This window comes from Mercurialis annua, linkage group LG1-X (assembly GCF_937616625.2).
Source record: "Mercurialis annua linkage group LG1-X, ddMerAnnu1.2, whole genome shotgun sequence".
In the NCBI taxonomy this organism is placed as follows: Eukaryota; Viridiplantae; Streptophyta; class Magnoliopsida; order Malpighiales; family Euphorbiaceae; genus Mercurialis; species Mercurialis annua.
The window spans coordinates 64,513,893-64,585,457 of record NC_065570.1 but is presented as its reverse complement, the minus strand read 5'-3'; the positions used below and the strand labels follow the sequence as shown (position 1 = coordinate 64,585,457).

Below are 71,565 nucleotides of genomic sequence, written 5' to 3'. Positions count from 1 at the left end.
CAATTACTACTATAATCTAACAGCAAAACTAATCAAATTTAATAAATATACTCAAGTGCAATCAAACACTCTATCAAATCTATTGATTTTGTGTCCAGTTTAGATAGGTTGGCAACTATCCAATAAAGACATGATAGAAGTGAAAGGGCTAAAAGCCATGGGAAAACATTAATTTTTATTGTTTCTATTAAGAAAAACATTTTCTAACATATGGGTAGCAACATTAAATGGTACTTGCAGCAGTGGGTCATACCCCTTCCCCAATAAATGATAACCTATGTGGAGTATAATAAATATTAAAATTTCTTATTTTAACATAATACTTATTATTTTATTTCATAAAAAATTTATTAAATTTAGTGCTTATAAAAATTTATCTGCTTTATTATAAATTTATTTTGTATATAATTAATAGAATGATTCTATTTGTAAAAACTGATTATCTAGATAGATATTTATTATAATTTCAATTAAATCAGTTCAATTGATGAAAGTAATAACTAGGTTATGTGTTTTAGTGGTGAGACTCTTTCCTATAGGATGGAAGTCTTAGACATCCATAACTCTTTTTTGACAGATAGACATCCATATCTTAAGAAATTACTCCCTCCGGTTCATAATATTTGTCGCATTTGCGCCATTTCACATAGATTAAGAAAATAATAAATATGTCTTGTTTTATATATAGTTTTACTAAATTGTTCATATTAATTACCACTTGTTTTATGTTTGACTAATTCTTTTAACCTTACAAAGTATTTATTGCGAGGGATAATTTTGGAAAAATAGTAATTAATGCTTTCTTGAAACTCTAATGTGATAAATATTATGAACCAAAAGAAATCCCCAAATGCGATAAATATTATGGACCGGAGAGAGTAATCTCTTAAGAAACACATTTACCGTCCCACTAATATTATAATAACATTAAACATCTAATAATTAACACGTGAAACTCTAACCATCGATTTTTACATTTAATGAAAAAAGTTAATAACGACTTTATAATAATAATAATCAATAATTTTTTTAATTTTAAAATTTAAAATAAAATATTAATTTTATAGGTCATTTTGAATTACCATATATATATATATATATATATATATTATTTAATAAAAACATAAATAATTAGTATAATTTCAACTAAAAATTACAAACCGCTCCATTTAAAAAGTCTAGCTATTATTTTGCACACATATTAAAAAGACATAAAATATATGTTTCTTTACTTTGTCCTTAGTAATTGTGCTTGCAATTATATATATATATATATATATATATATATATATATATATATATTATTAATTTTATAAATGTGTTTAATAATTAAATTAAAATTAAACAAAGGGTAAACAAGAAAATTTATGCTAAAAAACTACAAAATGTTTTAAACTAGACATTAAAAGATGGTAAATGGCCTTCTTAAATTGAACATGGAAAGAGTATAAACTTTTTAATAATTAATTAAATAATTTTTGTTTTCAGTTTTTCGGTTAAAAAAATCGAACATTATTTATAATTTTCACAAAAAAAATTGAATCATGCCAGTCTTTGATTATCAATCAAACCAGTTAAATAGATTGATCCGATTGATATTTTTACTTTTGACATGAACAAATTTAATAAATCACATATTTGATTAGGAAGATTTTTAGTTCAGCCGAACCCGCAAGCCAAGAAAATAGGAACCAAGACTACGACCTCCAGATATATAGTACATCACGGCTAGGCCTTACTTGCATCTTAAAATACCGTAAATTTGATCTACAATCTCGTAATAAAAATATAAATACCTTACAATGAAATAAAAAAAGCAGTAATTATAGAATATGATCATAATAACTGCAAAAGGAACAATTGCAGAATGACATGAGAGCTTACAAATGATGTCACTAATCTAAAGTGTCACTACAGAAACCCTAACCCTAACCCTAACCCTAGGCTCTTTCTTTCTGATCTACTGTCTCCCTAATTTTCATTTATTTCTTTTATGTCCACTATTTTCTTACAGTTTCTTGATAGATGTCTTTTCTTCATTTTTGTCTACTTTTGCTCATTATTTTTCTTTAATTTACGTTTCTGCCATTACCCTCTTCTTTTTAGGGCACGAATTTATATATATATGGTGTATTCACTAAACTATTGCCCTCTACGTGAAGAAAGAGAAGAGCAGAGTTTTCATGGAAGTTTTGTTACTGTTTGCAGTTTGAGTTATCTGTAACTTTTACTCAGTTTATCTCTTCTTTTTTCTGACTTGCAAGGAAAAGATTTGATTTTAGCAAAATTGTTGAACTCTTCTGCCACTTGTAATGATGTTTTTAGCTCAATTAATATTCTGTGATTTATTCTTGATAAAATAAAAATCAAATTGGAGAATTTAAGACTTTGATATACTCCCTATTTAAAAAAATAGTTTAAGAAACTTTTATGATTTTTAAGTATTTAACTTTGTCAATCAATTTATATATTTCAAGTTTCATGACAACAATAAATATTCAATAAGAGGGGTTGATTTTTGTGTGGACTTAAGTTGCAATTTGCCCCTTCAACTTGTAAATAACAGACAATTAACACATAAATTAATTTTATGGACAAATTAGTCATGAATTTGTTGATTATGGGCATTCAATCTTATTTTGACAATTTTGCCCCCTCAACTTGTAAGCTAATTATTCCCTAAATTGGCAATTTGCCCCCTCAACTTGTAAGCTAATTATTCCCTAAATTGGCAATTTGCCCCCTCAATTTATAAGCTAATTTGCCCAAATGAGGTTAATTGCCCGAAACTATCAAGTTCGTGATTAATTTGCCCACAAAATTAATTTATATATTAATGGCCTATTGCTTATAAGTTAAGGGGACAAATTGCCATTTAAATCTTTTTGTGTGTAACTATAAAAAGTTTATACTAAAGATAGTGGAATTAAAAAAAAATAGCCCAGCTAAATTCTAATTGATAATTTAGTTCATTTTTATTTTTCCGATAGTTGTTAAATGTTCTTTTAATTTTAACTTCACCATAAATTCTATCTTCTTTTCTTAAATAATTTTTTTAAATTTAAAAAGATTTAAAAATTTCTGAAGAAAATTCGGGCTAAAACTTATTCCAAATTTAAGATGGCAAATATGTAATAAATATATTTAAATTTTGATAATGATATTACATATTTGCCATCATTTTAATGGAATGTTATAACGTGATTGACTTAGTATACGTATGACCTGATAGACTTGGTCTACCTAAGAATTTTTCGTACTTGCAAGAGAAGTGTTACTTTTTATAAGGATAAGAATGACTCATTATTGTGTTTATTTTAAGGCTTAAATGCACCAAAATCTTTTAATTTTGCATATTTAACATGAACTTTCCAATTTTTGGTATTTAACATGAACTTTCTAATTTTTTGCAATTAAGACCAAGTGTTTTTTTTTTGAAAAATAGTGTCATTTTACTTCCAAAACGGCGCCGTTTTAATTTAAAACGGTGTCGTTTTACATCCAAAATAGTGCATGTGTCTTTAATTGCAAAATTTTGAAAGTTTATGTACTTTTTTGCCAAAATTAAACGATTATGTTAAATACTAAAAACACGCAGAAGTTGGTGATTTTTGTTGCATTTAAGCTTTATTTTAATTGCAGTGACACATCATATAACCTTCCGTCTCAAATTGATAAACATTTTAGGATAAATACGGGTATTACTTGAACTTTAAATGGGACTGAGTTAAATTACACCCCAATTGAGAAGATGTGTTTGACATTGATGTTTGCAGTTAAGAAACTCAGACACTATCTACAAGCTCATCAAATTCAACTAATCTCTAAGGCTGGTCTAATCAAGTACGTCATGTCAAAACCAGTCCTTTCGGGTAGATTGGCGAAATGGGCTCTTTTACTGCAAAAATTTGATATAAGCTACGTTTCTCAAAAGGCAGTCAAGGGTCAAGCGCTTGCAGACTTTCTAGCTGATCCTCCTATTCCAGATAATTGGGAGTTCTCCAATGACTTTCCGGATGAGGATGTATTTCTCATTCAAAGCTCGCCTTGGAAGATGTACTTTGATGGAGCTGCTTGTCAAAATGGTGCAGGGGCCGGTGTTTCATCTCTCCTGAAGGGGAAGTTCTTCCATATGCTTTCAACTTCGCGCAGAATTGCTCAAATAATGTAGCTGAATATCAAGCATTGATACTAGATCTTGATGTGGCGATTGTGATGAACATCGATCATATCAATGTGTTTGGATATTCAAAATTGGTGGTCAACCAACTTCTTTCAATTTATGAGGTAAAGAAACCTGAGTTGATACCATACTTTCAACATGCTAATAGACAAATCGAGAGGTTTGATATCATCAACATTGAACATGTACCTAGAAAAGAAAATAAGCAAGCAGATGCATTGGCTAATCTTGCAGCAACTTTAACTCTTTCAAACACAGAAGTTCAAGTAATTGTTTGTAAGCGGTGGGTTATTTTAGAGTTCGTACTTGATAATTGGGGGGGCAGAAGTAAAACGAAGATCATCTCGCTTTGTTTACTTTAAAAATACTCGTTATCGTCGCTCTTTTAATGATGTTTGGTTACGGTGTCTAGATGATGAAGAAGCCATAAAGGCGTTGGAAGAAGCGCACTCAGAGGTGTGTGGAGCCCATCAATCAGGTCCTAAACTTCATTTCCATATCAAAAGAATGGGCTATTATTGGCCTATAATGGTAAAAGACTATATGGAGTATGCTAAGAAGTGCCAAGGATGTCAATTCTATGAAAATATCATTCGTCAACCTCATGAGCCGCTTCATCCAACTGTTGCTTTTTGGTCTTTTGATGCTTGGGGATTAGATGTTGTTAGTCCTCTGCCAAAAATTTATGGAGGGCATCTCTAGATACTATCTGCAACTGACTACTTCTTCAAATGGGCTGAAGCCATACTGCTCAAGGAAGTCAAGAAAGAAGTGGTAGTGAGCTTCATAAAGAACCACATCATTTTTTGTCATAGAACTCCGCGTTACATCATCACGGATAATGGAAAAGAATTCTCCAATAAGGCTATGGACACGTTATGTGTGGAATTCAAATTCGAACAATACAACTCATTCGTGTATAATGCACCAGCCAATGGTCTCGCGAAAGCTTTCAACAAAACCTTATGCAGTTTGCTTAAGAAGAATGTGAGCCGCACTAAGAGAGATTGGCATGAAAGGCCAGGAGAAGCTTTATGTGCTTATCGTATTACACATAGAACAGCAACCGGGGCAACTCCATATTCACTTGTGTATGGTACAAAAGCTGTAGTACCGTTAGAATGTCAAGTTCCATCTCTAAGGATCGCCATCCAAGAAGGCCTTTCTAGTGATGAAAATGCACGCTTGCGCCTGAAAGAATTGGAAGCTCTAGATGAGAAGGGGTTGGAAGCACAACAAAGATTGGAGTGTTATCAAGCCAGAATGTCAAAAGCCTTCAACAAGAAGGTGTGTCCACGTTCATTTCAACTGCTACTGTTCCGAATAGAGTGCGTGTTGTGGACCAAATCCGTTCAAGACCTGCTGCTGCCAATAAGAGAGAACAACCTGTTGTTCGTTTACTTCTTCACAATTTGGAAGATGTTGCTGGGCGGGAACCAGCTGCTGATCTAGGTGCTTTTTATTTTAACGATAAGAAGTTTTTATTCTCTTCGGTTTGGATATCATATGCGCCACCGAAAGTCAATTTTTTTATTTCGCTAGTTTTGCATTTCTGGATTTTTTTGGCTGTTTATTCTATTGTCTCGGTTGATAACTCCTTATGCTTACTTTGTGGTGTGGTGGAAACTCAATCTCATATTCTCATTTATTGTAATTTCGTTAAAGGCATTTGGTGCAGTGTTCTACAAAAATTTAATGTGGTTTGGTCCTTTACTAGATCTTTTGGAGAGTTTATGTCTCAATGGGTGGATATCGTTCCTAAAGGGCCGTATTGGAAACTTTGGCAAGTCTTCTCTTTTTTGATTTTTGTGATATGAAAATACAGAAATATCAGAGTCTTTCAGCATAAAGATTATAGTAAGGGGATAATGATTTTAAACTGTTTTACTAATGCAACTTTTATTACAAGTGTTACAATAGGGAGTTTTGTTATTCCGGTCTAGATTTCTTTAGAAATCCTTTTTGTATTCTCTTTTCAGACCCTTGACTTTGTGTTCTTTTAGGCCTTTTTCTGAATCGTATCCTCTATTGTGCCACCCTGTGTGTGCCACTTCTTGTGCGAAAGCTTAGAGTTAAGGTCTTTTGCCACTTCTCGTGGCCTTTTATATACATATTATTCATAAAAAAAGTTAACATGTATGAATTTTTGAATTAATGAATTATGAGATAGATAATTGAATTAAATAAATTTCAAATTTAAACGTTTAATAATTCATTTCTTCTTATAATAACATATAATCAAGTGCGAAAAAGAAAAATTCAGAAATAAAGAGACATGTTTGATCATTTGAACTATAAATTTATATTCTTCCTTCTATCAACTAAACTATTTGAAGCAAAACTTACTATTCATATATATGGTAAAAATCAGCGACTTTGCAATTTCAAAATTGTTCATTTTGGTAGGGTTAGGGTTAGTATTGTACTCGGAAGAGTGATGAAAATTGACAGGGTGATTTAGGGTCACATTGACCATTCATGTGCTATATGAAAAGAAAAGAAAGCATATTTGAATGAGAAAAGAAAAAAAGAGAAAAAAAAAGGAAGCTTTTGAAGAAACAAGAATATAAAAATCTATTCATCTTCTCACGTGTATATATTCTCATGTCTCCTATTGCTAATGGACAACCACACCCACAACGTCAAGAATTCAAGGTAGAAAATGGACATGTCATTACTCTTATCACATCAAATTTAAAAGTAAAGAAAAAATATTGTTGTATAAATAAATTACACAAAATTTATAAATGTGTATATATATATATATGTTTATTATAATGATTTTGATTGGTGTATACATTTTTAATTTATAATATTATTGTTGAATTATTGAATATTTGGATGTATCTTTAAGGATATGATTAGATCTTGTAGTGAAAAACAAACGTTAACGAGACATGAAAAAAACGTTTTGTATGTTTACTACGACGATTAAATTAGTTCGAATAGGAAAAGGCAAGAGAATAGAAAACTAAAAGTTAATAGGATGAAAGAGTAAATATGGTTTGTCTATAAAAAATATATAAATAATTTGATTTTTCTCATTAACGTATAGTTTAATTTAGAGGTGTACTTTTTTTTATTATATCTATGAGAATGTGTTCGTCCGCATGTGTGTACAAATACATATTTTTAAAATATATTCATAGATTAATTTAATTAGATTTGTATTTTTTTTAATCTAAATCGTTCATTTTACAATGAACGGTGTAAATCATGAATATAATCCTCTCAAGTTCAAAATAAAATTAAGAGATTCCAATACTTTTTTATTAGATAAAATAGAGAGAGAGATCGAGGCCTATATGATTAAAAACATACAAATTATATATTATTTCCCTCGAAAATTACAACTCCTGTTACTAAAGTGTTCAATTAATTTTTAAATACAAAACTACAACACCTATCACTAAAAATACCAATATATATAAAATATGAGGCCTTAATCATAGGTTTTAGTGAAGCCGGATATTAAACTCTGTTAGTTACTGAACTTGCATTTCGTTAGAAAATGATACAATATTTGTTTTTTCTTTGATTATCAAAGTTATCAATTTGCTTTACCAGGAAGTCAATTGCAGGAAAGGATGCCAATCTGGTGACTTATTGAACGATGTATGCCACATTATTTAAAAGTTAGCATCCTTTTTAAAATAAAATTCATTATTTAGTATTTTTTTTGAAATAAAATTTATAGTTTGATAACTTTTTAAAAAAAAAATACTTAAATTAATATAGTGATTTTCCGACAGGTAACCTTCTGATGAAAAAAAATGATAATTTTGTTAACAAAAAAGAAATAAAAAATAAAATATAGCACTCTTTTTATAACTAAATAAAAATTCAATGACCTAAAGAGTTTGATATACGTCTAAACCCGGACTTGAACAAATCTTAAGATTTTTACGTTATGATCACATCTAACTTGTTAAATCTAGTGAATTTTAATAGATTTTATTAGTTTTTCCCAAAATGTATCTCAATAACAGTTTTATTAATTATAATACAATTATTATTTTAAAAATTTTGTAATAATAGAAAAAATTAATTTTTTTCAAGTCTTTTAAATACTATAATAGTAAATTTTAAATGGGATCGTCCTATTGGGACATATTTTACGTAGTGGTGAAAAGAAATAAAGTTTAGTTGCAAAAGATTTAAGAAAGAAAATCAAAATCCATCGTGTCGTTGCAAGTGAATGTGGAAACATGCCCACCTTTGGAAATTGTCTTGGCATGGTTTAGTTTGGAAATTGACTGTTCAAAGAAAAAGAAAAAATAGACAATATATATCTATAAATTGTACTGAAAAAATAGACAATATATATATATATATATATCTGTTTGATTTTTAAATTTTTATTTCATTATGGTAAGGGCAAGATGAGGGGCAATAATTATTTAGGCTTTCTTGGCCCTCTATTGATATTGCAATTTTGGGATATTAAAAATTTAGCTAGGAGTTCATATTTTAATTGCATGAGTATTTATGGATAATGTATAATATTTGGTTGTAAATGAAATAAGAAATCCTAAATTGGGTTTTGATAAATGTTTAACTTTTCAAAATAAGAGTCCTAAAATTGGCATGAAGTATTAGAAACGCCCATGTTAAAATAATTGGACAAAAACCTCTTATTAATTGTTAGACAAACCATTTCAAATTTTGACAAAAGAGAGACTAGGTTACCTATTAAAAAATTGACCCTAATTAATTTTAATTAAACCCTAACTAAACCAAAACTCATAATTAACCCTAACTAGTCTAACTAACCATCGACAACCACATCCACCGCCACCATTGACAACAATCTCCTTTACCATCTTCTGACGAGCTTCAACGAACCAAAGAGCATAAGCAACGAACGTAGCAGTAGTAGGAGCAGACCAAAGAGCATGGTCTGGCTGCTGGTCTCGATGGCGGCTATTGGTCTTGTTGGTCTCGACGGTTCTTCGTTCTTTGATCTTTTTGTGTCGTATGTCGCTCTCGTCTCATCTTTGTCGGCCATGTTGTTTGTCATACCGTCTTTGTTTGATGGTAGTGGATTATTAGCAAAAATGGTACCCAACCTTTGTACCTTGTATCAAAATGGTATCCAAATTTTAATTTGTATCCTTTTTGGTACTATAACTTCTACTATTTGTTTCAGATCAGTTTTTTTTTTATAAAATCCGGTAACTTTTAATGGCATAGCAGTCGGAAAAGATATTTATTTTTTATTTTTTTCACATCAGATTGACACATTTGGTTGACCATAACTTCTACTATTAGATTTGTACTTGTTCGTTATTTGATTTGTCATTTGATGTGAAAACGAATAAGTCAAAAAAATTATTTCGGGTGCCACGTCATTATAAATGGCTGAATTTTGTAAAAAAACTGACCTGAAATAAATAATAGAAGTTATTATACCAAAACGATATAAATTAAAGTTTGGCTACCATTTTAATACACAGTATAAAAAGTTGGGTACCATTTTGGCTAATAACCCGTTGTTAGTCGTCTCGTCTTTTCTATCATGCTGTTCGTATTTATCTACCGTTCTAGTCTTGTCTCGTCTCTGTCCGCCATGCCTTTCGTCGCAGCAGCATCCGTTCACACCAGCATCCATTAGTTGCAGCAACCGCATCATCCAGTTCGTCGTAGCAGTAGTGGTCCAAGTGGGTTCAAAAATACAAAAAATGATGGTGGTCGTTCGTCCTCGTCGCAACAGCAGCAACCGGTGGTGAACCTCGAAGATTTGGCCGTTCATCCTCATCGCAGCAGCAACAACTGGTGGCGAAGCACAGCGGTTCCATGAAGAATTGATTAAAATGAAAAAAAGGGTAGAATAGGTCCCTATTTTTTATTTAAAATTAAAATGATATTTAGCCTTTAAAAATTATAAATAAATAATTGATATTTAAAAATTATTAAATACCAATTTGAAGAATGAAATAAATATTAAATATCATTTTAATTTTCTTATTATTTTTCAATAAAGAGTGTGTTTCACTCTTAGAGAAACACTGTGGAGGGTGTTTTTGAAATAAAAATACCAACTTTAGAGGGTTGTTTGTTCGATTTTTCTAGAACTGACTTTTTTATTATTTCGTGTCAACTTCAGAGATTGAATTGATTCTTTATTCTAAACTTCTTATTTGTAGAGAAAATTACTACAAGGCCCTTTATATTTGATATAAATATCTTAGTCCCTCCTGTTTAAAAATTAAACTATATGGCCCCTCACTTTTGTTTTCGTCAACAGTTTAGGCCCTCCGTGCATTTTTGGTGTTAGTTAACAAAGTCAAAGAACTTAGAAGTAAATTAATTTTCAAATATGAGGGATGAAATTGTTGACAAAAACAAAAATAAGGTACTAAATCGTTGACAAAAATAAAAATGGGAGACCATATAGTTTTGTTGACTTTATTGACTAACACCAAAAATGGATGAAAGGACTAAATCGTTGACAGAAACAAAAATGAGGGTTCATAGCGTTTGATTTTCAAATAAGAGGGATTAATGTATAAATTATGTCAAATATAAGGGGTGTTATAGTAATTTGCTCTTATTTATATCAAATTTCAGGAATCATATTTTAAGATTGAATAAATATGTATTACTTCAGTTTTGCATGTACAAGAAAAAAAAATTATTTGATTATGTTTTAATTGATTATGCCCGTCTCTTTTTTTTTTAACCAATGCCCATCTCTTTTAAATCAATCAATTTTCATTCCTTATCTACTAATCAATACAACATTACTGGCCAATTAACTATTATTATTATTATTATTATTATTATTATTAAATTCAATAATAAAACCTATATAAATAATAAATATATATTCATCCATACTACTCATAATATTTTAAATTAAAACATTTAGCTAGACATTATAAAATAAAATAAAATAATAATAATAATAATAATAAATTGTATTATCAAAGAGAATGGAAAAAATCAAATTAATTTGTCTTAAAAATAACTCGCTTCAATAAAAAAATTATAAAAACTAAACTAAACGAAATTTAATAAAAAATATCAAATTTTATTTACAGAGGTTTTGAAAAGTTTAATTTTACCTTATTAGAATTCTATTTGGATTAAAATTGATATTTATAGAATCTTGTAAAAGATTTGTTCTAAAAACTAAAACGTTCTGGCTTGAACTTCATTTGGTATTATAAACTATAGATTTATTTGAAAATAATATTATCTCTGTTCTAGTTGTCCACTTTTACTATTTTTTTATTTAAAAATTCTTTTTCATTTCTAGTAAATAACAAATGTTAGTTTCTTTTATATTACCCCTAGTTAACGCACTATTGAGCTAGTATTATTGACACCTATAAACAAAAAGGAATAGGTGACTATATTAAAAAAATATAATAAAAAAATAAAAAAAAGTTATAAAAATTAATAACATTAATTGTGTGTTCTTACTCCAGCGGGTTAATTGTGTCTTTTTTACTAATTATTTCTCAAATTACTCCTTAAGATAAAAAAATTACCATTTAGTGTCTTACAGACCGCGGAACTGTTCAGCGGTTTGTATAAACCGCGGAACAGTTCCGCGGTCTAGCTTACGTGGCTCCTCGCTGGCCAGTCAGGGAGGAGCCACATGGGCAAAGCAAACCGCGGAACATTTCCGCGGTTTGCTTTGTCCAACGTGGCAACCCGCAGAATTGTTCCGCGGGTTGTTTTATGTCTGCATTGATTGGGAGAAAATTCTCCCAATCATTTGATTTATTTTTAATGGTTGGGAGAAAAACCTCCCAATCATTTAAAAAAAATTAAATTAATATTTTTATTTATTTAAAAATAAAAAAAAATTCATAGGTTGAAAATTTTTACGTTTTAATTGTTGAACTTTTTAAATTTAAAACGTTTGAATTAGTTAATTTTTTTAACATTTTATAAAAATAAATTTATAAAATATTACAAGATAATTATATTAACAAGTATTCAAATATAATTTATACTTCATAACAATAACATAATTAATAAACAAAAAATTACAAATTAAAAAAATATTATTACATCAGATAATAATGTTCAAAGTACCTCCCGGTCACTAGCAGATATGACGATAGGACTCCTCGATGATTTTTTTTTTGTACTTTGAACATTATTATCGGAAGTGTTCCGCGGTTTGTTTTGCCCATGTGGCTCCTCCCTGACTGGCCAGCGAGGAGCCACGTAAGCTAGACCGCGGAACTGTTCCGCGGTTTATACAAACCGCTGAACAGTTCCGTGGTCTGGAAGACGCTAAATGGTAATTTTTTTATTTTAATGGATAATTTGAGAAATAATTAGTAAAAGAGACACACAATTGTCATTAACCCAAATAAAGCGTCAATATCTTAAAAAACATTAGTACCACAATAACATAATATATTAGACACAATAGATGAACCCGTCGAATTTTAAATTACAAATTACAAAAAAATAAGAAGATAGAAAAAAAGAAGAAAAGATGCAAAAAAGGCGAAGATTTTGAAGACTAAAGAAGATTTGAAAAAAAGAAAAAAAAACGATTAACAACTAGAAAAAGAAGAAAAAAAGGAAGAATAAAGCAAATAACATATGTGCAAGAAAATAAAAATAAGAATTTTTTTTAACAGAAATATAGTTAGCGGGGTTAATTTTTTGGAAACAACAAAACGAGGGGTCGAACCTTGCCCTCCTAGGAATGTATTTATGAGAGTAGCCAAGAGGACTACATCTCACATGCAAAAAGAGTAAATAAATTAGACTTAAATAAGAGTACAATTAAAAATAATAGAAAAAAATAAAAAAAATTATATATTTACAAAATAAATTAAAAAGAGAATATTTCTAATAAATTTTCAAAATAACTTGAAAGGAAAAAGCGTATAAAGGTCAATTTTTTCTTAGCAAAACAGATTGGGGGCTTAAAGTTGGATATAGGCCTTTCAATTATCCATTCCCTTTGATCAGCCATCTTTACTCGAAGACCCGGCCCATATTGTCATGAGAGGAAAGGGTAACAACCCGAAAGTCAGGCGGGAATCTCAAAATTACCAACTTGAATTCAAAAATTAAAGTAAATTACAATTTTACTCTTTTCTTCTTCGCTACTCTCTCTGTGTTATATAAACAGCCAAACAGAAGCTCAATTAAAAAATCGGAAACAACAAGATGCCCAAACTCAAATCCCTAAGCGGCGCCATTTCACCGATCAACACACAGTTTAACAACAACGAAAACTCCGCTCTCATCAAATACTTCTGCTCCGGCGGATCTCCGATCACCTCGATCAACAATGACGTCGCGTTTTCATCTCCGGAGATCACCACCAAATCCTCTTCCGGAAGTAACAGCGTCGGAAGACGATCGTCATTCTCGTCGCTGTCTTCCATACAAAATGTGATGATGATGTCGCCGTCGCCGTCGCATAAGGTTGTGTATCGGACGCCGACGATGAAAGTAGTGGATGATGATGTGCTTGTGATGGACGGAGTGTTGGTTGAGAATTCGTCGGCGTCTTCTAAAGGCAGTAATAAGTTCTCTTCCAGGTATAAACTAATGACGTCGGATCATTCGTCGTTTCATTCTTGTGGCTCGTCGTTTAACTCTGGCAATGCTGATCCTACGTCGTTTAAGAGTGAGCTGTGTCGTTCTTGGGAGAATTTTGGACATTGCCGTTACGGTTCCAAATGTCAGGTTACTTTCTAGCCCTCTCTTTCATGATTGTTTTTGTACGATCAAACTACGTCGTTTAACAGTGTGAATTCTATGATTCTTTTGAAATAAGATTTTATGATCGATTATTAAGCACAAAAAATCAGAAATCATGCCTCTCTGCGTGTTCATTTCTATGATTAATTTAGAACCGTCAGATTAAATTGTTGCCGCATAGTAACGAATTTAGGACTATATATTTTGTGATCAGAAGCTGAAAATAAATTATAGTTGAAATTTGAACTCAATCTGTAGATGTTTTGAATCAAGCAAGTCTCTCTTATTAATTTACAGCCATTAGATTTTGTGGATGTTTATCATCAAAATTGGAAGTTAGATTTTCAAATTTGATTAATCTCTAGTTTAATTTCTGTTATAATTTTTGTTAGTACATTGGTTTTTGAATTTGTGATAGCTTTTAATCGATTTTTTACTGTTGAATTTGATGATTTGTGAAAGCCTTAAAATAATGTTTGGCGGCAAATTAAGAGTAGATAATTACATTTCTTATTAGAATTATGCAATTAAGCAAAGAAATATTAGGAATCAGACGCAGATTAGCTAACAAGAATTGAAGTTTAAAGAAAAAATATTCATCTCTGTTACATTAACTGAAAAAATAAATTTTAAGTTTAATGATTTTTTTATAACCTATTTAGGCTTTAAAAAAAATCTAAGTCGGCGAGACATTTAATTAAACTATATAAATTTGCAAGACGCATTGTTTTTTTTACTGCGTGTTTGGCATAAGCGGAGGAAGGGAAAAAAATGAAAATTATTGGATCCAAAGGCAATAATACTATTCGCCTCTGCTTACCAGTAGTGAAAAGAAATGTATGTTCATTGCTTTCTTGTTGTAATGTTATTTTCCGGCCACCGGAATTTCAAGAAACGGAGTCGGATGGCTTAATTTACGAATCTTGATATGGAATAATTGAAATTGGGGTTATCTTTTTGCAGTTTGCACATGGACAAGAAGAAGTACGACCCGCTTGTTTCAACTATTCTGAAGTAAATTCCTGTATTTTCTTGATTCTTTTAAAACAAGAAAATCTTGATATTAATTAATGCTTGAAACTTAAAGATTTGAAATGAATGTTACAGATTGTGCTTATAATTATCTGTTTTTAACTGTTTCTTTATGCTTCTTTCAAGTCATCTTCGTCAAGATCATATGCGCAAGCAGTCGCACCGGAGTCTTCTACATCTCCATTGGCTCCGAGAGATGAAGGAATCCATATGAGCAGCACCGTCAATGTATCTGAATACCCTGGTTTGGACATTATCAGCCCAGATGTTAAAACTGGCCATTACAGGAAACAAAGAATGCACACCAACTCAGAATCGTCCAAGAAAAGCTTAAACTCTACTCTCAATGATCAAACCGCAACGGACAATCTCTCCACCCAAACAGAACTCCCCGAGAAAATCTCCACAGTTGATACAATTTATAAACCCTGGTTTCCCTCTGACGATGGCATTGAGTGTGCTTTACCGGGAGATGAATCGGAATTATCGAAGGAAGAATTTGATGCTCATGTTCAGAAAGTTCTTTATGATCCAAGTACAAGGAAGAGGCTGTCTGTGTTTGCTGAATTTTGTCAAAACCAGGAGGAGTAACCAAATGTTCAACTCTGGTTAGTAAAAACTATACTACTCTCTATTAGGTATATTTGCTCTAGTCATTTTTTTTTCCTCTTCTGTTAATCAGATTGAGTGATGGTTACTAGGTTGGGCATATAGAATTATAGAAAATGTTCTGAAATTACAATTGCATAGTGCTGTATAGAACATGAGAAAGATATATAGATTGCCTAGATAAAGTAGTATGGGAAAAAGCCAATAAATAATTCTTTGCCTATTCTGTTGTGTTTGTCTCTGTATTTATGCTTAATTTTGCTAGATGACTTTACATTTATATTAGTAGTTGGAAGAAGTAAACTTATAAATTAGAATGTGAGGTAGAGACTAGAAATTAGAATAATAGTTTTTTTGAAAGAATGGACAGAGTGCTAGGTGTGTAACACTAAACCGAATAACCAAACCGACAAATTTGGTTCGGTGTGGTTTGATATTATGAACAAGAAATTGGGTTTTTGACTTGGTTTGGTTTTAAATATAAAAAAAGTTTAGTTAACTTTTTAGCGCAAATCATACTAAAATTAACGAACCAAGCTAATAAATAGAATGAATCCACTATTTCGGTTCGGTTTGAAATTTCAGTTTGATTTTAAAATAAAATAAAAATTTTGTTTCAGTGATTTGGACCGGGTACATACCCCCTACAGAGTTCAGTTTCAGCATAAATCTGCCCCCATTCTTTTGACAGAATTTGACTTATCAAAAATATTCCAAAACAAATTTTGACTACTGAAAAAGTCTAGTTAATGACGGGGAGGATCATGTTTAAAAACTTTATGAGAGAGTTTTGTAACATGTTTGTGCATTCGAGTGATAGAATACATGTCATTAGTATTCTTCTCTTTGTATGCATATGAACTGCATATTTTATAATTTTCACTCAAGAAATGTTAGGCTGAGTTTGAATGTGGTGTCCCACCACTAGTTTCCAAACAAGTGCTTGGCATTTGGCATCAAATCTAGAAATGTTTATAATTCTTTGAAATTATTTTATTACTCCAAAGATGAATTGCACGTATGCTTGGAAAAAACTATATAATGATTTTGTAGTAAATTTAATGTATTTGGTTTAACCATTTGCTTTTTTGTATCCTTACCGAACGGAGTGTGTAATACATTCAGATTTATGTTTTTTTTCTTTTTTATTTATGGCCAGACTTTTGAAAAATATCAATTTTAATTAGTATATTTTAATTATTGTTAGTAATTTAATTTTTTTAAAAATAATTCTTTAGGATTTTTTCAGATATATCAAATTGCAATATTTCACTATTTTAGCGATTCAGTACCATTTTTTAAGTGTGCATTGCACATTCCAACCTTTCAATTTTTTGACATTATGTAGCCTATAATAGTTTTCACAAAATTTAAAGATATAAATGAGTATCAAACAGCGGTGTTTTGTATGGAACGATAACCAAATTAGTTATAGGATGTGTGATGTAAATTTCAAAACTCGAGATTAAATCGCTAAAAAGATGAAACATTGAAATTTAATATGCAAATAATCCGCTTTTTTATTTATATTTAATTTTTATAATTTTGTCAGTTGTAATATAATGATTTTGATAAAAATGTTTCAATTGGAAAAAAAAGACTTGGCTAGAAATAAAAAAAAATCGAACTTTCCTTTAATAAATCTGTTTAATTGAAATGTATTTATACAAATTAAGTCAAAATATTTTTCAAAGGTTGTGCTTCAAATAAATAAAAGTCTAATACGTGTGACATTTTTAAAATTAAGTTACTCCCATATGTTCCCCATATATGTCATGAGTTACACATTCATTCCTTTATTTGAAAATGAAAAACATGATTCTCAATTTTTATTTCCGTTGATGTTTTATTTTTTTCCATTAGTTTTGATATTACTCAACTAAGTCAAAATACTCAAAATTAAAATTCAATTTAGTTCTTAAACTTATTTTTTTAATTGGTATAAATAAAAATTATATTAATATGAAGTTTAATGACTTTATAACTTTAATTTAAGTTTAGGGACTAAATTGAAAATTTATTTTTTATAGTTAAGTCTTTTAATTTAATTGATTAACACTAAAAATTAAAATAAAAGTGCTAAAATATTAACATAAATAAAAATCAAAGACAATATCATTTTATATTTAAAGAAAAGGAACGAAAATGTAAATTATAGTATACGGAGGTAAAATCACTCAGCTGAACAAGGAGATACATGAGAGGGAGTTTTAACGAGATTCTACGGCAAAATGAACGTATGGATTGAAAGCTGAGGGAGAATAAAATGATGTAAAAATTTCAGGGATGTATTCCAAAGCTGCAATTTGTTCGATATGGGTTCGAAGTGGAGCAAGTTTACTCGGTGATGTGGAAACAGAAACAAAGATCTTCTTAAAAAAATTAATTATTTTGGACTTTATAATTTTTTTACTACATTTCTCATCATATACCCTTATTTAATATAGGGTCCAATTTCTTATTTTTTTTAAGAGGGTGTAGACTCCAATTTTAATTTACTTCATTAATGGATTTTAAATGGGAGTAGTGTAAAAAAATTGAGATTAAAAATTGTTGCTTTTTATAAGTGGACAAGCGTTTGGAACAAAGGAATTTCTCAAAGTGAACAATCTTATTTGGATGAATAGAGTACATGTTAAGCTATACACAGTATTAAATTGGTTAAAATTATTGTCAATTTTTAAAACTGAAACAAACTTATTAAGATTAAATTTGTAAAAAAATATAAATGTTGTGGATTTTTTTAGGTAAGTAGGTCTAACTATATGAGAAATTCAAAACTAATGCTACATTGTTTAAAATAATATAATAATCTATCACAGTAAAGAAAATATAGAAAAAATATCTCACATTTTTTGCATTTTTATTTTTGAAAAAATTTCCTATAATACGCTATTTTGTATTTTATTTTCAACTTTAAATTGTTTTTAAACATATTTACAAGTTGTATTTTTTTTTACAAAAATTACTTTTTTTATTTCAAAAGATATCTTGATTTATGCCCTTTCTTACAAATTTTTTCTAGTGTTTTTTTATTCTTTTTAGGGTTCATCCAATAAAATACTGAACGTTTGCGGTTTTTATCATTAATAACCAAGCCTTTCGAAATCGGCTAGTTTAACCTATTTTTGGATATTTGAAACATTTTCTAACCATTTATGAATTAAACCGGAAAATTTATCATTCGCGAATGGGCTAAACTAGCCAATTTTGATTGATTTTCCTAAAAAAAGTTTCAAATATCCTATATCATTCCAAATCGGTTAGTTTAGCCAATTCACAAATGACAAATTTTTTGGTTTGCTTCATGAATGACTATAAAAAAATTCAAATATTCCAAAATGGGCTAAAGTAGCCGATTTTGAGAGGTTTGATTATGACTGATAAAACTCATAAACATTTGGTACTTTAGTGAAATTGACCCTTTTTATCGTATTTTTAGTGTAACTATGTTATTTTTAAAGCGTATTATGGTGATTTTAAGTGTAACTATGATGTTTTTATAGTGTATCTATAGTATTTTTAAAAACTATAAATACATTAGAAAAACACCAGAAATACACTACAAATACACCAGAAATACACTATAACGTAAATACACTATAAATACACCATAAATCAATTCAACGTTTAAAAAATCAGTAGCATCAAAATAAAAAAACAAATCTATAAGAAAAAGATAAAATAATTATATGAACAATAGAAGAATTTTATAAATAAAAAAAACTAGATCTACAATAATCTATTTACAAAACATCCAAAAACGATATCGAGAAATCCATTAGAAGAAACGTGATGACGAGAAAATCAATGGAAGAATTGTGGTGATGAGAAATCCACCGAAAAAACGTGACAACGATAAAACCACGATGAGAAATCCATTTGAAGACGCACGATTGCGAGATGGAAGAAAACGATGTGCAGCGAAAGTAGACGGACGAAAGAGAAAGTTAAGAGATGTAGACGAACAGAAGAGAAAAAGAAACTCAAAGAAAATTTTAAAAGGAAAAGAGTAGAAAAAGATTGTGGCTGTGTGTGTACAAAATGACCTAAAATGAGTTTAAACTTTTTATATATAGTAAAGTATTTTTGCAATATGTTTGTGAAAAGGTTATCGACGGAAAGTATGGATTAATGGGTGAAAAAGATGTACATAAATTTGAAAATCAGGTATTTTAAAACGCTTATCCTCTGAAAACCCCTCACGTTTTAGCCCCAATTCGTTTGCACACTCACTTTGTAAAATCTTCAATTTCCACCTTTCGTCTTTCAATTGCACTCTCGAAGTATTAACCTCTTTTCACTTGAAAAAAATTCAAATCAATACTTTATATCTTAACGTATATTTTAAATATTCCTCAATGTTAGAATTTCAATAATTTAGCCATCTTCCCTAAAAACTATTTCAAAAATTAATAAATTTCAAATCAAACTACATAACCGAAAACCGCCACCCACCCCATCACCTTTTTCCTGTCACCGACACCCATCCATCACCGAAGCTTAATCCGTCCAAAAATTAAATAAATATAAAAAATAATTTTCTTTACATATTAAATAATTATTTATTTTTAAGAAATAATTTCTTTAACCGAAAAAGATGACCGTATTTTCGTCCTCTCCGGCGGACAGACCAACCACGGTGGGTCTGACCATCTGAGAACGACCCACCGTAGTGGGTGTGTCCGTCAGAGAAGACGTTGTCTTCTCCAGTTAAAAAAATTTTAATTTTTCTAAAAAAAACATAATTATTTTATATGTAAAAAATTACTTTAAATATTTATTTAATTTTTGAACGGATTATTTTCCGGTAATAGATGGGTGGCTGTGACTGGAGTGGGTTTGTTCAATTCTTGAACAGACCCACCACAGTGGGTCTATCCGTAGGAGAAGACGAACGATCGTCTTCTCCAGTTAAAAAAAAATTAAAAATATTATTTCATGAAAAATAAGTATTTAATTATTTAATATTTAAAAAATTATTTTAAATATTTCTTAAATTTTTGAAACGGATTATTTTCTGGTAATGGATGGGTGGCGGTGATCAGAAAAAATGGGTGACGGTTTTCGCTTGAATAATTATTTAATGATATTTTTAATTGATCTATATTTAATGTATAAAAATTTAATTTTTGAAATTTTAGGGAAGATGATTTTTCTTAAAATTTTAATATTGGGTACTATTTAAAATATTTTTTGAAATATAAAGTATTAATTTGAACTTTTTTCAGTAAAAAGATGTCAATTTAATACTTCGAGGGTGTAATTGAAAGACGAAAGGTGAAAATTTGGAAAAAATTGGCAATTTTCCAAGGTGAGAGTGCAAACTAATTGGTGCTAAAAGATGAGGTGTTTTTCAGATGATAAGGTTGTTAAAAATAATCTATTTATTTATTTATTACAAGACGTGTTATTATTATTATTATTTTTACCTTAAACACTTTTATTTTTACTCTTATACTTGTTTTTATTTTTTTACTCTCTCTCGCATGTTTTTTTCTTCTCATTCTTCCCATTTTTTTTGGATATTAAATTATGTAGATCACTAGATTTTTCTCAAATTACAGAAATGTCACCAAACAAATATTTTTTTACAAAATAGTTAGTGAACTGTACATTTTGTTATAAAAATGGTTCTGTTGTTACAAAAAAAAACACTAAACTTTCGTGAATTACAAAGAATTCATTGGATTATACCTTTTACTATTAAAAGATCACTGAACTATATCCCTTTTTATAATTTCGGTTTGTCACGTAAGCAAAAGTGTTGCGTTTTAGCGTGAAAATGGTACATTTTATTTGGGTGAACCCTTTTATAACAAATGATATGGTTTAATAACCATTTTATAAGAAAAGTTTGTTTAGTGACTTTTCTATAATTTATGAAAAATCTGATGACCTACAGAATTTAATATCCCCATTTCTTCTCAATTTCTTCTCTTCTTCTTCGTCATTCTCCGTCGTCGCTCCATTTTTAATTTTATTGATTTTTTCCCTCAGTTTGTGGTGATTTTTACAATTTATTTTAATTTTCGGACCTAAAAAATTGATCTTGATTTTTTTCATTTTTTATATTTAAACATAATGTTTGAGTTGGTTGGTTGGATGGATGGATTATGTTTGATTTGGTTGGATATGGGATTTTGATTTGGTTAGGTTAGGCTGGTTTGGTTTTTTTATTGACTTTAGGGATATTTTGGTCATTTTTAAAAAAAGGGCTAGGGACGGTTTTTTGGGCGGTTTTTTGGAGCGGTTTTTGGGCAAAAAAGGCTTAGTTGATCATTAAGTAAAGTTTAAGGGGCTTAGCGGACCAGAATTTAGTTCAGGGGGTTTTGTGATAGGGGAAACTAAGTTGGAGTGTCATTGGTGATTATTAGACGGTGGTGCTATTTGATCCTTTAACTTTACATTTTTTGTTTATCAGGTTTCTGAACTTCCATTTATTCTTTTATGTCCCTGAACTTTGATTTTTTGTTTTTTCAGGTCCTCAAAAATGTAAAATTACAGGACCAAGTAAAATAAAAAGAACACAAAGTTGAGAGACCAAATAAGCCCAAATGAAAGTTTAGGGATCAAATAAATAAAAAACATAAAGTTAAAGGATCAGATAAGTCTAAATGAAAGTTTTGGGATCAGATAAAAATCCGTAAAGTTGAGGGACCTTAAAATGAATTAATCCTATAATAACAATAATATAGTAAGGTTATGATAAAGTACATCATGATAATAATATAATAACACTTTTTATGATAAAATATATTATGACAATGTCATGTCAATTTTTATAAAAATAATGATAATGGTATGATAAAATATGTAAAATAGTTTCACAAAAAGATTATGGCCAAATATACGGATTGAACCCTCTCGTTTGGTTCGGTTTTGAATTTGGACTTTAATGAATTTTTTTTTCGATAATAGTACCTAACGTTATAAAATAATTTCACATCGGACCCTCCGAACCTAAAATGTCACGTGTCTGTTAGTGACTGGCCAACTTAGCGATAATATATTAGGTTCGATGGTTCATATTTGCCAATTATTAATGGACATACGACATTTTAGGTTCAGAGGGTCCGATATGAATTTTTTTTATAACGTTAAGCACCTCCATCAAAAAAAAAGTTCATTAGCAAAATCTAACCAAACGTGAAGGTTCAATATGTACATTTAGTCAAAGATTATGATACCTCTATGATAACAGAATAAAATCAAAATAATTTTATTCAAAAATTATGATACTCATATGATAATGATAGTCATATGATGACGGAGTAAAATTATTATTATTTTAAATACCAAGAGTAAAAATATAAATATGTAAAAAATGTGAGGTATTTTCTACAATTTTTCAAAAAATGCAATTTTTTTTATTTTTTTTTAGATAAATACATAAATTTCCCTAATTATATTTACAAAAAAGTTTGAAAATCATTTTTAAAATCCACAAGATTTCATAAGAAAAATATCGTTTTGAATAATTTATTTAACAAAAAAATAATTTAAAACGTAATTGTGCCCATCTATATTACTAATCCCACAAGATTTGTTCTTTTCGTAAATCTCTAATACTAAACTGGTGAACAAAATCGAAAATCATAAGTAACACAAAACCCTAAAACCTTCTTTTCACACAGTACCTATCAGCAGTCTTTCCATGGACGAAAATGTGTGTGGAACGCCGGCGACGGCGGTGAGTGGAGATATGATGACGACGACGGTGGTGCTATATGATTGTTTTGGAGCCCATGGAGCTTTCTACGCAAAATATGTACCGCTCATTAGGTACTATTCATTCATCACTTTTATTATTTAAACTTCATTTGATGTACTAATATGATATCTGATTTTTGATTTTATTGTTTTGGTTTAATTGTGAATTTTGTTTATCTAAATTGGGGTTTTACTCACTCCTTTCACACAAAAAAAAACTTTATTTGATTGTAGAGTTCATTATTGAAAAAGTGGTCCGTTATCAATCACTTTAGAAAAATTAAAGTTCTTAATTATACTTTTATTTAGTAATTTAGTTATCCTTGCTGGAATTTTTGTAGTGTTTTCGGCAATTCTAGCATCGTAACGAGCCACTTAAGTCTTATATAGGCCAAAAAATATGAATAAAAATATTTTCACGGTTTCATTAAAAAAAAAATATTTTCACGGTTTTATAAGAGAGACAATAGTTTAGGGATAGTTGTGTAAATTATCTCAGATTTTAGATTTAGTTCTCATGAGATCACTTTAAAAAAATGTATAAAATTTTAAGTTTATAATAAAAAATGTGGATGTTTTACTTTTTTTTCTATTTCAATATTTTTAATTTCAATTTTCTATCTTCGTGTAATATAGTATAATTGATATGAAATCTGATTTGGGAAATCCAAATGCTAGGACAGCATGATATAATTGGAGTTTACAAAAAGAATGTTAAATTTAAAATCTAAATATCAATTTGATATATAAAATAAAGTTTAGGTAGCAATTGTAGAATTAATCCAAGTGATTCTATTAACTTTGATCGTTTAGGAAAATATCACTTTTCATATAATTCCTAATTTGGCTTAATTTAGCTAGCTTCTATTCGCCGCTTCGAAAATTTTATCTTAACAAAACTTCTTATTTTATTAAAAAAATTAGTATATTTATTTATATTATAAGAAATACGTTAAAACAGCTCATTTTGATTTAAGAATCCTTTTTGTGTTGGGACTGAGTTCAGAGTTATATATAGATTTGTAAAATCTAATACATCAAATAATATTTTCTTTGCAGTTAAAAGAAAAAGAAAAGAAAAATTACCGAGTTCTTCTTCGTTCAAACCCTAATGGCAGACATTAATGGAATTAAGGTTAGTAATCTGGTTTAATTTCAATTTCTTCCCAAGTTCCTTCAAATTTCCTGAGTAATAAGAAAATAGTAAAAAGATTAATTCTTTCTTTAAATTTCTTGATTAATTAGATAAAAGAACTAGGCTTTCTTTAAATTTTTTGATTAATTAGATTAAAGAACTCGTCTTTCTTTAAATTTCTTGATTAATTAAGATAAAACAGAAAAGATTAAGCTTTCTTTAATTTTCTTGAATTAGATCAAAGAAAAAAGATTGAATCTTTGAGTATATTTAAATTTATAATGGAGTGAAGAACATTATTCAAACAAGTGCATGTAACATGATAATGTGGGTCGTACGTAAAATTGAATAGAGTTGATTTAATTTCTACAAATTCTACTGTTTTAGAATCAAGTAATTGTTCTAAATTTCGTAAATAATTATTTCTCTAACTTTGATTACTTTTTTATCATTGAAGGTTATGGGCAGCTTCACAAATTGCAAATCAAAACAGAAAAATTCAAGTCCGGTGAGAAAAAGAAAGCTCGAATTCGACAGGATGCCTCCGATTATAGATTATAATCGAACTCTAAACCCTAAAAATGGCGAGCGGGCGATTAAATCCCAAGAAATCGTGCTTGCACTCGAAGTAATTCCGAGACGATCCACAAAAAAATGTCAGCGAGAAGACGGATACTGTAATAACGATTGGGTGAAAGATTTTGCAAATGAGTTATTAGAAGATCAACCAGAAGAATTGATAAAAGAGAAAGACATAGAATTATTGTCCAATAATCATTATTCAGGTCAATGGTTCGAGTGGAATTTACTGTCTAATTAGTAATTAATTTTTACTAGAACTTTAATTTTGTATATGTACGATCTATATTGTGTAACAGACAGTTAGAATATTTGTTATTATAATTAAATTCAGTTTGATATTCTTTGATTTTTAAATCTTTTATTCTTGTAAATTGTCAAAGTTTTATGTAGGGTTATGCTTTTAATATTATAATTTTAAATATTTGACTGTAAATTCAGTAAACAAGGAAAAATGTTAGGATGTATAGCAGCAAATCTTAAACTAGTGGAACACCTCAAGTAAGAGTCTGAATTTAGAGCATTTGCCTCCAAATATATATTCAAAAAAACTATACTTAAAAGTAAGGGATGACCACGGTTCACAAACCGGTGGTTCCTAATTCACGGGTTAATAAACACTTGAACTGTCCCTGCACCATCTCTTGGACGGTTTCTTGCTGATTTCGGTTTACAGTTTCAGTTTTGACTGATTCGAAAGATATACAAAAATTATTTTACAAGAAATAAAATTCAAATAGTAATAATTAAATTAAAATTAAACTTAATATAAGTGATTAGTTATACTTTAATTTTAAAAAAACTCATTTAATTTACCATAAATATTAATAATTAATTATTGGCCTAATTACTTAAAAACCACTTATCTTGTAACTTTTTTTCATTTATACCACGACCTAGGAAAATTTTCAATTGTACCCTATTTTCGATTTTTATGTTTCGTTTGTACCCCAAGAGTAATTTTTTTTGATAATTTAATTAATTTAAAGATGAAAATATTAAAAACAAGATACATAAATGATTAACATTAACGTTTTATTAAAATATAGGTTAAAAATGAAGGATTAATTTAAACTTTTTTTCAAAAGAAAATAGGTCAATTCAACTCATTAGGGTAGAGATGAAACATAAAAATCAAAAATAGGGTACAATTGAAAATTTTCCTAGGTCATGGTATAAATGAAAAAAAGTTATAAGGTGGGTGGTTTTTAAGTAATTAAGCCTTAATTATTTATATATGTAGATATAGTCATATATTATTATAAAAAGGCTTAATGGTGAAAAAAGCCACACCTGTATGATTTTTTGCAATTTAAACCAAAACTTTTAATTTTTGTAACAATAGCCAAATTGTATTTTATTGTTGCAATAATAACCAAATTGCATTTTTTACATGAATTTTTTTTGAGTTTTTTGCCACTTCTTTTGACAATTAATATATTATTATTCATTAAAAAATAACAATAGCCTAATATTTTAATTAAAAACAACAAATTTAGCCACCAATTTAGCTATTATTAAAAAAAAATGCAATTCGGCTATTACTGCAAAAAATAAAAAGTTGGTTTAAATTATAACAAATCGTAAAGGTTTGACTTTTTTCACCATTAGACCTTATAAAAATTAATGGATAGTGTGAGCAAACCGGGCTTCGGCGGCCGCTCCCCCAGACTTATGGCACACCTCTATTCTGAAAAGTTTGAAAAATATGGAGTCGCCACCTAACTCAGCTAGGAAATATTTTTGCTATCGTCTGGATAACCTCACTCGCTTATGGGTGAAATTATGTACGACGGACCGAAAGACTGGGTTCGTGGACATTCTACTAAAACTCGTGTACTTAGATTATTAGTTATGTTTATCTATTGCATATATTCGATTATATCTCATCTTGGCATTCATGTAGTTCCCGGTATAATTTGCTGGAAATTAAAAACGTATGAAAGCAGTAAAGAGGCCCGTATAAGACGCACATATGACTCGATCTGGCATGTGAGGTAGGTAGCAAATACTCCTAGGCATGCATCTAATCATGGTGGTGCCTTTCAAATAATAGATAATGGCTGGTCTAGATCATTTTACATGCACAAAACCTATAAACCCGATGTCTAGGCGTGGTTGATTTTATTATTAGTCATCTTAAATATCTTATACAACTTCAATTTATATATTCATGGAAGCCCTAAGATTTTTATGTGATTTGCTAGATTTGATTTACTAAATTAATGTGATTAGTCCATTAGCCAGTTAATGATTGGATTTGGCATGCTTTTGGAAGATTTTAAATATTATCAGCATACACATAGTGCAGGTGATAAACATACAAGGTTAGAAATACTTTTAAACCTTGTATACCGAAATGTACACTCGATGTGTTTTGACTGTCGGTGCAGTCTGAATCAGAACTTGGCCAAAACATGGAAGTTTTTTATATCGTCGATACGTATCTACTGGTTTAAACCGCGTTCGATTCCAAGTTCGGACGAACCCGAAATTGCTACTAGAGACGGATGGTTTTATTGGTTATGGGCTTCGAGGCCCGATTGTCTTGGCAGATTGCAAGGTTGGACTGCGAGACCCGAATTAAATTTGTCCACCCATGACAAGTTACAAACAGATTCTACAACTAAATATGTATACGTTGACTCAAACGGGGCCCAATTTCGAGTTCAAACGAACCCGGAAACATAAAATTAAGGTCAAACTAGACTCTAGAGGATCTGGGAATCGTTCTGGGTCAGGGGGATGATGATCACGGTGCCACTCCATAATGTCGGCGGCGACAGGGACGTCAGTTCATCGTTTGACTCGGGATTTCAAGCAAAACAGCTCAAAAAACTCACATAAACATACAAAAAAGCACATTGGTATGAACTATAATCAATATACAGCTAATAAAACATAATAAATCAATTAAAGGAAATAATTTTGATGTGAAATCATGGAGATCTAAGCTAGAACACATTCATAGCAAAAAAAAAACATAAAATATCCTAACATGCATTCTAGGCATTTATATCAAACAAAGACTGGAATTGACTTACAAAACATATCAATACAGCCAAATCTAATCAATTTTGCATGGCATCATGGCAAAAATATTGAATTTGACAGACATGGCAGTTTTGGCAGTTTATGGCAAAAATAGATAAAATTACCTAAAGATGCATCCTAAACACACCAAATCAGTTCTAATTAAAACAAGTAAAGTGATAAGAGATAGTTATGGGTTCTCAGAAGTACCGTTATGAGTCCTTGTCTGTTTTATTGCGATTCAGATGTGGAATCCAGCTTCGAACCGATGTGTAGCATTGTGTTCTTGAGTGATTAAAGTGTTTTAGCTTAGATTGATCGACTGGTGTGTGTGTGTGTGGTGGGAGGGGGGATTCGGCTACCATTAGGTTCCTAGGGATTGGTATTGCATTTTTGTGTTTCCGGTCCGACCAACCCCCCCTCCCCCTAGACTGTCCTAGAAGTCTATTTATAGTTGTTAAGGTGACCTAGGGTTTATTAAGTGTTTCAATTATCTCAAGTCTCTGCAAATGAGTAAAGTGATGGGATTAGGAGTGTGAAGTGATAAGATAGGTAAGCTTAGAACTCTTGAATTGATAATTACCATATTAAATTCGTATTAAATTATTAATTAGGTGATAACTATGGCTGAATAGCCTATTTGGTGCTTAAGAGTGTTTAAAATGGCTTCTAGGACCTTATGAATTTAGGTATGGTCAATTTTAGTCCTCCAAACTTGCAAATTGACCCATAAACCTCTAAGAATTGCAATTAATCCAATTTCTTAGACTTAAACTACAATTTCTTTGGATTTTTATAGGCTATTTAAGGATAATTACGTTTTGACCTTCAAGTTTGCAGCTGTGCACTAATCACGCCTGCTTGAATTTAAACAAACGAATTGATAGCTCGCCACGCTGACGAATTTCCCTGAAAATCATCAATGGACACTTCAGTCCCTTATCACTTTTTATTTGTCCGTAAAATAGGTGTCTACGGTTAGTATTTAAAAGAAGGCATAATCACTCAAAAACCCTTCACCTTTAAATATTTTTTCAATTCCACCCCGACGTTGAAAAGTTGTCAATTTTACCCACTTTTGAAATTTCTGTTTTCTATTGTACCCTAATTTTTTAATTTTTGTTAATTTTTTTACTTAAATGATGAAATCATTTAATTAACTAAGTCTAAAGATGAAATTAAATTCTTTTTTATTCAAAAAAGTATAAATAAGTCCTTTATTTTAAAAAACTAACTAAAAACCATAATCAAATTAACACTACTTTAAATTATTAATTAATTTAACTAAATTTAAATAAATTTTAAAAACATACAATTAATATATACTAGACATGGAGAATGTTTTTACATTTTTTTCCAAATGAAAAAGACGTTAATTTAATATTTTAAGGTACAATTGAAAAACAAAAATACAAAATAGGGTAAAATTGATAAGTTTTCAACGTCCGGATTTGATTGAAAAGGGATTAAAAGGTCGGGGGGTTTTACGACATTAGGCTTTAAAAGAAATAGACAATTTAAACATATTAAAAATAAATAATATTTTAATATATTTATAATTGTATATAACATAAAAGGAAAAGGGAGGATATACCTCTAACGTTTGGGGCAGGAGTAAATATGTTTTTAAAGATTAAAAAAATGACAAGTAAGCCCCTAACGTCTTTAAAAAGAGCAAAAACGTCTTTTAAAAGGGGCAAATAATCCCTTCTCTAAACGGTATGTTAATAGTGTGGACATAGCGAGCGTGAATCCTACATGACATTTCTAAATCCACCAATTACATGTTTTCAACTCTCTTTATAATGGAAAAAGAATTAAATTTAAATTCAAAATCCTAAAATCCCAAATCTAAATAAATAAAGAGCGCTAATTTATACGATTTTGACTTTACTTTTACGCCGTAAATTAGGATTTCTGATTGATTTGGATTTAGCAATACTATATAGGATTCATGTTTGCCATGTCAGCAAAATTTATAAACTGTCCACACAGTGTTAATACGCCGTCTAGGATAAGGGCTTAATTATTCCTTTTTAAAGACGTCAAGAGTTTATTTTCTCATTTTTAAAAACATTAGGGGCTTATTTACCTATTTTTAAAGACATTAGGGGATTATTTCCTCTTTTTTAAACGTTAGGGATATATTTGCCCCTGACCCCAAACATTAGGGGCATATTTGCCCCTTTTCCTAATAGAAATAAAAATAGTATGAGATTAATAAAAATTATACATATACATATATAAAAAATAATTTAAAATATATATTTAAAAATATGCGGTTAGAAATCGGTCGATAATAAAAAAAAGTTGTACTGGCCTGCCTCCCGTTTCGGGCCGGTTTAGACCCGATTTAGGATTTGGCCGGTCCTAGGCTGGATTTGACCAGTCCGGTTCACGGTTCAATTGGGTCATGACCACCTCTACTTAAAAATAGGAGTGAGTAAATGGTCGGGTAAACCGAAATAAATAATATATATTATTTAAGTTCAGTTAAGAAATTTGGTTATTTCTGCTTGTACGATTACAATTAAATATTTTAAAAAGTTGATTAACAAATTAATCAAATATTTTTTTTTATTTTAAATTTTTTTTATATTTTTTTTTATTTTAACTAAATTAATAAAATATTAAACTCGAAATTCATGATTTTAAAATATTTTCATGTTAGTTGACTTAAGCGGTATAGTGCGACCAATAATATTATATAATGCCTATTTTAATATTGTCATAACCAGTGTTTTAAAAACTAAATTGATATAACCACCGTTACTGATTTAACTTGTTCAACTTGTTAGTAAAAGTGAAAAAATAAAAAAGTAAATGGTTAGGACGAATTTTAGATATTTATCGATAGATTTTTCCATCGCTAATTATCAATGTTTGGTTCAATTTCCGGTTTGATCTGGCTCTCCCGTTTCAAACAGATCTAATCTTGTTGGACCAGATTTTTGATTTTTGTATTTTTGGATGGAGTAACTGGTCAGCTTTTGATTCAATCACTTTAATTGATCAGTCTGGTATGATATTTTAATCGGTGGTTATAACTCACACATTATTAATTTACATCATAAAGAAACAACCACATTTAATATATCAAAACACAGTCCCCGTTAATTTAAAATTATGAAGTAAATATGATTTCAATAATACGTGATTAATAAATTTAACTTTTGCTAAATATAATTGTCGTTTAGAATAGATAAAGTATAATATTATAAGTCCAGATGTATAAAATTTATCCTACTTAAAATATATAATAACACCACATTATGTCCGCTACAAATTAAGAATTGAGATATTTGAGAAAAGTCGAGAAAATAATAAATTAAACTGATAAAAATTTAAATTATGGTATATCCAAAAGTGATAGTCAGTAAATGTAGATAAATATAATTTGGCTAATATATATTTGCTTGGAAATTATGACGTCCTTCAACTTAATTGTATACGTCACGAATGAAGTCATAACATATATGGATTCACACATATGTTTCCAATTTAAATACTTTTTTCTACAAGTCTAAAATCAATTTTTTTTTGATAATTGGGGATGGGGGAGCGCTTGTGTGAGGAATTGAACCCACGATTTTGATACTTTGTGTCTAGCGCTTATACTATTTGAGTTATAACTCATTGGTAGTCTAAAATTAATTAGTATGCAGGCAGAGAGAACATTTGTTCATAAACCTCTATTTTATTTGCAAATATATGTCAGATAAAAGATCATGTCAAGTGTCAACAAATTAATTGAAGTACAAATGATGATTTAATAATTTGAAATTATTGTATAATTGTTTTTATTATCTAATATTTAAACGCGATTGATACCAGATCTGCCCAATCATCATGTCTCTAATGAGGGCCCATAATGTCTTTTTTTTTACTGTGATAGAATCTAGTTACGTTAGTAGTTAGTGGTTAGTAGTTAAAGTTCCATTTTTCATTCGGCTTTAAACACTGGCTCTACTGAGACTCGAAACCGAGATCTCAGGAATGCACTGGAGCGCCTTAGCCACTTGGGCTAGGCCTCACTGGCCATAAATGTCTTATTTCCAAAAATACCAATTGTCATGTTTATTTGTTCTGATTTTAAATGACATTCATAATATTTTTATTGGAACAATATTTTCCTACAACTGAGATTACAGGAACTCCTGCTATCTTTATACGTGGCAGCCCTAGGCAGCTACAATTGCTTAACACATTTCGCAAAAAAGTTACAGTTCAATTCCTGTAGTTTATTGAAAATCATATGTTAACAAAAACTTTTTTTTATTTATCCTTTTCAAATATCATTATCATGTTCATATTTTATAAATTTAAAATTTTACTCTTTACTCTTTAATCTTTAGTCTTTCAATTATGCTATTTGTTAGATCTTAGTGCTAACTTTATTTATTTAAATAATTTCTTCTCAAATGATATATATATATATATATATGTGTGTGTGTGTGTGTGTGTGTTATATAATAAAAATTTACTTGTGTTAGTGTTTTAAAAGAAATTTAATTCATATTTGATGAATAGATCAGATAAATGAAATAATAAATATTATTAAATTATATAAGTAAAAGAAAGTTTTTTTTAATTTAAACTATTAATGACTTTTACTAATTAAAAATCTCTAAATAATACATTATCTCATATATTTTGTATTTTGTATTTTACATAATGATGGTAAGTGCACTTACAATTAAATGAATTTCTTATATAATTGTTACAGTATTAATTTTTAATTATCAAAATAAAATAATTTAGAAAAGTAAATTTCTTTTAGAATGTAAATTTTTATTATATAAAACATATATATATATATATATATATATATATATATATATATATATATATATTTTATTTGAGAAGAAATTACTTAGAGAAATAAATAAATAACAAAAATAAATAAGTTTCATAGTTAATACATGATTTTCAATGAAATATAAGAATTAAATTGTAACTTTTTTGGCCAAATATGTTAAGCAATTGAAGCATTCTAAGGTTGCCACATAAAGATAGCAGGAGTTTCCTGCAACCTAAGTTGCAGGAAAATATTGTTCTTTTTATTGGACCTCCTAATATCAACAAAATTTCAAGCAAATATCAATTAACTCAGAGTGGGCAAATTTACAAACAAAAAACTGAAAACTTTTTAAAATAAATGAACTTTTTAATTTTTGCGACTCTTATTCAAATAAGCTCACTTAGAGAGACGATATTTATTCTTTCTTTTGATACAAATGAGGAGGAGAAGACCTAAAACTACTTAAAACAACATCTCTAACATAAGAAGTTCCATGAAGATCATATATCAGCCAAGCTTGCAAAATAGCAGAAATATCAGAATGAACCTTATAGCCAATCTCATGCTCAGGATTGGATGAAGCTAAGAAATCAGCATCGAAATTGGCCTTGCGATACACATGACTTGAACCAGCCATTGCCTTGAAAGAAGGGCACGAACGGCATGCAAAATTGCAGAAGAACTGACAGCCAGCGACGAGTCTCCAACCTTTCGAACCACATCCAAATTTGTCAGTCTCAGAAATGATCCTTCTGAAACCTAATTCCCAGCTCTGCCGAAGACCATTGTGAACTCCCCAAAGCTTAGCCCCTAGAATCGAGGACTTTCCAATTGTCATAGCAAAACTACTAATCCACTGCCCTTGAGAATCCCTGATAATCCCACCAGCTCTACCTATGCCAGAAGTTGCATTATAAGCTCCATCAGTGTCAACTTGACTCCAACTGATCATGACCGTGTTCTTGCTATGTTCAGCTTTTGAATGGCCATCTACTAGCTCCTTTGCTTTCTGAATACGAAAAACTCAGCAAATAATATCATCCATTTTGCTCCCTTGATAACCCCCATGGCTATTGAAGGTACCCTAATTTCTCCAAAACCAAAGCCAAATACAAACTCTAAAAATGTACTCCCTTGATAATCCTCATGGCTATTGAAGGTATCTTTTTTTATTCTTGATTTGGATACGTGATTTTAAATAAATAAAATATATGTATTAAATAAAATTAATTATTTGGACGAAAAAGTAATAAAATTTTATATTCTTATTATTATTTTGATCATTTAAAGAAGAAAAGTCTTTAATGCTTGTAGAAGCATTTGATTCTAGGCTTAATTACTTAAAAAACCCTCACCTTTAACTTTTTTTTCGTTTATACCATGACCTAGGAAAATTGTCACATATACTCATGACCTTGTCTTTATGTTTCACCTCTACCCTCGAGGTATTAAATTTACCTTTTTTCATTTGAAAAAAGTTTAAAATAGTCCTTCATTTTTAGTAAAAAAAAAATTCCATCCACCGCCACCGTCCTCCTTCCGTGGAAAGAGGAACCGCCGTCCTCCTTCCAAGGAGGAGCAGTTGTTCCTCCTTTCCCGGCGTTCGTTTCGAAAATCGAATTTTTTTTTATTAATAAATAATAGGGAATAATATTAGCGGTTTTTTTAAATTGGCGTATGATTGTAGGTTGTAATTAAAAAATATTTTATTTATTTTACTTTATTTAAATTAAAAAAATAATCAATTTTAGGACTTATTTGAACGTTTTTAAAGATGAAGTATTTGTTTGTAATTTTTTTATTAGAAAAAGGTATAAAATAACCCTTATATTTAATTGTTTTTAATAAATCATCTTTTTTTTTAAATTTGGGGTAGAGGTGAAATATAAAGACAAGGTCATGAGTATTTGACAATTTTCTTAGATCAGGGTATAAACGAAAACAAAACTAAAGGTGAGGGTTTTTTAAGTAATTAAGCATTGATTCTATAACTTTAACAGAATATTTTTCAATGTACATACATTTTAGCTATACTTTATTGATAAAATGCACCTCCCAAGTGAAATAAATTGAAATTTATGGTTGTATACGAATGATGGATAAATTTAAATATATTTTAATAATTTCATATTTAATTAAAATAATAAAATCTTCAAATTCATATATTTTACATTTTATATATTTAAAATCCATAAATTTAATAAAAATCTATAAACTTCAAAAACTCAATTCATATTGTGCTTTTTTTTTAGAATATTCATATTGTGCTTAAATAAACAAAAAGTATCAAAAATATTAGTTAGAAAAGTGTAATATTCCAGGGTAAAGTGACGAGACCGTGTTAACTCACCAAACATGATCTTGCTTAAATACTTCATCTTCCTCAATTCTCTGCAACTAAAACATTAATTCCTAATCTTTTCATCCATTAATTCATTTTATTTCTCTTATGTGCAAAACCAAAATGGCAGTTAACGTGTCTGATCCCAACTCATCTACACCTCGCCCGACTCAATCACCACGAACTCGTTCAACTCGTTCTCCCCTCCCAACCTCCACCTACAACTCCGCCGCATCAGCTCCCTCAACCTCCAGCGCCGCCACCACAAGCGGCTACTACACAACAACATCCTCTTCCACTCTCTCGAGCCGCACCTCTCTCTCCAGCCTCCGCGAATCCATCGCGCAAAGCCCTAACATATACGACATCTCCGAAATTCGCGCCGCCACAAACAACTTCCTCGCCAAACGTTACTCTTCGTCCTCCACCACCACCTGCTGGCGCTGCTCTCTCCGGAACGCGGAAACAGTCGTATTCCAGCGAAAATGCCGGCGAAAAATTGAAATGTCACGGCTGAAAGAAAGACTCTCGATCCTTTGCCGAAGCCATCATACGAGTGTGATCAAATTGTTAGGCGTTTGTATCGCCGGAGAACATATTTATCTTGTTTATGAGTTTACAAACGGAGCTAATCTCGCCGATTGTTTACGAAACCCTAGAAATCCGCATTTCACCGTACTGTCGGCGTGGACGTCGAGAATGCAGATCGCGGCGGATTTAGCTCACGGACTTGATTATATCCACCATAAAACCGGATTAAATCTAACGCTGGTTCATAATCATATCAAGAGCAGTGCTATAATTGTAACCGAACCGGAGTTCCATGGTAAAATCTGCCATTTCGGAGCTGCACAGTTATGCGGGGAATTAGTAAACGACGCTGTTTCTGAAAAAGGTAAAAGTAAAATTACTGAAATAACTGAATTGAACAGCGAAGAAGAAGAAGGAGAAGTAAAGGATGATAGTAAATTGAAGAGATTAACCAGTGGAGATACGCAATTCGAAGGAGTGAGAGGCTACATGTCGCCGGAGTATCAAACCACCGGCATCGCTAGTCAGAAAGCTGACGTGTACGCTTTCGGAGTGGTGATTTTAGAGTTATTATCCGGTGAAGAGCCTTTGAAGTTCAAATTTGATAAGAGCAGTGGTCACGTTGTACGGACGTCGGTTATTGAGACTGCGAGAGCCGCCGTTCAAGGCGGTGACGCTGAAGAGAGGCAGGGGAGGGTAAGGAGGTGGATGGATAGGAGATTGAAAGATTCGTATCCGGTTGACGTGGCAGAGAAGCTGACACGTTTAGCAATCGAGTGTGTACGCGTGGATGCTGATGAACGGCCCGATATGGGACGCGTGGCGGGTAAGATTTCGAAATTGTATTTGAGTTCTAGAAGCTGGTCTGATCAATTGGTCAGTGTATCTGATCAGATTTCTGTCTCTTTAGCACCTAGATGATGCAAAAATTGAGGCTTTTCTCTAACTATTTTTTTTTGAAAAAAAAATCTTAAATAGATTACATCATTAAATGTGTAACATTTAAATTAATTAAATTTTAATAACTCAAATTTGTAAAATTGTTTTTGAAACTTTTATGTTGATGTGATAGGAGTGGAAGATTTGATTTTTGATTAAACTAATGAGGTGCATGAGAGGACAGGAGTAGGAATAAATTGACTAATGTAAATTGTGAAACTAATTATTTTAGCATGCCAACTTTTAAAATTTATATTCTAAGAAAGAGACTTATGTTGTTGTTCTTAATATTATATAATTTGTTATGGCTGCTTGTGGATGAAAATATAATCGTATTTCATTTCACATTATTCAATGGAATTAATTGGCTGCGAGTTTGGCATTTGTTATTATTTAATTGTTGGATAATCAAAAATGGTATTTGTGTTGGTTTGCCTGTAAAAGTCGGCGTTATTTTGTTATTGAGTTTAATTATGTGAAACAAATTGATGGGTAGTTTTCACCACACTGCCTTAACTTTTGACTGAAAAGTTTCAAAATGCACTATAACTTTTTTTTTCGTTTTATCATTTACTTTGATCGTGTATTTTGCAACTTTAATTCTTAACTTTTAGAATTTATAAGTTGCAAAAGTTAAGAATTTTGAGGTTATAAATTAAAAGAAAAACCTTGATGAAAAAGATACAAAAGTTCAGACACCAGTGAAAATTACTATCCTAAAAAAACGTTCATCAATAGACTCGAGACTTTTGTAAGTCGTTTCCCCTTTAAATGAAGTCTTTTAGATTTTCCGACAAAAAAAAATGTCTTTCTATACATTGGAAGGTAATAGGGAGTGCATAAATGGCGGTTTAGATTCAAATTTTTACAAATTTTAATAAGTAGATATTACATTGGTTGCTTTGATTTTGTTAATTTGTTGAATAAGCGGTGTGTCTAAAAATGCTATGAAAATTAATATGCATATAGATGACTTTTATTGTACATCTAAAAACACAATTTTCTCAAGTGCGACTTTCATGAATTGGCACTTGGCAGTCATACTTGTTTGAGTTGACATAAAAAGGTCAAAATTAAGTATGAACCACACGCTCCAGAAAATTTGGAAAAGTCAAAAACCTATGACGCCAAATTAACATTAGGTGCGCCCAATAGTATTAAAGGCAGGCAGACTTTCCACCAAGTGGTTGTAACGGGTGTTTTAAAAATCGAATCGGTAAGACCACCAGTTATCAGATTAACCAGTTGAACCGGTTATATAGATTTTTGAAAAAGTAAAATATTAGAGAACTAGTGACGGTTTTTGTGTATCTAACAACACTATGTTTGATTCAACCGAAGATTAATTCGATTCTATTGGAGGTTTATCCAGTTCAACTGCCGGTTTGATTCAGTTCATCCGAATGGATCTAGTCCAATTGGGTTGGACCTTATCTCTAATTTTGTGTGTTTTCAAACTGGATAATTAACCGGTCCCAATTTAATCAGTTGAATTGTCCGGTCCGATCTGGTTCTATAATCACCGGTTGCAATTTGCATGTTGGAGAGTCAAAACCACCCAAAAACAAGTGACCCACAATTTGGTCAGAATTCTGTGAAGTCAAAGCAAAACCACACGAGGAAGCTTTATTTCATGGAAATGAATAGTTATTGATAATGATGGAAGTGGGGATGCAATTACATTCATAAACGAACCTAAAACGTTTTATTAATACTTGAAGTTGAATTGACATCTCTTTAATTAGAGGTCTCAGTTCTAACCAGCAACTTTAGAAATTTTTTAGGATAGTTTTATTGTTTTAACGATTTTAATACGACTAGGTCGAATTAGTCGGAATAGTGGCTTTGAATATTCGACAGGTCGAACTAAGAAAAGCTTTGTTTCATGCTGATTCTCCATTTTAAGTGAGAGTCAATTGGATTTTTTTCAAAAATGTATAAATTAAATTGAATTAAAGCCAGATAAATCATTTTGCCAATGATTAAATCCTGTCACAAATATATATTTTAGTGTCTCGATGCTTTATTTTTTGGGATAACTACAAAACTATGCTAAAAAAATCATTCATTTTATAAAAATATGTACTTAGTCAAAAAATTCAATGTTATCTAAAAATTAAAAAACTTTACATAATTTACGTACTCCTTTTAACTATAAAAAAAATACATATTTAATACATGTTTGATATATTTTTAATACATTATCAATACATCTCTGATACAGTACGTAAAAAGTGGAAATCTATTTCGTATTTTTGTAAATTTTTAGGTATTAAATGTAAATTTTCTCGTGTGGTTTCGCTTAAATTACGAAGGAGTCTAATCGCATGAGGACTGGTCATTTCTTTACAGTTCCAACTTAGACAACTCATATCTTTGGGCCGGTCTGAATATCGAGACCCGCCGGTTTGTAACTTTTTTTAATCAACAATCATATTTGTCGCATGAAAACTTAACCTAACATCCTTATTGCCTGCACTCACACTTGGATTAGATCTTTTCCTTTTAAAATCTAATTCTACCTCATCATCCACATAATTGGACAAGTTGGCAGTACTAAAATTTAAAATAGCAAGATTAGATCGTCTAACATTTTTAGATATTAAATGTAAACATTATTAAATGTCAAAAAAGGTATGGGGCATAATTACGGCTTAATACATAGTTTGACCCCTGATTTTGTACCCATTTACCGATCTAACTGCTAAATTTCACGTCTCTTTTATCGAACCTCTGAACTTATTAAATAATCTGATTTAACCCCTGAATTTGATAAATACGAAAACATTGAACCCCTCCGTATACAATTTTTTTTAGAATGTTACAAGTGCGAGGTGGACAAAAAGAGTTTAATGTTTACGTATTTATCAAATTCAGGAATCAAACCAGATTTTTTAACAAGTTCAGAGGTTTGATAGGAGAGATGTTAAGTTTAGGGGTTAGATCGGTAAATAGGTACAAGTTCAGGGGTCAAACTATATGTTCAGCCCATAATTTCCCTTTGTTTTATATGTGGTGGGCGTGCATTGCATATGAGATTTCTTTCATATCCACCAAAACATTTAGTAGGTTAATTTTTCAAAATTTGGATTTCAGAATAATTCTCAAATAACTTTTTCCGAAGCTGACTTTCAAAATTATAAAAAATAGTATGTATAAAAGGATAAAAATCAAAATCAAAATCTTGACTCTGATAATTTGTACCAAATAGGGCATCCATTTCATCTCAATTAGCAAAACAAGTGGATCAACCTTTTTCACAGAAGAAAGAGAGATTATTAGGTAGACTCAGTCCACCACGTCATCCATAAACTAGCCTATCACATAATGACACGTCATTAAAATGATGGCAATCTTGTAAATTCATTTATTGCTTATTTACACTTTTGAATAGTAATATTACAAGATTGCCATCATTTTAATGACGTGTCATTATGTGATAGGCTTAGTACACGGATGACGTGGTGGACTGAGTCTACCTAAGAATTTCTCCAGAAGAAAATGATATTAAAAATCCAAGTCAATATAGATGTGAATTAGGAAGATTTTGTTAGACAATATAATAATGAATACTTTCATTCCAATACAAACTCACACTATGTATATTCTTTATTCTCGCTCTCCAAGTTTCTATATACATTGTAATAAATTTTGTAAAAGCATCAATTACAATATTAAAAAAAATGGGACTAAATTGCCAAAAGATACTGAAACTCAAAGTCATATGGTAATTTATCCACAGAAATAGTAGCGATTTTGCCACTATTTTGGGTCCTAAAGCAGTCGACAATTGACTTTCTTAAAGAGCCAGAAGTAGGCAATTGGTGACAAACCCATTCCACTAAGGAGTTAGTGTCCAATGCAAAATCAAACGTATTTTTGAGTAAAAGTTGAGGAAATGCAATTCTTTTAGTGGTCGTCACTATAATTGATGCTTGTAAGTACTCTAGCTTAGATTTCTCTAACTCGCCCGTAACATTATCACCTGTGTATACTCTCACCTGCACATGTTAGATGTAAGGTATCACATTAGATAATGACTGATATAAAAACCGACATGATATTATATTTTAATTAGAATGTGATTCATTCGGTTGACATATCATACCAGAAGGTGACGAGATATGTCATCGTCTGAAATAAACTTAATTTTTTTACACCACTTTGATTCGAATCAAAAAATTTAGTTATAAATTAAAATATAAGATAAATATTTAATATACGACAAAAAATTTAAGCACTCCTATGAATCTCAAAAAGGAAGTACTTGCAAGACTTACAGCAGGAGAAGAACGTGTTCCGCAACAAAGAGCAAATGTGACATTAGGATCCATAGATTCAAGTCCATAAAGCTTCCGAACTATACCTTCTTTCTCATCCTTTTCACTCTTTTATTTCGTTTCAGGAATTATTATTAGTTTATCAAATAAAAAAAACTAGTTAAGCTTTAATTAGATAATTAAGGTCAATATAAATCACCTTGTTAGAAGAATTTGGTTTCCTCAAAATATATTGCTCTATTGCCTGAGCATTTATTGTGTTGCCACCAATGTTCAGAGTTGCCTAAAAGATTAAAAAAATATTGAATTGTTAAATGTATGTGTACCGATATTAATTTATTCAACCGAACCGAACCGACTATAATTTAATGTTAATTAGCTTTTTCTTGTAGTGATTAATTTTTATTTATAGTACCTTGTTCATCAAAGTGAATAATTTTTCTGGAGTAGAAGGCACTCCATATTGGATAAAGCCCTGAAATCATATGAAGAATAGATGCAATGTTATAATTTGAAAAGAAGAAGAAAAAAATTGAAATGAAAGAAATAAAAAGACGTAAAATTGCAATAATATACATGCATGATACAAGCATTGTACATGTTGATCCAAAAAGCTAGTTTCTGATGGTAAGTCAAGAATCTCAAGTCCACACTCTCCAAATTGTTCATCAACACCCTGCAATTTCACAACACATACTCATCAATACCACTCTAAATTCTCTAATACAAATTGAAGTTTGATTATCAAATTTAAAATTTGGTATCGTTCAGACTTTTAATGCTATATAGTTATATTAATAACAACATACCTTAATCTTTTCAACAAGGGAATAGAGCTGGAACTTGAAATACATTTAGGATCCATGGAGCTTGATGTAAAAATAACCAAGTTCTTATACGGACCGATGTCTCTTGTAATAGATTCTTCAGAATTGAAAATGCCATATGGGTCTTGCTGTCTTGATTCCTTTTGTAGCATAATTAGGTTGGTTTTGGAGTTTGAACTTGTGTCTGTTCTGAAACTTAATGAAGCTTGTAATGACCTAGAAATTGGACCTGATTTTTCTAATTCCATTGCTCTTGATGTTCTTAGTAACCTTATGTATATGAAATTCAAACATTTGATGATGTTTTCTGATAACTTGTTGGGTTGGAGTTGTTGGATATTAGTTTCTTCTGATAGAATTGCGTTCGATAGTGATTTTGGTAAGGGGTCTATCGCGAATTCCACGTGTCGCTCTTTTGGCTAAAATAACAAATAAAAAATTAAAATATTATGCAATGATAATTAGGGTGAAGCCGAAAACTATTTACTAGAGTAAATTTAGTATAAATAAAAGAATAAGACGGTCAATATATCATAAAAACAGTATAACGCATGTGGTTGAAATATTATGCAATGATAATGAGGGCGAAAAACATACCTTGGGAGATGGATGCCTAGGATCTCTCATAGGCGAAGGAGACTTAAGCAATCCACTTTTTCTTGGAACTCTATCTTGAAAATTACTAACTTCTTGAAATTGATTTTGTTTCTGATCAGAAAATTCAATTCTTGAGCTTCCAATTTGGTCCAAAGTGAAGTCATTTCCATTACCATTATTATTATAGTCACCTTTAATTGCTTTGCTTATGAAATGCAATGCCTTAGACTCAAATCCCATTTTTTCTTGACCACTTCTATGTAAAGGGCTTGGCATTGTTAATGGTGCGTTACTCCATAATTGAGTTTGAACATAATTTGCACTATTTTTAAGTTGGTTTTGTTTTGATTTTGTGTCCTTTGTCAATTCTTGTTCACGTTTTAAACCTTGTTTGAGATGGCTTATTTGTGATTCTAATCGGATTATTTCACTCTCCACCATTGCTAGTTCTGCTAAGAGCTCTTTTGCCTGCAAATGTAAATCTTTAAGTGACAAATTTTCCATAATTGTGATCAGAAAATTGTGAAATTGTAAAAGTAACAATACATAAGCATGAATTAGTTTAGAGTAAAGAGTCATACCAGCCCTTCAACTTGTGGACCGAGCTCATATTAATCAAACTTGGCCTATATTAATATTTTAATCTATAAATTTTCAAAACAAGCTCAATTACATCCACTAATTGTTTTTTAGAGCACGTAAAAAGCAACTATATATAGAGATATTAAACACAAATATATTAACTTTGGCAGAAGATATCAATTTATAAATATTTTTCACAATTGCTTTCCACGAATTCTAAAAATACTAGAGTAAATGTGATTGGACTTATTTTGAAGCGTTCGTTCTACAAATTTAAGGACTGAAATAACCCTTTCATCATTTTTTAACTAATTGCCATCAAACTTCTAGGACTATATTTTGAGAGAGAATTTCAATACAAATTGAGTTACATTTTACTGATTGATAGATTTTTTTAAAAAAAATTTAAAATATATATGAAGTATAACCATAACTATATTAAAGTGTTAAAAGAGTTATTATCAATTGTTCTGTTGGATTTCATCTAACAGTTCCAACAGTTCACCGAAATCTCTTTGCTATTTCTAGTATTTGTCTTGCTCTCATAATGAAAGTAACTAATGGAATGTGATGGTAAACATATATTATTTAAATAATTCCTTACTATATAGTTCTTGCCTTGAAAACTAAAAGATGGTGGCACCAACTGTTTTGGTAGACCTAAAGCAAACAAGGAAACTAACAACTTTTGGTAGAAAGTAAAAGTAAAATTAGGTGTCTCAACTTTTCCAAATCTTCTTTTTGCTGTTCGAACTTTTATTCTTTCGTATTAGTACTTCAAGGTTTTTAAAATATATTTAACAAGTATTTTTAGCTGTTTTCAGATCAATAATATGTCAAAAGATAAAAATTATTTCCATTTCCATTTTTATTTAAATTTATATTTCATATTAATCAAACAATAGTGATTGTGTGTGTGCAACGATATACTTATATATATGAAATTAAAATAACAAATTACATCGGTAAATTTAAAAATTATTTTTGGCCTTGTTAGTAGTTTGGTGATCGAAAAAATGGATAAAAACACTCATATGATACATTTCTTAAAAATTGAAACGTTGACAAGAAAGAAATAAAAGTTGAGACACCAAAAGAGAAATTTGGAGAAGTCTAGACACTATTGCTGTAGTTTATCCAAACAAAAACCATATATTGATGCTCTTTTCTTTTTAAATTTCAAAAATAAATAAATTAGGATTAGGTAGATATATATATATATATGACTGTTGGCATTAAATAATTGGATTAAATATGTCAAGTTATACTCTATAGTATGTGGTTTAATTTAACTGTTAAGAATTATTGCCCACATGGATGAAATAATACAAACGTTTTCGACTTCTTTTGATAATTTAACTAAAATTTTGAATTTCAACAATTTTACCCCAATTTTAAAAATTTACAACATTTGTGTCCTAATTTTAAAATTGTTCAATTAATATGTAACATGTTGCGTTAAAAATTAGTTTTCAAAAGTCATTTGAGTAAAAACTACACAAAATAAAATGAAAATTCAAAAAATAGATAAATAAATTTTTCTAAGTCGATATTAAAAACACTAGAAAAACATATCAAATTGAACATTTAGTAAAATGTAGAAAAAGTTATTGTAACTAAATTTTTCTAAGTCAATATTAAAAACACTAAAAAAACATATCGAATTGAACATTTAGTAAAATGTAGCAAAAGTTATTGTAAACTTTTAAAATTGTGCTAAAATTATCAAATTAAATTTTTTGGTTGGATTTGCAAAAAAGAGAAAAAAATGATTTTTGTGGATTCAAATTCCATATGAACATATGCATAATTCATTTGATTTATACGTATTAATATAGAGTTTAAAATTCAAGTAAATTTTTAAGTATGTCTTTAACTAAACTTTTCTAGTATTCATTTAGATATAAATTTCACAGCAAAATTTTTAAAACTCATTTATACCAATTCTTGTATCCATCATTCTTATGAATTCTATTTGTACGAAGGAAGATGAAGAATTAGATAATTATACCTTAGGAGGAAGGAAATTAGGGATAGAGAAGGCAGATGCATCATTCTTTTTTTGTAAAACCCCCAAAATTTCATGCACCTTCTCTTCTTGTTTCAACATTTTCTCAAGAACAGAAACCTATACATATACATATATTAAATTTAATTTAATATAATTTACTAATTATATTACATGGTCAAGAATAAGTTTATACATAAACTAAAAAAAACTCATCACCTCTCTTTCTAGTGCTTCTCTCTTTTGTTGCCCGCTAATTTTCTTTCTCCTCTGAAAAATACAAAGAATGATAAAAGAAAAGACACATCAATCTCTATATTCCTACAAAATTACTTTTTACAGACAGAAAATTTCATCGGTAATAACCAAAATCCGTTGGTAAGAAGGTTTAACGACGGATTATTGACAGAAAATTCTAATGCTAATCAATCGGTTTAAATCATTACCGAGAGATTACCACCAGTGCACATAATTGAATAAAAGAAAAGAAATATATTAAAAAAACTTACTATATCCGAAGGCACATTCAAATTGGTGTGCAAGTAATCACTCTTATTACTAGCCATGAAGCATATATTTGTATGGAGTAGTAATGTAGCTTCAATAATCTAAAGGAATGCATTAAAACAACTATAGAATGACCAACAAGAAATTTAAATGGGCAATGAAATTTAAAATAAAAATCGATTTGGCTTAAAAATAAAGGAAGATTGTTGTTGTTGTTGTTGGCTTAGAACTAAAGAAGTGTTGAAATTTGATTTGGTTAACACAAGAAAGGAAAATGCTTACGTATTGAGGATGAGAAGGAGCTTTCAATGGTAAGTTAAAGATTATAAGTAGGGGTATAATGCAAAAATCGAACCAAATTGAAAAACAAAGCGAATATGATTCAATTTGGTTTGACACTATAATTTTTTTGTTTAATTTGATTTTGCACATAAAAACTTTCTAGTTAAATTTTAGTGCAAGTCAAACTAAAACCAGCGAGCAGAACTAAAAAAAATTAAAACAAACTGACAATTTGGTTCGGTTTAATTTTTTAAAAAAATTATACACTTATACTTTCATTTCAGTGCGATTAGGAAGAATTGAACAATTTAGTTCGAACAGTTTTAAAGAACCGAACCTGACATGTTGGATCTACCATTTGAAGCATAAACTGGTCATATGTCTAGTCCAACTAACCTCATAAGATCTAAAATTTGGTTCAATCGAAATGGACCGGTTGAACCATACCAAATCAAAAAATTTATAAAAGTCAGTTGAACCGACCAGTTTATAAGTATTGGACAATTATATTTTTAATTTCTTGATGTTGCCCAATTTTACCTTGAATTTGTTAATATAAGGCCATGAAAATTACTAAAAAGAACATAGATCATACAAGTTCGGCTCAATTTGTTATATATATAATTTTTACTCTGGCGGTTGAACCAAGAATCGGTGACCATATCAATTTAGCCACCGGTTTGACTTTTGAAACACTAGTTATAAGTGCAAAGAAAGAATGGCGATGAAGGAGGGTGTTTTGGGGGTTTGGCCACCTCAAACGTAACTTGCACTTGTGGGTTAGTGGTTATACCTTCTTTATTTTGAGAAAGTTGGTTTTTGAAGCTTTATAATATGCATAAAATAATGAATCAAAGGATATAACCCCCTTTCTATATTCATGCTCATATTAGAAAAACTCAAACTTAATTATTAATCCATTAAGAAAAGAAAAAGACATTATGATAAAGCATGTCATACATATAAACCACAAAAAAACATATTATTGGGGGGGGGGGGGGGGGGGGTGGGGGGGTGGGGTGGGTGTGTGTTAATAAAAGAAAAAGACATTATGATAAAGCATATCATACATATAAACCACAAAAGAACATAGTATTGGGGGGGGGGGGGGGGGGCATCCTCGGCCCCTCTTTATTTCTCTACCGTGATTGAATTAATTACGGAGCAAAAGAGATAAGCAAAAAGACTCTATAGAGAAGAGTGTAGTAAGCTATAAATTTTAAATCTGTCTTTGTTCAATATGAAAAGAAAATATTAAAAGTTAATTCGACTCTCCAATTTAAGACAAAAGATCAAAATAGTCGAAATTGGTGATATTTAAAAAAAAAACCCTCAACTTGTTAATATGGAGGAGTTATCAGTTACCACATTCGATCATTAAAATTGACGTCGTATTCACATTAGACTTGGGTGAAACTGATCCAAAATTAACAAGTTGATTTTTTCTTAACAAGCTAAATTTCTTTAATTATTCATTTTAACAAACTAATTTTTTTAATTATTTATTTTAAATTGAAAGGTTGAAATCAACCTTTATTAAAAAAGAAAATGTGAAAGTTAAATGTTTGATTAAAACCACAATACACATAATTTCTTTATTGCATAGAGATACCATTTGAGCTATAATTTGTTGGAGTTAAAAGCGAGGGACAATCCGCCCATACAGCCAGCGGAGATTTTATTGAAAATGTCAGAAAACACCAGAAAGGTTTACAATTTTTTTCGGCATTCCTCTTTTTTTTTTTTTTTACATTTTGTTTTTTCACAAATTGTAATACTTTACAACACATATAAAATAAAACTTTTTTTACCCGGGTGACTTTCCACTGTAATGGAAATAGAAATAGGTGGCCTTGGACTTGGAAAAAAGAATTGCAAACTCCCGAACATTTGGCGATCTTAGACAAGCAAGCTATTCTATGGATAGATTTATTTTAAATTTATTTAAATAATTTATTATTTTAATTTCATACAAACAACTAGATTGTTTGCTAGGGGCGCCATCGTTTTTTTGGCTAATTGACGGTAAAAATAAATTTGCTTTTTGATTTTTTTTGTTGTTGACCATACATATAATTAAAAATGACATTTAAAAAATAAAAATAAAAGTTGAGATACTAGACTTTTAAATTCAGAAAAAATGAGATACCACTCCTGTAATTTTCCCTAATTAAATAATTAATTAATAATAATAATGATAATAGACTTAATCACCAAAAAAACCCTCACCTTTTAGCCTTTTTCAGTTGCACCCTGACGTTGCAATTTTGTCGGTTACACCCTAATTCGCACCTTTGGGTTTCAATTCCACCCTCAAAATCAAATTGGACTTTTTTTACTCGGAAATTTTTTATAAAAAACCCTTAAAAAGTACTCGTTTGAACTCTTTTCTACATAAAAATTTAAAAATGGATGATTTATTTTAACTTTTTTTAAATGAAAAAGAGATCAATTTAGTATTTGAGGGTGGAATTGAAAACTAAAGGTGCGAATTAGGGTATAACTGACAAAATTGCAACGTCAGGGTGCATTTAAAAAGGGGCTAAAAGGTGGGGTATTTTTTTGTGATTAAGCCATGATAATAAAACAAAGTCTTACAAAACCCCAACAAAAACCCTTGCCTCTCTTCTCTAATAGCAAATCCATTTGTTTCTCTTTCACATTTGATCCATATCAAAAGAATTACAATTAACATGGCAATGGCAGCTCTGTTTCATCGTCTATCCAAAACCCAAGACTTAAATCATAACTTAAATATTTTATGTAGAATCAATACAAGCTTCACTTCTGTGTCAGCTCCATTGCAGAAATTACCCATTGGACTTCCATTCCAAGGTAACCAACTCCCTTTTCTCTTACTTTTTCAATCACAAATTTGGATTTTTAGTTTGATTATTCTTGTGGGTTTTCATTTTCTAGTGTAATTTTGTCAGATTATGAAGAAACTTTAAATTTTCTGTTAAAAAATGACTAAAAGGAGATGAATTTATGGGTGTTTAGAGTATACAATTTTAATGTAATACTATGCATATGTTACCATTAAAGATGCTTGCTTTTTAACCCCCAAGTTTGCAATCACCATATAACTAAATTTGTGTCTTTGGATAGTGAGGTCATTAGTGACTCCACCTGAATCTATTGCTGGATTTGATGACATGATTGCCGGAACGCATCGGAAATACTACATGTTAGGTGGGAAGGGAGGTGTTGGGAAGACGAGCTGTGCTGCTTCGTTGGCTGTAAAATTCGCAAACCATGGTCACCCTACGATAGTGGTCTCGACTGATCCTGCTCACTCTCTGAGTGATTCATTTGCCCAGGTATTAAGACTCTTTACTCATGTGGCATGGACATGGATATGGGATAACGTGATACTTGGACATAGACACGGCGAAACAGTGTTATTTTAAGTTTTTGTATGTTAAAAGTGAAGTTTCATGTCTGAAATGCCAAGTTTCCGGCATGTTTCTGAAACAAGAAATGTTGATTGAATGAATACTTATCTTAAGCATATAGTAGACTGTCGTTTAAGTTTCCAAGTTTTCATTGATGTCGAATTACTCCGTGATGACTTTTAATTTCTGAAACATTCCGCATTTGGTTAATTGTCTTCAGGATTTAACAGGAGGTACAGTTGTTCCTGTTCAAGGAGTTGATTGCCCATTGTTTGCTATTGAGGTAGTTACTTAACGGATTTTTTTTGTATTTATGTTGTTATTTTAATGAGTCGGTTGTTGCTTCATTGCCACTTTATTTGATATACAAATTAAATTTAGCAATGCAACAGATAAGCCCTGAAAAAGCTACCGAAGAATTCCAAAATGCAAATCAAAAGTCCAGTGGTGGCAGTGGCGTCAAAGACTTGATGAATGGCATGGGCCTTGGCGCTCTTGCTAACCAGGTTAGCTGTCTTTATCACTAGTTTATTATTGTGCCTTTGTAACTAGTATTTCCCCAAGTAAATGAAAACAGAAACGGGGAACGACACGAAACTTGGGCACTTTTCCAAAAATAAAGGACACGAAGAGTCGGGAATGGTTTACAATTTGTGAACCTTTGCCATTTTTGTATTTAAGGCAGTTTGGTATTGTCTTGTATATCTTTGCTAATCTGCTATTTATCCTTTACGAATGTCATTTTTATTTCTGATTTTAGTGTCTTGTTGGTTAAATAATTGTGACTGTGATTATATATACTGCAGCTTGCCGATTTGAAACTAGGAGAGTTGTTGGACTCTCCTCCACCTGGTATGGATGAAGCTGTTGCAATTTCCAAGGTCTACCATGTCTCCTTTGGTTCTTCAGTTTATATGTTAAATTGTTGTCCTTAGACTTACGGATTTTTCCTGACTGCTCCGTGCTTTGTAGGTTATGCAATTTGTGGAGTCCCGAGAATACAACATGTTCACAAGGATAGTGTTTGATACTGCACCAACGGTTAGTTATCATTTTTTTACCATATAGATTGTTTCAGAACTCATAATTCTGTAGTTATCACTTATCTGTTTTATCTATGAGATGGTTTGTAGGGTCATACACTTCGGCTTCTATCTCTGCCTGACTTTATGGATGCTTCCATAGGCAAAATGATGAAGGTACGGATCCAAGGATTCATTTATCAATGCTTGAAAAGAAACTTAATGAAGTGAAATATGGATGACTTGCATCTTCTCGTCCATTCCACTTTAAAAGGTCTTGTTATCGTGTTTTTAATGTTTAACATTTTAATTTTCATTCTGCATGTCCTAAATTGCAACATTCTGTGTTAAATTTAGAATGATATCATGAAAAGATAACTTGATGTTGAACTATTTAAATTTTCTAATTGTTCAAGTGTTCTTTTAATTATCATACTGCAGTAGTCTACTTGCTGAAATGTTTTTTGTTTATTAACTCCAGTTGAAAAAGACATTATCTTCTGCAACTTCAGCTCTTAGGTCTCTATTTGGTAAACAAGAGGCGGGACTGGATACGGTAAGTAAAGAAGTTGGTTTTTGGTAGGTTCTTTTGCCTTTTTTAAGGGCCAATCATTTTCTTTTTGAATTTGTAGTCTGCAAAAGTGGAGGACAAACTGACACAATTAAGAGAGAGGATGTCTAAAGTACGAGATCTCTTTCGTGACCCAAACACTACCGAGTTTATCATAGTGACAATTCCAACGGTGTGCTCCAAAAATCTCTTTCGTAACTTCATTTCATGGTTCTCCTTCATCTATATAGATTTTGTCTCATAAAAAATAGAGAATTTAAAATTGCTTTTGGCTGTTAGAAATAATTTAAGTAAAAATGGATTGCAAGTGCTTAAGCAGCAAAATAGTTCATCATTTTTGTATTTTTCTTTAATTCATTGCTACTGCAGGTAATGGCAGTAAATGAATCATCTAGGTTGCACGCATCCTTGAAGAAGGAAAATGTTCCTGTCAGGAGGCTTATTATCAATCAGATTCTACCTCCCTCTGCATCAGATTGCAAATTCTGTTCAATGAAACGGAAGGTACATTTTAATATATATATATATATATATATATATCATTATTCTACAGAAACTCAATGTGTTTTCAGAATGAATGCGATGAAACCGAAGTCCTTGTAACTTTTCTACCAGTATCATATATTTCTAATTTGAATATCTGATTTGGTATCACCTAAAACCCTTTCAGCATTCAGCATCAGATCTCTCTCTATTCGTTTGTCCACTTGAGAGATGGATTTTACTACTGGATTAGTGCACAGGATAACATGCTAAATTCCATTACTATCATCAATTAGTCTTATGGGAGAATTAGTTTAAATATATCCCAGCAAAAAATGTACATAGAGATCCTGATTGTTTTCAATTTGATATATCGGCAATATAAACCAGACATAAATTGCAAACCACCTTCAGTCGATATTGCTAACGTTTCCCATATCTTGTAAGAATGTTTCTAAACACATATAAGCTTCTCAAGTGCTGTTAAAGCTTCACGGCATTGACAGTTGTACGGTTTGCATATTGCAGGATCAAATGCGTGCACTTGAAATCATCCAGAATGATCCAGAGCTTGGCAGTTTAAGATTAATCGAGGCACCCCTAGTGGATGTGGAGATACGAGGCGTCTCAGCTCTTAAATATATGGGTGATATGGTTTGGAGATAAGATCCTTTTCTGAAAACCTTCTTCATCAGGTGATCTACCTAAATTTTTGCAAACCGCAATCCTTCTTTAATGTTTATTCATGATTTCACTCCAATTTTGAGAGAAAATTACATACATCTTCATTTAGATTTGTCAAAAATGAAACAGCATAGTGTTATTTGGACATCAGATTTATAAAGTGCTGGTGATTTGTAGAAATTAATGTTATAGCTTGCAAAATGTAACCAAGTTAGCTGTGTATTCACTAATATTTTTATTCTGATGTTATCATACTAAATTTTCAAATATATCAGTGCAAGATGAGAGATTTAGAATGAGCATCATTTTTAGCTGGAAAATTAATTATCATATTGCTCGGTATTCAACTATTTATAGCTATCTTAGATTTGTGCTGAACAATTTGCAGATCTCTTAGAGGAGAAATTCTTACATGAAGGTATTAATCAAACCGAATTGAGGGATAAAGTTCGGTTTTATGGTTTTTCTTGTTTAGCCAAATGAAATGAAATCAAATTAAAATATTTAAAAAACCAATAATAGTGAATCAAACCAAACCAAAAAAACGTATTTTGTTCCATTCGGTTCAGTGTATTACCCTTACTAGTGACTATCAAATTATAACTTAATTGGAAATTTCAAAGACCTATTTTAAATTAACACAGCGTATCAGAGTCTGCATTTTGCTCATATAACAAGTCATTCATGTTCATAAAAAGTTATATATATATATATATATATATATATATACATGTATATATAGAGAGAGAGACAGTTAATTGAAATTTGTAGTTGTATGTGCACTGTTGAACAAGTCTTGGTAACAAATAGAAAAGGATGAAATGTAGATCCCTTTACATAAACTATCATACAGAAATGAAACTTATTCAATTTCTCTTTACATCTATTCTTCTTCACTTATAAATTTGTAGCACTTAAGAGCACAGACTATGATCTTTTTTGTTCATCTTTTCTAATTCTTTGTACAGAAAGGGTATTTACCACACACAAACAATGCCTGCATTTACTTCTTATGGAACATGATCATAACAACGTACGCTATCACCCGACTCACTGACCCGAAAGCAAGCAGGAACACTAAACAGCGATACCAGTTACTTAGCTTGTACCCGTTTTGCATGAGCGAACCACACCGCGTTATCAGCCATACTCCATAATATCTGGAAGCAGAGTACAACTAGTTAATACAATTAAGGTTGAATAAAACAGAATTTTAGAAGCAAATAAGAGAATATTTTATTATGGGTCGTTAACCAAACTGATCGAAAAACCAAATTTCAAATCATTGAATTATATATATAGTACACGCATATGTAAAGTTATATGTACTAGTGTAGTTTCTATATGTAATGATGATTCAAATCAATATGTACTAAACAAAACCGAATCAAATTGAAGAAAATCACAAATTTTGGTTAACCTAACTGACAGTTTTGTTAAATACTTGGTGGTATTGTTTGATTTTCTTTCTATCCGTTATAGAATGGTTTAGTTTTAAATTTTGTCAAATCAAACTAAACCAAACCGAACCGCGCCCACTCCTAAATACAGCCTAATAGTGCTATTACAGAAAGGTTATCAGACATGACAAGTGAAGATGTGGGTCTCACCTTTTAGCATTTGATATAACAAATGCTTCCAATGCCCATTTCGTGTAAGTCAAGTCAGCTAGCCGCGAAACAAACTTGCTATCTTCACTTCGGGTTGCTATTAACGTCAAAACGACCGGAAGAAGCACTGACCACTGCACAAAACGGCAACAGCTATGCACATTCAAGATAATAACAATAGAGCTAATAAAAATTTTCAAAATTGAAAGTGTTCTGGAAATTCTGACCAATTGTGCAGGACCAGGTGCTAAGAAAAGAGCTATTGCATAAGCCATCCCCGTCACGCAATAAACAAGACAGATTAGAACGATATAATTATCCGTTACAGTCGATCTCGGGTTGTTGAAGAAGTAGAACATTGAGAGATACACAAGTGGCTTGACAAAAGTGTTGAAATGATCAACTGTATCCTTTGCAAGAAAATAAGCTAAGCTGCTCATACCGGAAGCGCTTTCTCTCCAATAATGTAGTTTGTCTAAAGAAAATGATCTTAAAGCCGCAATCTTGCATAGAAGAGCTGAAAATTATTCAGAATTTCAGGTTTGTCAGAATTGAATTCTCTCTTGTAAAATATCAATCAACTTCTGTAAGATTCAGGGCTATTTGCCAATAGTCCCTCAATTTTCTTTTGTCTCCCATCATAGTCTTTTGCTCTTTAATTTGTAACAATAAAATCCTCAACTTTGAATTTATTGCACCAAGAGTCTCTACCCTTAGTTTTGGCTTCATTTCCGCTAATTTTATATGGCGTGACAATGAACTGAACGACTACATGGATAACAAAATAATTATTTTAATCTATAATGTTTTATCACATATTAAAACCACGTGGCGCTATATAAGTCAGGAATATGTGGATTAAAGAGTAATTTTGTTATCCAACGTCTAGCTCATTGTCACATTGTCTAAAATTAACAATATAAAGCCACACCAACAGGATTTTTCGGGCAATAGAATCAAAACTGAGGACTTTATTGTTATTAATCAAAGAAAAATGATTGTATTGAAGACAGAGAAAAGTTGAGGGCCTGCAAATGCAAATTATCATAAGATTCAGGATTCAGAAAGTTTATAAGGCATTATGAGCTTACAGACTGCAATGACAGTGTACGTATAACCAAGCACTCCGAAAGTTTCATCGCTAACTTTAGCTAAAGTTCCTAAGCAGATTCCGGCAAGTAATAAAATCAAATAATCTACAGCCTGTGTTCTTGCTTCTCTTAGTCTCTGTTTGCCAAGCCTGCAAAAGAAAAAAATAACAATTAAGCAACAAAGAGAATTTGTAGATATGAATTTTATTCGGAAGAACGGTACGAAATTTCCCTAACCTCCCCAAGAAATATCTATACTGTTGAAACACATCAGGAGTTCTCCGATTCGACAAGTCATTCGAGGATAAGAAATTGTTATTTATGTGATCTTTCTTTGTCTCAACATTTGATTTCATATCCTGCCAAAAGTCTCCAGCAAAAGATTGCGATTCGGAAGCAGCATCACTCTCTCGGGGTCCATGAGCCGAATCACTAGTCGATGCTTCGACAGGATCAGCATTCTGCAGCATATCCATCGGAACAGGATATCCATTATGAAGCATCCATCGAATAGGAAACTGTTTATAGTTTACTCCTGCACTTGGTTTCACTATCCCTTCCAAAATGTCAATGAAGTAATCCGGAGGATTTGCTCGCTCCGGAACAATAATCCCTAGACCCGAAAAGTACTCTTCCACTTTCTTTACCGGCCCGTGATATACTGTCAAGCCACCCTTTGCTAGAAGTATCAAATCATCAAACATCCTGAACAATGTATAGCTGAAAAATGGAAAAAAAAATTAATTTTCTCATCTAACAACTAAATTACATATAAACCTGGAAATTCATATATGTGAGTCATAAATGAGTCATGACGGCCTAAAGAAAAAATAAAATTAGGTTAAACACAAACAGTGACGGAGCCGGGAATATTAGGGAGGCCAAATCAAAATTTGTATTATATAGAAAAGGCAATTTTAAAAAATAGAGGGTCAAATCGTAAAATATAAAAAAATTTAAGTACTAAATTTACCATGTATAGAAAGTTGGAGGGGGCCATGGCCATCCCATGCCCCCTCCCTCTGGCATTGAATACAAACACGACACGATTAATAAGTGTGTTTGATATATACAACTCAAACACAAAACCACATGTATAAAATTATCAGGTCTAATTACATATAAACTTAACAATTCATGTATGCAGATCATAAATCAGTCGTGTTAGCCTAAGTGCGAAACACGAGTAGGTTAAATACTAACACGGCATAATTAATAATCATATTTTATACATAAAACTCAAACAAGAGACACTTATTAAACAGATTACACGACACGACACGTATAAAATTGCCAGGTCTAGTTACATATTTTGAAGAAACTTGCCTAGGTTGATGAACAACCATGCAGATGTTTACGCCCTCGAGGGCTTCGCGGCGGAGAGCTCGAAGTAGCAAGAGGGAAGATGAGCTGTCCAAACCAGAAGTGGGTTCATCTAAAATAAGAAGTGAAGGTTCCATTACCATCTCAAGTCCTACATTGACTCTTTTTCTTTGACCTCCTGAAATTCCTCTTTTCTCCACTGTACCAACTAGAGAATCCCTAACTAACTGCAGCCCTAAAGCTTCTATTACTCTTTCAACAACTAGAACCTTTTCTGGTTTAGGTAGATCAGCAGAGAGTCTGCAGCAATTGAATGAAAACTTTTATAGTCAAAAAAATGCTTCAAAACAAAAGGGCCAATGACCCGACAAATCCAAATATTTTCCGCTTTTATCAATACTAACCAAAGCTTTTACCAACGAGCTATAACTCAAATGGTATAAGCGCTAGACAGCAAACTGCCAAGGTCGTGAGTTCAGTTCAGCGGATTGAAGCAAAAAAAGGTAAACATAATAAGAGGCAACTATTTAATAGCTGTCACGCGAGCAAAATCAAGTTTAATAAATTTAACTTAGCGGACTTTGCTATAATTGGAATAAAATTCTTCAAGTCATAGTCATGCTATCATTTTGTTAGAATTGATAAAAGGCGACAAACATTTAGATTTTCTGGAACATTAAGCCAAAACAAAACTGCATGACTGAATTAAGTTTAGTGTTATAATTTACCTGCATCTTGCACTGAACCAGAGATTTTCCTCCACAGTTAAATTTCCATGCACAATATCATCTTGAGGAACATAGCCAATGATTTTCTTGTAAGCTTGGATTGGTTCCGACTTACCATTTACAAGAACCATACCCGTAATTAAGCATCCAGATGTTTTTCCTGTCAAAGCTGATAGAAATGTTGTTTTTCCAGCCCCAGATGGGCCCATAACAGCAGAAACTCGTCCCGGCGACAATTTTCCGGTCACACACCTCAACAGATGTTTGTTTTTATGTTTTAAAGTGAGGGTTAAGTCTCGAAACGCAATCTCAATCGTCGGTCTCTTTCTGATATCAATATCATTAGCCATTGAAATTACACCAGAAAATGTCAAATTCTTGTTTTGCTCCTGCTGAGCTTTTTCCTTCTCAATCTGACCATATGCATACCTGAACATTTGGCTCTGAGTATGTAATTGCTTACCTTTTGGGGCATGTTTTTTGATATTTTTATCTCCAATTTCAAGATTGAATCCTTCGGTATTATCCGGATCATCTTCAATTTCGTGCAGCATTTGCGTAAGGTTTGGCTTTCCCTTTTTCTTTCCTTTATCGGAACTAGTTCCGGACAATGGTGGTAATGCAGCATCAGATCCTGGTTTAGCTTGACCTGTACCTCGAGTTTCGTGGTGCATTCTTGATTTCGTCCGAGAAAATGTTCTTGATAATTGAGTCTGCAATCCAATTGCATGTTTCTTGGCAATATCTTTTGCAGATTTCCATTTTTCTCGAGCTTGCGCTGTTTCTCTTACACTCTGAACCGCCTTTTCTCGAGTTTTTGCCTGTCGCTTCTCTCGAGTTGCAAGAACTTGATCAGAACAGTTGTAGATTATGATAAGCAGAAAACTCAATCCAGCCTGCATAGCATAAACAGAAAACTCAATCCATATTTACTTTTCAGTTTTCATGGAAGCTTAGTTCTGCAGAAGTTGTTACTTACAAAAATCAAGATACCATATGCTGTAATGTTTTGATTTGCTGATTGCGGTTCACATTTTGCCAACTTAAAACAACCTACAGGTTATCAGTTAAAGTTATATTCTGCTACAATCTTAATCAACTATGCGCTACGGAACTAAAATGGAAAATGCTGAAATGGAAAATGGCGAAATTATATATTTTATAAGAGATTCTGCATATAGAGTTTCAGAGTTGCAGAAACATTTCTATAAATTTGAGAAGTTTCCATACAACATAGATTATCAGACGTGCAATTAGAGACATTAAGTTCTAATCTAAATGTCCTAGCTTCTTCAAGAATAGAGTATGAATATACTGTATAGAGTTTTGGAAGTGTTTACATGAATGAAATGAAACCTTAAATAAAATGCAGAACTCGAAAAGTTTTTGTATAATATAGGTTGGTGTTATGTTCCAATCTGAAAGTTCACAGTTTGAGCCTATGCTTCCCCAGTGCAACAAAAATAATCATATTGCCATTGATTTGCTCATGAGGTTTCCGTATAAATAACCCGTATCCATTTCGAGAATCAACACTCACAAATATCCTAAAGCATATATTGATTAAAGCAGCCGAAGCATACCTGCTTGAGATGTGGAACCAGTCCTGCAGTAGAATCTGAAGGAAAAACAACGAAACGAAACAGATTAGTTACAAGAGTAACTTAATTGGACATATTTTAAGCAATGTTGAACGCAAACAGAAATGCTCAAACAGAAAATTGCGAAACATAATTTTTACATAAATACATTATAAATATAAAATTTTAAAGTTTTTCCAAAAGGTAACACTCTGACAAGTTCTCGTGCAACATATATAAAACAACCTATTCTATAAACACAATTCTGAAAGTTCCGGGATAGTTTTTAATACCCACTACTGCAAGGAATCTTCTGAACAACGGAAGGACAGAACGATCCTGGCGGACAAAATACCTCTCTGGTACTCAAAATATCAGCCCAAACATCAGCTCCGCCGCAAGTATGATTTGGTTTGCCAGCAGGAAGTTGATAATTGTATCTGCAAAACATTTCTGCCAATAAATATAAATGAATGCTAAAGCAGAAAACAGAAAATAAGGTGAAAAATAGTAACAACAGCAAGATTGAACTTACGGGTCACAAATTCCGGTGGTCTTATTCAGTTTCGAAGCCGGACAGTAAGAACCTAGCGGACATGCTTCAGTGACACAATAGGGAAACAATGTTATGTAGCTAAACAGTTTATGCAACAAATTAAATTAATTAACCACAACCAATAATTTAAATTGTAAACAAATGAAAGCTGTATTTTGCATCGTAAATTGCAGAACACGGTAGAGTTCGTGATTTAGCGACTTACGTATCATGCAAGTAAGACCATGAGGGCAGAAGAAACCTTCACAACAAGGAGCACAATCAGAAGTTCTTGAAGGAATTTTTTCTGTATTATTAAGGTCAACTTTTTGACCATGACCCACACTACAGGACCATCCTGGCTCACACCCAGAGACCCATGAGCTCAAGTTACAGTTTTTGTTGGGCTGTAAATAATGAGTACTTCTTGATCCTTTAGAAAAGAAACTATTGAAGTAGAATTTTATTTCTGCTGCTGTGCATATTCTTTGAATCATATCTCCTGATTCACCAAAACAAAAAAACAGTTCAGGAAACACAGTCAAGAGCAAAATAATTGAAATTGAACGATGGTAGACTTAGTTGCCATGTTATTTCGTAAACTAAGCCTATCATATCGTAACACGTCACTAAAATGATGACAATAACGTAATATCACCATTTCCATATGTACACATTTATTAAAATATTGTCATCATTTTAACGACGTGTTATGATATGGTAGGCTTAGTCTACGGATAACGCGGTAGACTAAGTCTACCTAATAATCTCCCGTAAGCATGCCTTTGGTTTTCCTGGCACAATTGGATAGGAATGCTGTATTTCCGGAGAAATTGAATGCCATATCCCAATCTGAATCCCTGCAAATCAAATATCAAAAACACCGAATATAATAATCTTCATTTCAAAAATAATAATTATATTAAAAGAAGATGATTGTAAAATAAACAAGAAATACACACACGTCCGTTATGCAGAAAGCGAAGTATTTGGAAATGTCTTTCTTGAAACTGGCAGTGAAATTCGAAAAACTCTTAAAAACCAACTGCGAAAAAAGCTGTTCCGCAGCTGGATTTCTGATATTTCCATTAACTGCTTGACAAGAAACGAGTTGGATTTGAAAACTCGAAACAAAGATCACAACAACAACAATGGTGGATACAGAGAGAAAACGATACGCGTTATAATAATTCTCTCCGATCATTTTATTTTCTTGAATTTCAAGAATCAATGCAGGAAAAAATCAAGAAATTATGATGGCACGTAACATATGAAAAGACTTAAGAGTCAATGAGGGTGGTGGTAGGGAGGGAGAAGGAGAAATATTATGGAAATGGTGAATGTTGGGGCAGAGGATTGGATGGTTTTTTGTCGGAGGAAGAAATGGTTTAGAGAAAGATTTGGCGATGTATTAGGACAAATATTACTGTGTTTTTTGTTTCCACAGTTTTATATGTTTGTTTGTTTTGGACATAAGTGCGTCTGCTTATTAACTAAAACAAAAAATTTCACTATGCTACTCCAAAAATTAGACTATGTTTTTCAATGTCTAATTATATTTTATAAATCATACTATAAATTAATCAAACATTCATATTTTGCAATTTAAACTATTATATTTTTAGTTAGTGGCTATATATTAATGCAAAAAGTTTATATTATTTATTGTTGATTTAATTTTTTTATAGTAAATTACTAAACATAAATTGACGAGTCATATTACGAGTACGTGTGAAGCACGTAAAGCGACACTAGTTCCATCAAATGAGTTTATTTTATTGATTAGGGGATATAGTGATACCACATGACACTCAGGCCAAATCTTACATGACGTCATGTGAAATCCTCATGTGATGTATGCTTAGTAAGATTAAATAAATATTTACGTAATTGCTACGTCGGTCCATTTTGATATGAACAAATGTTTGTTGGCAAACAACATTTTACTGTTATACAATTATAATTCATGTAAATTATATAGTTTAGGTATATTCTAGTTATAAATTAAACTTTAGGAATTATGCTAGGTGACACAAGAAAATTTAGGTATTCTTTGTGAGAATTTCCAATTTGACAAAATACGTTTTAATGAATCTTCTGTTATAATGCTGTTATTATTATTGCTACTTTTTTTACTAAGATTTGTTATTTTGCCTTTAATGATTTGTAATGTGATAGTAAATTTGTAACTCATACTTAATTAGTTTTCTTTTATACTCTTAACTAAGGTTGATGCTTTAGGATATTTGTTACAAACTTACTTGTAACTGAGTACCAGTATGTATAATATTTCATTGGCAAAAGATTTTTTTATATTTTTTAATTCTAACCGTTTTATTAAATATATTTTTAAAAATAATTTATTGGTCTGTCCATACTCCAAATTAAGACATATTTAACCCTCAGTTTACACTTATTTTTAAGATTTATTTTTATGAAATTTTAATTTCATAAATAAATATGTTACGCAACTTTTTTTTATTTCAGTTTAATAAGTGTTATTTAGATTTAGAATAATAATAATAATGTCCGAAAATAAATTTAAATTGAAATTTAATAATTTGGCTCGAATTTTAAAATTGGCGGACCAAATTGTCCAAATTATTTGTTGGTATTAGTGTTAAACCTGTATTTTTTAAAGCAAGCAAATGAACTAACTGTCGAGACATGATGACTTCGAGATGCAGTAGGAGCAGCCTAACCATCAGGTTAAGCCCTTACATGCATAATTGGATTACACGTTAGAATATATGCATCAAATTTATTTATTTGAATGGATTAGTAAAATTAAAAATTAAAAATATGGGGTTTAATTATAAAGAAGAAATACAATTAGACATTATACGAAGGGCTAAAATTTTAAAAAAGTTATTTTCCCTTAAATAAGATCTTTCCTTTTAGATCTATCCAGCTCGATTCTGAAAAATAATACTTTATAGCATGGTTGTCAAATCCGAACCGGACCGATCGGTTCAATTGGAAAACCCGCAAACCAGTCAGATTGTCGGTTCAGGTTGTACAGATAACCGCTAATTTTAAGAACCATTGGTTTTTTGTAAAACCGGTCGAATACCCATTGATTTTGAAGAATTAAACCGGTATACCCGGTTTCAGTTTGGTCAAATATTAAAAACCTGGATTTGTCCTTTTTAAAAAAAATAGGAAAAAGAGTCAAATATGCCCTTCATGTTTAGCCTGAGGATCAAATTGGCCCTCTATGTTTGAAAAGGTGCTAAACACTCCTAACGTTTAAAAATACTCAAATAAACCCCTCTTTCTAACACCATTTAAAAATCCGTCAATTCTTACCTAATCTGACGTGGCTAATTGAACATAAGGTGGTTCTAATATACCCTCTATGTTTGACATGCGGTTCAAATATGTCGTTCATTAATAAAAAGGTTAAAATATACCCTTCATTTATAAAAAAAGTTCAAATACTTATATATGAATAGGTTCAAATACGCTCTTCATGTATGGATAGGTTCAAATATTACCAGTAAGGGTGGGCAAACTATCGATCGACCAAACTGATGACTTTCGGTCGGTTAGATTATAAGTTTCGATTTATTAGTTCAGTTTTGATAAAAAGAATGTAGATTTTTAATTTTGGGTTCAGTTTGAGATTAAATTATTCAAACTAACCGAATGAGATGGCCTATTAAAGTTTTAAAAAATTTGTCTCGTATCAAAAGATACTATCACTTGATATTAGCAATAATAAAGTAGATTTTAAGAAAAGTACAATCACTTTCGAGATTGATTCGATTTTAAATTTAAAGTTTGAAACTTAATTTGACAAATTATCATTTTAGAAGTTCGAGATCAAACTCGATAGAATAATTGAAACCCAAACTTGATTTGACTTGATTATATGTATAAATATTTAAAAATTAAATTTTATGAACAAAAATAAAGATTTTATTGTATTTATATATATATATAATAATAGAGTAATTTTTTTTACTAAAACTCGACCAGGCTCGCGGGCTTATCAAGTTTGATGCTCAAATTCACTTTGAATTTTTTTATATATGAAGGACATATTTAATCATTTTTATACATAAAGGGCATATTTGAACCTTTTTATACATGAAGCGGTATATTTGGATATTTTTATACATGAAGGGCATACTTGAAACATATGCTAAAACATTGAGGGCATATTTGAACCAACTTAAGTTCATTTAACCACGTCGGATTCCACCTAAACAATAAATGACTATTTTTAAAATCTACTCCCTCCGTCCCATTTAAGAAGGGACATATCTCATTTTTATTTGTCCCACTTTAGAAGGTCATATCGTGTTTTTTGTGGCAATTTATATGAATTTTCCTTTTCTACCCCCATTTCTCTTTCCATAATTAATGACTATTAGCCTGTACACAAAATATAACACTATCATAAATAGGAGTAAAATAAGAAAACACTATAATAATTAATGCTTTCTTAATGTATGTGAAAAACTCATTTGTCCCTTCTTAAACGGGACGGAGGGAGTATTTTTTTAACGTTAAATATGTTTTAACACCTTTTTAAAGGTTAAAAGCCAATATGCGCCTCAGGCCAAACATGGACGGCTCATTTGAGCCTTTTCTAGAAAAGGATAAGATTTGTAACTTACCTGCAAGGAGTCGAGCCTTGGTGGATACCGAATGCTGACTATTTGCACAACCATCATACAAATTCAATTTCATTTTTAAATCTCTATCTATTTAATTCATAATAATTTGGGGTTATTGTTTACAACAATCATTTTAAAAATTTATTACACACATGATTAAATATAATTTTATAATACAGATTTAATTTCGGTTGAACACCGGTTAAACCTTAAACCCTTAATCTTTTATTATTATCGGTTTTATCACCGGGTCAATTCTAACAATATTGTGTTATAGTTTATAAGAATATATTAGAAAAATATGCAATCAATTTTTGAGAAAGAAAAGGAAACACAACTACAACAATAACGAAATTAAGGCCACATTCCCTTCATTTATTCTTATTCAAATACTTGCTTTTTTATATTTCTTACCTTGATCATTAATATAAAAAAATTACATTACTATTTTTTATTTTATATTGTTTTTTTTTTCAACTTGTTTTGTACAAACTCTATTAAAAGGGGTGATTTGATGCATTTTGACTAACTCGTGGTTTGATTTGTACCAAAAACTAGCGAAAATAATTTTTTAGATATTTTATGCCAAGTTCAGAATATCAATTAATCCTTTATACAATCTAATGCATAACAATGAAAGAAAAGAAAAAACTTTATTCAATTTTTTTATATTATATACTTCCTCCGTCCTAATAAAATTGTCCACTGTCTTTATCACACACTTTAAGAAAAGTAATTATTGTATATGAATTTTACAAAAAAAAATTGTCATATCCCTATTTAATATAGGATCCATTTGTAATTTATTTTTAATTTATTCATTAATGAATTTTAAATAGACAATATAAAAAAAAATGAGTGTAAGAGTTAGTTAATTTTTAAAAATGTACAAAAAATTTAAGATAAAAAAATTGCTTAAAGTAGATAACTCTACAGGGACATAGGGTGTGATAAGGTGGCGAATTTGAATTAGCATGTGCAGCAAAAATGAAAGAGATGAGCACGTGTACCTAAACTTGTCGAGACAACACAGAAACTGAAACTTTTGTGACCATTTTTAGAGAATATGTAATGATAACAGGATAAGACTGAACCTGCTCTCATTCTCCATTCTATTTTACAACGGGGAACACCAAAGATCCAAACCTGAATGTTCTTGTCTTTTCTTTTATTATTCAAATATTCGAACTCAAATAGATTCAAATTTGCTCGTCATATGATGCAGAAAGTAGAAGAAATTAGATCAAAACCTTAATAAACTAAAATGAAAAACGAAATTAAAGATACATGAAAACGATGATATTCATCATTTCATATACAAATTATTTTTGCTTTTTTCTTTTTATTACATTCATTCTGATTCTTTCAGAAGCGATGAACATCATTTCCAGACAACAAATCGCAGCTGAGAGGAAATTCCATGTCGAAATTACCCACCAGATCAAAGTCCAACGAATTCAAACCTTGTTCAGGTTTCGGAAACTGAATGTAATCGTTCTTGAACATTGCTTCAGTACTAGGAAACATATAAGAAGAAGCAGAAGAAGAACCTGAAAAATCACACGAATAACCCAACGAAAAGCTGGCTGATAAATTAGGGTTCATAAACGGTACCATATTATTATTAGAACCAGAATCAACAAAACCAGAATTATTACTATCATTATTAGTAGTAGTAATAGTATTATTGATAAAACCATTGCCTGTAGCTGCAATGATAGAGGGCTCAGCCATACGAAGAAGCCATTCGATGGTTTCGCCGTCAGTTTTGTTACCAAGTTCTTGAGTGAGCTGAAAGATTCTGGAGGCGCAGACCGCCGGCAGCCGGATACGGCGGTCACGGCCGTTGACCTTAGCATGGCGATCTTTTCTTGGTTTAGCGAGAATGGAGTTGGGTTTTGGAAAAATGGTTTGTTGGATGGAGGGAGTAGGAAGCAGAGGCGTCATGTCACTGCTCATAAGCTCTTCCATGGACATGATGAGATGATTTTTTTGTACTCATATGAGAGTGGTATGCAGTATTTATAGTAGAGCATTTTCAATACTTGGGAGTAGGAAAATCTTTTTCTTTTTTCTTTTTTTCAATTTGAGTCTATCTTCTAAAAATTTATTTTGTTTGGATATTAACATTTTTTTAAATGCTAAATATATACTTTTTTAATAATTTATTGAATTTATAAAAATTAAATGTAAAATATTTAGTAAAATGCATTTTCAAATTGAATTGATCATTTTTAAAAAAATCGAGTTTATTACTGAAAACAATAACTAATGATATAATTAATACAATATGTATATTATCTAAATATGTATATATAAAATTTTAATCAGTAAATAGATTAAAAAAAATGATGGATTAAAAAATTAGTATATATATCATAATTTAACTGGTAAATTTTACGGTTAATCGGTTTAATAGTTTATTTCAGATTAGAGATGTTAAATTGGAAATCCAATTAAAAAAAAAACTAAAATCTGGATTAACCTGTAGTTTAAATCTATGGTTTTATAAATGATAAGTCCGAATTAATTTTTAAAACACTAGATGGTAGATTTTACGGATTAATTACAGATTATTTTTTAAATTTTTCTAGAATTAAAAAAGAAAGTGAGAGATATTGAATGCTTTAATTTGAGAGAGAGAGAAAGAATTGTGCTGCCAAAATTTGGTTGTCCAATGGATGAGTGTACTTTTCGGTTAGGTTTTGTACAAATGGTCTATAAAATCCTGAGGTGCGTCTTGTAACGCCCAAAAGCGGTCTAAGACTAATAGTGCTTGCTTGCCATTGGATCTTAAAGTTGGTGAATCAAATTATGATAATCCAACGGCTAATAAACACGGTTAATAGGTGTTATTTCCTTTGAAAGTGTTTAGTATTTTAATTTCTTACCATAAATGCTAATGGAGAAATGGTAATGTATGAGTTGTATTAATGAGCTCACACAAACACATTTAAGAACTTTGCTAATTTTTCAAATGTATGGTTTGCATAGTTGTTATGCATAAAGATTGTACCCATTAATCTAAACCGAAATTGATTAACCGAACTGAAAAGTTTGGTTCGATTTGAGATTATTAACTTTTATTTTTTGTTAGTTTTATTCGATTCTGATACCGAAAAAAGTCTCAGTGCAATTTTTGTACAAAGTAAACCAAAACACCTAATCGAAGTGAAAAAAATAAAAAAATTTAGTTTAATTCGATACTTTATAAAATCAATTCGGTTTATTTATTTTTAAATTTATTCAGTTTGAACCAAACGAACATTCAAATATTAAAATATATAAAAAAAATGTTTTTTTATTAAATCTTATGATTTACAGATACTGTGAAGTTGTTTTACTGTATTTGGATATCAATTTCTCTTTCTGATAGTTTTTTTTTTCTTTCATAAATGTACGCATATTAGGAAAATCGTCACGTTGATAAATAAGGAGAGATTCGAATATGCCATTTTTATTCTATAACTAATTTCTAGACATAAATATAAAAATGACATATTAAGGGTACAAAACCGTACGAGGGTACGATCAGATAATATATCTATTAGCATAAAAATAAATCCTCATATTTGGGAGGGAAAAGTATACTAGAAGTACTTGAACTTTTTAAAAGTTATGATTTTAGTGTATAAGCTTTAAATTCTTTTAAATTGATATTTTAATTTTTTTTTAAATATATCAAACAATTGTTTTATATGATTTATGATCATGGTTGTGCTAAGAAGATAAAAGATAACTTTATTTGCTTAGCTTCCACTGTCATATTAGCCAAACAAATGATAGTAGTGTGTATAAATGATGCATTTGTTTATATAAAATCAGAATAATATATTATATCAACAAATTTAAAATGTATTTTTAGCTTTATCAGTAGCATAGTGTTAAAAAATAGCTAAAAGCACCTGTTTGATGCACTTTTAAAATATTATACGCTAATTTAAAGAAAATAAAAGTTCATGTATTCAAACAAAAATGTGGCTAAATTGTGAGCGGAGTAGGGTTCCGTGACCGCTCGCCAAGGCTTATGGCTGACTTCGAATCTGGAAAGGTTTGAAAAATAGAGTCGCCACTTTTTTCAATTAGGAAATGCCTTTTATACCGACTAGATAACTTTACTCGTTTATGGGTAAACTTATCGCGCATCGGATCAAAAGACCGGATTCGTGGACCTCCTCGAAACTCATGTGCTTGGCTTATCGATTACCGTTTTATTTACTGGACATATTAAATTATCTCATCTCGACATTCAATGGCAGGCCATAGTATATAGTGCTGGAAATGTAAACAAGTCTGAAAACGGTAAACACGTAGACTCGCATATGACTTAATTTGGACTAGCATACGAGGCAAATAGCACTTACCCTTAAGCATACATCTAAACCTGACGGTTTCTATCAAATAATCGAATAATGGATGGTCTGGATCAATTCACATGCACAAAACCTAAAATCAGATGTCTAAATGAGATTGATTTATTTTGAGTCATCTTGAATGCCTATACAACCTCTAGTTATATTTTTATGACAATTCTAAGATTTCTAAGTGATTTGTTGGATTTGATTTACTAAGTTAACGTGGTTAGTCCTTTTAGCCTGTTAATATTTGGATTTGACATGCTTTTGGAAAGCGTTTAAACAATTTCAACATACACACTGCACATGTGATAAACATACAAGATTATAAATACTTTTTAACCTTGTAGACCCGAGTGCCTGGCACTCGATGCGATTTGTTCGTCAGTGGTCGAAACCAGAACTCGGGCAGAACATGGAAGTCCTTCTCGTCGATATGGATCCAATGGTGTGAACTGCGGTCAATTTTGAGTTCAAATGAATCCAAAGTCCCTTCTAAAAGTGGCTGGTTTCGTCGGGCTTGGGCTTCTAGGCCCAATCATCTCGACAGATTATAAATTTTTGGCTTTGAGGCCCGGAATAAATTGGAACAGGCCCATTACAATACAAATTATGATTCTATAACTAGATCCATACGCGTGGGCTTAAATGGGCCCCAATTTTGAGCTCAAACGAGCCCCGAAACAAGAAAACAAGTTTGGATCGGGTTCGAAGGATCTGGGATGGGGATCTGGATGAACATGGCTCCAATGTCAGTGGAGGCGGTACTTCATAGTGGTGGAGGCGCCACTATGGTCTGGCGGCGGCAGTGTGGCTAGCGGCGTCGGTTCGTCGTTTTGGCTCGGGAAACATGCAAAACAACTCAAAAACACGTCAAACGCACAAGGAAAACCCTCTAAATATATTGGAAATGAAATATGATGTCTAAAAGTGAATTAAACATCCTAAAACAGTAGTTTCTAAGTTTATTTTAAAGCTATCATGGCAAAAACATAAAGACAAGGTAAATTGTACCTAGCATGCATTCTAAGCAATGAAATCGAATGAAATTTGGATATTTTGTATATAACATGTTAAAACAGCCCTAAACATGCTAACAATAAATTTTGCATGGAAATCATGGCAATACTAAAAAAGTAATTATGACAGTTTATGGCAATTTCAGCAGTTAATGATGAAAATAAATAGAATAATTTAAGCATGCGTCCTAATATATACAAATCGGCAATTATAGCATAAAAACACCAAAATAAAGTGATAATAGAGTTATGGGTCCTCAAAAGTACCGTTCTGAGTCCTTGGTTCGTTTTTGGTGATTCAGATGTGGAATCCAGCTTCGGATCGATATGCAGCACTGCGTTCTTGAGAGATTAAAATGTTTCAAGCTTGTTTGAAAGACTGGTGTTTGTGAGTGTGTATGTAGGGTTTAGCCAACAGAAATGTCTTTAGGGTTTGATTGTACGTTTTTGTGCTTCTTGTCCGACCTCTAGCTAGGTTGTGTAGGGGTCATATTCATAGTGGTTAGAGGTAGTTTAGGATTAGCTAGCGCCTATATATGTTAGTTTAGATTTCTATTAGCTAGAGTTGTAGATGAACAAGAAAGGTGAAAGAGTGTGAAGTGATAGGTCTATTAGTATTAGAATTAGGCTAAACTTCTATTTATTTTAAACGAATTCGTAATAATTCTTACATGTTAAGTAAAGTGTGTTTAAAAGCTGTTTTTGTTGCCCAAATGACCAAAATCCGTCGGAAACAGTCCGTCGCCAAATGACCAAAATCCGTCGGAAACAGTCCGTCGCTAAATTTTTGGTCGCAACGTTTGATAACGACGGAAAAAAAAATTAGCGACGAATTTTAGTCTCCGTTTTAGCGACGGAATTCTAAATCCGTCGCTAATTAGCGACGGATTTAAATCTGTCCCTAATTTTTAAAAAAAAAATTGAAAATTATTTTTTTAAATTAAATCGTAAAATAAATTTTTTATTTAATCAATCATCCATCCGCGCCCTCCATCACTCACCCACCCGCGTTAGATCACCCACCGACACTCACTTGTCGAGTTTCGCAAACTTCCCAGTAGTTCACCTATCCTTCCATTACTCTCACTCAAGGCTCTTTAACCTCGTAGTTCTCCCGCACATAACTCCACCTTAACCAGCTCATATTCATGTTATATATCTATGTATATTATACTTAAATGTAACTAAAAACAACAAATATTTGTTTCCATAATTTAATCCCGCATTTTAAGATAATTTTTTTATAATTAATAATTTTTTAAAATATTTATATACTTTAAATAAATAAATAATCTGTAATTATTATTTCATGAATAAGGTTTAATTATTATTTTATAAATAAAACCGTTATATTGAAATAATATAAATTTAACTAAAAAAATTTAATTACTATTTTTTATTAAATAATATCTTAAATAATATTTTTTGATACCTTTTAATTTTTTTTTGACAGTGCAAATTAGCGACGGATTTTAAAATTCGTCGCTAAATTCCGTCCCAAAAGACGTAATTGAACGACGGATCTAATTGCGGAATAAAATAGGCGGGAGAATTCCCGTCAATAATTAGCGACGGAAAATCTGTCGCTAAAGTTGGCGGGAGTTAAATGGGTGTTTAGCAACGGATTTTAGATCCGTCGCTAACCAAAAAAATAGCGACGGAAATTGAATCTGTTGCTAAAATATGTCGCTAAAACGCTGTTTTCTAGTAGTGAGTGTTAAAAATGCTTTTGAGACCCTATGGATTTGGATATAGTCAATTGCAATCCGTCAAACTTCAAAATTGGCCTATAAACTTCTAACATATTGCAATTAGTCTAGTTTTTTCCATTTTCAGTTTTCCAGATTTGTTTACTTTCCAACACTTTATCATATGGAGGTTATGTATCTTGAGATGAGTTATTCCAGATTTTTTGGTCTAGTGCACGATGATCTCACCCATAAGCGTGTGAGATTGTCTAGTCGGTATAAAAAGCATTTCCTTCCTGAGATAGGTGGCGACTCCATTATTTTCAAAATCCACCAGATCTGAAATCAGCTATAAGTTTGGACGAACGATCCCAAAACCTGCACTACTCACAAATATCAATTAAAAAGTTAACAAAAATTGCGTATTTTTCACGAGTGAGATAGAGGGGGGGGGGGGGGGGGGGGGAATTTTATATGAAATGACAAAATTGCATTTTTATCACTTTTTATATAAGAATGACTTGATATTATGCACCAAGTTGAGGGACGAATTGATCCTTTGTTCCTAAAAAAACAAAACAGAATTAACCAAATTGCAAATTAATTAAGTCAATAAATATATAAATATAAATATTTGGTTAATTCTGTTAAACAAATTCTACAAACTTTTAACTGTAATCAAATTTAAAGAATTGTATGGTTGAACCGAATTAATCAAAAAAATTAATTAAACTTAACAAAAATAGATCGAGTAATTTGATTTAACCCTTTCAAAAAATATAAGAACTTTCATTATTCATATTATAAGCATAAACGAGGTGCGAGATAAGTATATGCACAATATTATTCATAGATCACCTAAGAAATTTAAAAATTATGTTACATAACTGCCTTACTTAGTACAATCAAACTCTTTTAAACTTCCATGAAGGAAACAGAAGAAATTCTCATAAACAAAGACCTAAAAACGTTTCACGAAGGAAGATAAAATCAATTTTTATGAACGAAAATAAAATGAAAACTTCTAAAATTTAAGCAAAATAAGAATAAAGACAAAACCGTTATAAAATTTGATATTTATTATTTTTATTGTTGAAAAGTCAATCTTTGTTGTTGAAACATTCACGTTTATTGTCGAAATATCTTAATTTAATCTTCAATGTCGACATTCCAACTCAAAAAAATAGAGC

The 71,565-nt window shown here is 30.9% G+C and overlaps 8 protein-coding genes across 10 annotated transcripts; 5 read left to right on the top strand and 3 right to left on the bottom strand.

Annotated features, from left to right (window-relative positions):
- The first annotated feature begins 3,751 nt into the window (after positions 1-3,751).
- On the top strand, positions 3,752-8,679 carry LOC126674900 (uncharacterized). The gene is made up of 9 exons (XM_056104946.1): positions 3,752-4,085; positions 4,172-4,459; positions 4,596-4,875; positions 4,999-5,470; positions 5,560-5,635; positions 5,862-5,966; positions 6,187-6,260; positions 7,751-7,798; positions 8,560-8,679. Exons 1-9 carry the CDS (start codon positions 3,752-3,754, stop codon positions 8,677-8,679), a joined length of 1,797 nt encoding a protein of 598 aa, XP_055960921.1.
- A 4,578-nt stretch (positions 8,680-13,257) lies between these two features.
- Positions 13,258-15,734, top strand: LOC126664765 (uncharacterized). Its single transcript, XM_050357308.2, has 3 exons — positions 13,258-13,855; positions 14,834-14,884; positions 15,029-15,734. Exons 1-3 carry the CDS (start codon positions 13,331-13,333, stop codon positions 15,491-15,493), a joined length of 1,041 nt encoding a protein of 346 aa, XP_050213265.1. The 5' UTR covers positions 13,258-13,330; the 3' UTR covers positions 15,494-15,734.
- Positions 15,735-24,214: 8,480 nt separating this feature from the next.
- On the top strand, positions 24,215-25,281 carry LOC126666061 (uncharacterized). Its single transcript, XM_050359018.2, has 2 exons — positions 24,215-24,359; positions 24,817-25,281. The coding sequence occupies exons 1-2, from the start codon at positions 24,336-24,338 to the stop codon at positions 25,177-25,179; spliced, it is 387 nt and encodes a 128-aa protein (XP_050214975.1). The 5' UTR covers positions 24,215-24,335; the 3' UTR covers positions 25,180-25,281.
- A 9,940-nt stretch (positions 25,282-35,221) lies between these two features.
- LOC126665572 (lysM domain receptor-like kinase 3) lies at positions 35,222-36,814 on the top strand. The gene has a single exon (XM_050358403.1). It carries the CDS (start codon positions 35,222-35,224, stop codon positions 36,563-36,565), a length of 1,344 nt encoding a protein of 447 aa, XP_050214360.1. The 3' UTR covers positions 36,566-36,814.
- Positions 36,815-40,115: 3,301 nt separating this feature from the next.
- LOC126668919 (uncharacterized) lies at positions 40,116-45,559 on the bottom strand. The gene is made up of 10 exons (XM_050362152.2): positions 45,387-45,559; positions 45,097-45,147; positions 44,881-44,997; positions 42,288-42,755; positions 41,673-42,109; positions 41,440-41,539; positions 41,279-41,338; positions 41,063-41,146; positions 40,864-40,971; positions 40,116-40,584 (listed from the first exon to the last, which is right to left on the bottom strand). The coding sequence occupies exons 1-10, from the start codon at positions 45,441-45,443 to the stop codon at positions 40,273-40,275; spliced, it is 1,794 nt and encodes a 597-aa protein (XP_050218109.1). The 5' UTR covers positions 45,444-45,559; the 3' UTR covers positions 40,116-40,272.
- Positions 45,560-48,257: 2,698 nt separating this feature from the next.
- Positions 48,258-54,531, top strand: LOC126665638 (ATPase GET3B-like). Of its 3 annotated transcripts, none has more exons than XM_050358488.2 (12): positions 48,258-48,501; positions 48,775-48,986; positions 49,282-49,344; positions 49,454-49,567; positions 49,868-49,942; positions 50,034-50,102; positions 50,195-50,260; positions 50,565-50,639; positions 50,716-50,826; positions 51,024-51,158; positions 51,666-51,832; positions 53,670-54,531. In XM_050358488.2, the coding sequence occupies exons 1-11, from the start codon at positions 48,360-48,362 to the stop codon at positions 51,801-51,803; spliced, it is 1,200 nt and encodes a 399-aa protein (XP_050214445.1). In that variant the 5' UTR covers positions 48,258-48,359; the 3' UTR covers positions 51,804-51,832; positions 53,670-54,531. The 3 variants fall into 3 exon arrangements, with proteins under 3 accessions (XP_050214445.1, XP_050214440.1, XP_050214441.1); XM_050358483.2 differs by lacking the exon at positions 53,670-54,531 and adding an exon at positions 52,790-53,245; XM_050358484.2 differs by lacking the exon at positions 53,670-54,531 and adding an exon at positions 52,210-52,443.
- LOC126665639 (ABC transporter G family member 28) lies at positions 52,576-60,085 on the bottom strand. Its single transcript, XM_050358489.2, has 14 exons — positions 59,651-60,085; positions 59,472-59,548; positions 58,915-59,190; positions 58,689-58,752; positions 58,447-58,593; positions 58,157-58,191; positions 57,553-57,626; positions 56,574-57,469; positions 55,849-56,145; positions 54,760-55,242; positions 54,523-54,671; positions 53,659-53,948; positions 53,432-53,565; positions 52,576-52,981 (listed from the first exon to the last, which is right to left on the bottom strand). Exons 1-14 carry the CDS (start codon positions 59,890-59,892, stop codon positions 52,825-52,827), a joined length of 3,321 nt encoding a protein of 1,106 aa, XP_050214446.1. The 5' UTR covers positions 59,893-60,085; the 3' UTR covers positions 52,576-52,824.
- A 4,593-nt stretch (positions 60,086-64,678) lies between these two features.
- Positions 64,679-65,284, bottom strand: LOC126674888 (transcription factor TCP23-like). Its single transcript, XM_050369419.1, has one exon. It carries the CDS (start codon positions 65,282-65,284, stop codon positions 64,679-64,681), a length of 606 nt encoding a protein of 201 aa, XP_050225376.1.
- Between the last annotated feature and the right edge of the window lie 6,281 nt (positions 65,285-71,565).

Coding starts and splice junctions, on each gene's coding strand:
- LOC126674900 (XM_056104946.1), top strand. CDS start 3,752: ATGTGTTTGACATTGATGTTTGCAGTTAAGAAACTCAGACACTATCTA. Junction 4,460..4,595: donor AGAAGTTCAAGTAATTGTTT/GTAAGCGGTGGG, acceptor TACGGTGTCTAG/ATGATGAAGAAGCCATAAAG. Junction 5,636..5,861: donor GGAACCAGCTGCTGATCTAG/GTGCTTTTTATT, acceptor CATTTGGTGCAG/TGTTCTACAAAAATTTAATG.
- LOC126664765 (XM_050357308.2), top strand. CDS start 13,331: ATGCCCAAACTCAAATCCCTAAGCGGCGCCATTTCACCGATCAACACA. Junction 13,856..14,833: donor GTTACGGTTCCAAATGTCAG/GTTACTTTCTAG, acceptor ATCTTTTTGCAG/TTTGCACATGGACAAGAAGA. Junction 14,885..15,028: donor CTTGTTTCAACTATTCTGAA/GTAAATTCCTGT, acceptor GCTTCTTTCAAG/TCATCTTCGTCAAGATCATA.
- LOC126666061 (XM_050359018.2), top strand. CDS start 24,336: ATGGCAGACATTAATGGAATTAAG. Junction 24,360..24,816: donor CAGACATTAATGGAATTAAG/GTTAGTAATCTG, acceptor TTATCATTGAAG/GTTATGGGCAGCTTCACAAA.
- LOC126665572 (XM_050358403.1), top strand. CDS start 35,222: ATGTGCAAAACCAAAATGGCAGTTAACGTGTCTGATCCCAACTCATCT.
- LOC126668919 (XM_050362152.2), bottom strand. CDS start 45,443: ATGGCTAGTAATAAGAGTGATTACTTGCACACCAATTTGAATGTGCCT. Junction 44,998..45,096: donor GAGAAGCACTAGAAAGAGAG/GTGATGAGTTTT, acceptor GTATATGTATAG/GTTTCTGTTCTTGAGAAAAT. Junction 41,540..41,672: donor CCCTTGTTGAAAAGATTAAG/GTATGTTGTTAT, acceptor GTGAAATTGCAG/GGTGTTGATGAACAATTTGG.
- LOC126665638 (XM_050358488.2), top strand. CDS start 48,360: ATGGCAATGGCAGCTCTGTTTCATCGTCTATCCAAAACCCAAGACTTA. Junction 49,345..49,453: donor GCCCATTGTTTGCTATTGAG/GTAGTTACTTAA, acceptor GCAATGCAACAG/ATAAGCCCTGAAAAAGCTAC. Junction 50,261..50,564: donor CCATAGGCAAAATGATGAAG/GTACGGATCCAA, acceptor TATTAACTCCAG/TTGAAAAAGACATTATCTTC.
- LOC126665639 (XM_050358489.2), bottom strand. CDS start 59,892: ATGATCGGAGAGAATTATTATAACGCGTATCGTTTTCTCTCTGTATCC. Junction 59,191..59,471: donor TTGTGCCAGGAAAACCAAAG/GCATGCTTACGG, acceptor TTGGTGAATCAG/GAGATATGATTCAAAGAATA. Junction 57,627..58,156: donor TGGTTCCACATCTCAAGCAG/GTATGCTTCGGC, acceptor GATAACCTGTAG/GTTGTTTTAAGTTGGCAAAA.
- LOC126674888 (XM_050369419.1), bottom strand. CDS start 65,284: ATGGAAGAGCTTATGAGCAGTGACATGACGCCTCTGCTTCCTACTCCC.